The sequence below is a fragment of the Homarus americanus genome, unplaced genomic scaffold, assembly GCF_018991925.1.
Source record: "Homarus americanus isolate GMGI-L3 unplaced genomic scaffold, GMGI_Hamer_2.0 scaffold39541, whole genome shotgun sequence".
Taxonomy (NCBI): Eukaryota; Metazoa; Arthropoda; class Malacostraca; order Decapoda; family Nephropidae; genus Homarus; species Homarus americanus.
The window spans coordinates 102,851-174,939 of record NW_024748840.1 but is presented as its reverse complement, the minus strand read 5'-3'; the positions used below and the strand labels follow the sequence as shown (position 1 = coordinate 174,939).

Here is a 72,089-nt window from a genome sequence, read left to right as displayed (position 1 = left end):
CAGAGAGGTGACCCGGTACAGAGAGGTGACCCGACAGAGAGGTGACCACAGAGAGGTGACCCGTACAGAGAGGTGACCTGATACAGAGAGGTGACCGATACAGAGGTGACCCGGCAGCCAGAGGTGGACAGAGGTGATACAGAGGTGACCGATACAGAGGTGATACAGAGAGGACCGATACAGAGGTGATACAGTACAGAGGTGACCCGGTACAGAGAGGTGACCCGGTACAGAGAGGTGACCCGATACAGAGAGGTGACCCGATACAGAGAGGTGACCCGGTGCAGAGAGGTGACCCGGTACAGAGAGGTGACCCGGTACACAAGTAGTTAACCAACAGTCCCTCTACTAAACTTATCAAAACACCGAGAAATTCATTACACATAGTTTCCAATTTATCTGAATCAATTAACAAGGTGAATTAAATTTTATGGAGATCTTCCTCATCACAAATTTCAATTAATCAATTAAGACAATTCATAAAATGACTTACAGTTAACAGACACAATGCCGTCAACACCATGGTCAATTTTTTACTACCACTATAACGCTTCCTTACATTAAATCAACTTTGACAAATATGACTACGTAAAGCTTTTAAGAATTCTGGCCTAAAACTATAAGTCAAATATATAATGAATGATTATTTTCTGTTCCCTAAATCCAGATTCTGAGGCCATGACTAGCAGAGGTGTTACGAAGGGGTTAGGTTAGGTTATGTGTGTGTGTGTGTGTGTATATAGAGTTCATCCATGTCCTATCTCTACAAACCATACCTGAGGCCCCAAAAACACAGTATTGTCTCACAGAACACCTTGTGGTCTCGTTCGTGTAAAATCATCCATTACCCTTCCATCTTTGATCAACTTTTTCTTCAACATCTTGTCACGAACGCCCGAAACCTTCATAATAGTGGGGAGGGGGGGGAGGGGGGAGGGGGAAGGGGGGAGGGGGGATATAGAGATAGGGGGTCGTGACATAGCCATTAACACTATTGACACATCGCTCCTATGATTTAACGTTGAAAAAAAAAGTGAATGATTTTATAGAATTTTTTTTTTTAAAGTGGATGATGTGAAAAATCCCTATCAAACGGCCATTCGTGTATTCGTACGTGCTTCCATCCGTCGTCCGTGTGTCCGTATTATTTCTGTGTTTCCTTCCATCTGTACGTGTATTGATCCATCTGTAACGTTATCCACATGTTCCTTCGTATTTGGTATGGGAGTTATGGTCACGATAGCCTGAAGGAATAGCGATGGACCTCCACAAGACCTGTAGATTCATCACAGTAATACATCACAACACATCAATAATTATCAGCTTTTTATGACATTATTATCGAGTACTAAGACTTATCCCCTGAGTACAATTCATCGTACTCAAGGTAGTAAGGTGTGAACGTATCTGAAGTCTCTGTATTTAAGAGTTTATTATTGTACTCAAGAGATTGGCATTATACTCATTAGGATAACATCAGCATTTTATTATCATAGTCGAACAGTATTCAAATTCCATAAATATTTACTTACAGATATAGTCACGTAAATATTCTTATACATTATTCATTATTAAAATATTTTCACATTGATCAAATAACTCTCTCTCTCTCTCTACATCATCCTCTTTCATTACATCACTTGTCTTTTCCTCACCGATATCACTTGTTCTCCTCTGTTTCATATTAACATCAACAACTTTTACCTCTGTTGGTATAATTATTATCGTTCCATAGGTGAGAATATTGACCGGTTATATGTAAGGCTTCTGGTGTTGATGATGTGTGACATTTACAAGACAGTTTGTTTGTAAATATAAAGATAGTCTCTAAAGAATATACGGCGGGTCTCTTTGTGCTGAGTGAAATCTTCTGGCTTTAACCAAATAGAATAATAAAAGCGGCGTCCTGTAGTGAAGGTGTTAGTGAAGATATTAATGATAAATGCTGTTTGTATATTTACGGCCTACTAACACAGACCCAAAACAAAATCATTCCTTTACAAGATAAATCCCTGTTCGAGTGAATGTTTTGACAATGTGACCTTTCTTCTAATTACCTTTTGATTATATGGAGCTGCAACGTGATTATCAATATTGACTGTTGATAGTACATGAATAATTACGATAGTTATATTCAAGACAGGTTTGTGTTTATTCTTGACAGCGTATCTATAAACAGTTGAGATAGAAACTTATTAAAAACACTGACTACTGTTAATGCCATAATCGTTGCTATGAACACCAAGAATACGAGAGTCACTTGTAAGGTTTGTTTAGTTTACGTGTTTGTGTTAAAAGATATCAGTGTAAAGTATCGTTCATGACAGTACAGTTACCACGCCTCTTCACGATCAGCTTTGACTGTGGTGAGAATTATTGCCTCACACTCCATACCTCCCTCTCTTTAGGAATACGAGAGTCATTTGCAAGATTGGTGTGTGTGTGTGTGTGTGTGTGTGTGTGTGTGTGTGTGTGTGTGTGTGTGTGTGTGTGTGTGTGTGTGTGTGTGTGTGTGTGTGTGTGTTGGAAGTTGTCCACTCACCGTAGCAGCCCTTCACTCCCTTGACAATCTTCTGTAAACACGGATTCTACCTACGTCAGGTGAGAAATTTGCATTGTGATGAGTAAACTATCGTACTTCTCGTAACAGGAGGCTCTCTCTCTCTCTCTCTCTCTCTCTCTCTTGTTCAGATAATACTGATATCCTGACTATTTAGGTAAGTTGTGAAAGCTGGGTTAGTTTTTCCTAGAACTGTGATTATATTGAACTTATTGTATTTTAAATCAAATTAACCCTTTAAGTACGATGCTAAACCCCTTTGAGTACGATATCTAAATTAGATCAACTTATAGGTTGACAAAAAACTGGGATTCTAAATGGTGTGAGAAGGAATGTAAGTAGATCAACTACGACACAAAAGTGGATTCTCAGGATTCTTGAGACATATAGTATTCAGCACTGAGATATGACCTGACCTATTAATTAAAACTGTAACACAAAGATGAATTCTCAATTATCACTAAGATACTTTTTCTTAATTAAGATTTTAGAACTGCACCTGACTTACGTAAGAAAAGCAAGTATGAAATTCACTCCATTATACTAAAACTCAACGTAATTAGACGCGTTTACTTTTGGCCACTTTGTTTATGTGGGAGAATTAACATACGAATACCCCCAAATATATGTACCTGGGTCTTGGTAGTCAGCTGATCTAGCAAACACCAGTCAACGAAATTATTTGTCATTGTTTACATTTGTTTAAAGGGCGGGTGATGAGTGGTGACGTCAGTGGGTCATAAGGAATTCCTTCTACGAATGTCATTATTGGTACGATATGTGTGTGTGTGTGTGTGTGTGTGTGTGTGTGTGTGTGTGTGTGTGTGTGTGTGTGTGTCTGTGTGTGTGTGTGTGTGTTTATTAGTTGGTGAGTCCCAAAACTGTATAAATATTTAAAAAAAAAATCAATTATTCTTTTTAATGACCCGCTGTGTTATATACCGGTATATGTTGGGGTAAAACATGATAAGCCACTAATGAGGACGGTGGACTCAAAGCTGAAAATCACGAGTAAATTGTATGTCTTATTCGTCCTTTACGTCGCCTGGGACCCCGAACGTTGACTAGCTCCTGGGTAAAACAGTCATGGTTTCTTTGTTTATTTGTTTGTTGGTTTGTTTGTTTGTTATACCACCACTACCACCACCACCACCACCACCACCACCACCACCACCACCACCACCACCACCACCACCACCACCACCACCCTTTGCCTCGCTCCCAAAAGCCAGGTAGATTAATGGCCTTTTCCCACCAACTGTAGGTTAAGTGAACGAGTACGATAGAGTCTCAGTGCGACCATATCATCATTTTAGTCACCTTCTCTCTTTGTTCTCAGAGGGCAATAGGGAGGGAGGAGGACGAGGGAGGGAGGAGGGTGAGGGAGGGAGGAGGGTGAGGGAGGGAAGAGGGTGAGGGAGGGAAGAGGGTGAGGGAGGGAAGAGGGTCAGGGAGATTTTTCGTATGAGCCTTTAGGAATCTGAGTCTAAGGGTAGGAAATAACTCCTCACCACTATTGTTACCAAGTATTACCACTGCCCTTACACCACCACCTTACCTTCACCACCACCTTATCATCACCACCACCACTACCGTCTTATCATCACTACTATACTCACCATTACCTTCACCACAACAGCTAATACCTTCACCACCATCACCGTCTTATCATCACTACTATACTACCATTACACTTCACCACAACAGCTGAATACCTTCACCACCACCACTACCGTCTTATCATCACTACTATACTACCATTACCTTCACCACAACAGCTAATACCTTCACCACCATCACCATCACCAATAACAAAACTCACTGGTGGTGGGAGGAGGAGGAGGAGGCACTTCCCCACCACAAGAAAACTGCGACTCACTCTTCGTCTGGCGAAAGTGAAAGTACTTTGTTTAGTCCCCACTCTATCACTCGGGGGTCTCTCACTTTTACAGCTATTTGTTGTTTGTACAATTAAATGAAAATATTATACTCCCCCCGGGTCATGAGGCAAAGGTTGTGGATGAACTTGTTGTTTGGTTGTGTTTAGAGCTGGGAGCGCGAGGGGTGGTGGTGGTCCATGATAGTGTGTGTGTGTGTGTAGTGATCCGTGGTTCAGAGAGCTTCCTTGTCAACACGGAAGCTCTCACCCCCCCCCTCCTCTCTCTCTCTCTCTCTCTCTCTGTCCACCTGTTCCATTTACTCGTTAATAGATCCACCTTTCCCTCTCTGCCGCTTTGACTCACCCAACCACTCACCCTTCCTTTTTCCCTCTCTCCCACTCACCCTTCCTATCTGCCCTTCACCCACCCACCCTCTCTCTATCCCTCCCCCCCCTCCCTTCACATACAGGTTACCGAATGTATAGCAATCACCTTCAACAAAATACATAGACTTCACGGCGACTGTACACAGAATGTCACACGCCGACATTCCACGTTCCAGGTTCGAAACTTTCCACCAAATTGGGCTTCAAAGGTTAATAAAGCTTTATATAACCGGAGTAATTGTTTCAGTAACGTCTTGCGGAAGAAGTATTTACCCTCCTGGTCGAAGTATGAGTGTATTAAGACTCAGTATACCATAAGGCAGTGTGAGGCCCTTATCATTGCTACCACCCAGAATGATGAATGGTGAGAGTTAAATATGAGATAGAAACACGAATTGATGATTGAAAGGAGGTGGGGATAGAAGCAGGGAGAGATGCTAATGAAAACATTCGTTGATTTTTTTGTTTTAAGTCACTGACCCACATCAGGGCCTGGGGGCGAAAATATAATAATAATAATAATAATGATAATAATAATGATAATAATAATAATAATAATAATAATAAAAATAATAATAATAACCATAAATAAATATAAAATGAAAATAAATCGAATGAGAAACGATATATAGTCTGTATGCTGTGTTTTCATTAGTAAGAGAAACAATTGAGACCCTGCAATTGTGTGTAAATGAGGCAGAAAGTCAGATCATCAACCTGGTCACATATGGCAGCAGGGTCTACCATTATGCTTCCAATATCTTCCCAGGCGGTAGTACCTCCCTGTTTGATAGGTTAGGTTTGATAAGAGAGATTATGTGATTTGGGTATTATTCTCCCCACAAAAAAAAATTGATTAGAGAGAGAGAGCCCCTCTTTAAAATGTAACAATGTGCTTTCTTTATGGTCTTAAGCGCCACGAATATTGTAGAGGCACTGAACCCTCTTATGGAACCAGATCTGTGCCACTAAATTGAGACAGAAATAAAAGTTGATGGACGGAAAGACAGATAATGATAATGATAGACTGACGGATATATAGACAGACAGATTGACAGTAAAACACACACACACATGTTTAAGTGAGGACAGATTGATGTGCTTGTTGGGTCAGTTACACCAACAACAGACGCAACACGTGCTGGCGGTGTCAACATGTTTGTGAAGCACTGTCTCTCTCCGACCCACTGCGTCACAACCCACACCTCACCACCCTTCACTGAACTAGTTTCGACTTGATCTATTAAGTATTTTCCTGTTACGAAAGATATGTGTCTTCTATTTCAGTATTTCAAACACTGAAAAATATTCCATGATTATTAGTAAAAAAGTGTGAGGAAATAGAGTCTAGACATTGAAATAATACTTCTATGACAGTAATAATCTATGGAAGTTTAAGTTACCCCTCCGCTCATCATCAAAATCAGGTTTTTTTATCATTACTTTCATTAAATCAAATACTAACAAGCTTAAGCAGGAAACTCTTAACTCTATCTCAAAAGAGTTAAAAAAAAATTAATTATCTGATTAGATTCACTGATGTTTTTTTTTTGTCACCATCTTACTGAATAATGATTCGAGTCGCTCAGTGACGGATGAAAGTTGATTGAGTTTACCAGAGATTTGAAGATGTAGCCAGGGTATGGATCGAGCTGGGTGCTAGGCTGAGGTAGACAGTGAACCGTATTATTAATTATCTTTTGTTCACATTAGATCCACAGGTTAAGGTAGGGCGAGAATCATAAAGTGACTTAAATGCTCCGTTACTAACTAATTTATATTAAATGAGCGAGAATGAAGTATAACAAGGATTTAATCTTTTTTGTGGGAGAATCTGGACATAATATTTGGTTAGGTTTAGTTATCTCAGGGTAGGTTAGGTGAGGCGTCTCATCTTCTGTTGACCCAAATACTATACAATACAATGCCTCGAGTTCACTGTTGTTCATTATACTCCTCAACAATTTCCTGAAGGTTCTCACACAATTCCTTTCCTCACTTTTGACTTTCTCATACCAAACCTTTCTATCATGAACAGACGAGAACAACTTTTTCTCCCCTAACTTATTTTTCATCAGAACTTTTTAACCACAGTGTCAGTACTTTCCCCAACTTACTCGTAAACTTTCCACTATTTTTTTTCTCCAGATTCAAAGATGATTTTCAATATTTTTCCTTTAATTACAAATATATTTAATCCACCAAAAGGTTAGTTTTAATTTGTCTTCAACCGTTGCTTGGAGGTAATGAAAACTTTTAATTTTAACCAAACTCAGATTTATTTTTTACTACTCGGTGGGTAATAAATAAAGATAATGACGATAATGTAATTGTTCAGATATTTTTAGTAATGATAAATAAATATAATGACGATAATGTAATTGTTCAGATATTTTGAGTAATGATAAATAAATATAATGACGATAATGTAATTGTTCAGATATTTTGAGTAATGATAAATAAATATAATGACGATAATGTAATTGTTCAGATATTTTGAGTAATTGTAAATAACGATAATAACGATGGTATATTTGTTCAGATATATTCTACCGATTACCAAAACGTATCTGTCACGAAAATCTCTCTATGTGTTTACTTAATGGTTCGCTTCACCCAGTTTCTAAACCAACATGAACAACAATTCTCACCAAACATTGAAACGGTTCCTGAAACTCTAATTAAAATGTTTGTTCTTTTGGTCACATGATTGGAGATGAGAAGGTAAGAGAGAAGATGTTAATGGGTGAAATTACAAGTAGAAATGCAAAGTCTAGATGTAAAGTAATTGCTCGAAAACGTTTGAAGCTGAGGGCTATAATCGCCAACCCTCAGATACGAGGATAAGAATTTTTTTACTTTATTGCTTCTATGTCTCTCAGATTCCCTTTCACGAGCTTAAATTTACATATTTTCTACCCATCCAAGTTAAATACAGTGTAAAGTTTCTCTCGCTATTGTTCCCGTTTAAGTGTCAGTTTCAATGTTACTTCCTTGAAATATTAACATTGACAAGAATTAGTTCCTCTCTTATTCCAGGGGCTTTTAGTTTGATTCCGGGGCACTCCTAGTCCACCCAGCTGTATAAATGGGTAACCACCTAACTTTATGACCCATGAAAGTGAATGCAATCTAGCGTAGTTCCGTCCACGCTGCCTTCTTGCGTACCAAAGCTTATCATACTAACAGTCCTTAAAGACACTCATGTCTCTTGAATCCTACATTGTATTCCCTTAAGTCTTAACTACCAATACCTGTCAAGTCGTCTTGTTATTCTCAGTGATAATTTTAACTTCAAATTTAAAATACATCTTCACTATTGATTGTCTGAGTCACATTACAACTATACTGGGTTACACTTTACAATCTGTTCTTCACAGTATCACCTTATTGCAACTTGAGTCTTGATCTTCAGATGTTCACTCTTATTTTTACTTACAAACGCTCTGTCATCTTTTCATCAATAACACCGCTAAAGGTTAAACATTCTCTCTGTTTCCATCCAATCATAATATAATATCGTGCTTATTTTCCACCTCCTGATTTATATACAATTAGAAAGAAAATTGATTTGTATATATATATAATATATTTATTCATATAATTATCACTAAAATCTTGTCAGAACGTCGATTTTATTTTATATTTATTATTTGTAGAAAATCTATGTTAAGAAGCTAATGCCACAAACACACAAGGTACAGTACACATCAAACAACACCTACAGTACGAGGTGTATTATGCCATACATCTGAGGGTAGAGGTGTATACCTAATAATACACACTATGTAGCCAATAGAAAATGCCATACAGCTCTTAATAAATGTTTTACAAATAGTGGTCAGTGTTAAACAGCTGTTAGTAAATCCTATACAGCTATTAGTAAATTATGCACAACTATTAGTAAATTTTATACAGCTATTAGTAAATTCTATACAGCTATTAGTAAATTATGCACAACTATTAGTAAATCTTATACAGCTATTAGTAAATAAAATGCAGCTATTAGTAAATTCTATGCAACTATTTGTAAATCCTATACAGTTATTAGTGAGACCAAAACAGCTAACACATTGTTGCTATAAGACTAAGAAAAATATTTAATAGCCACTAGTAAATGGCATGCAGCAAAGATTTAATTTCTATCAAGTTAATAGTAAATGCCAGAACATTAAAAGATAAATGCCACTGCTTCTACGTTAAGCTATTTTGTTATTGGTCAATGCTTCATAGCTAATGGTTAATGATATATTTACTCAGTTGAAGCAGTGTTTTGTACTTTTGTGAACTTTGTCTCCACATTAGGGTAGAAAATGTGTTTATTTAGCTATGTTAATTACTCACTCCTACTTACTGTACCTCTGATAAGAAAGATCAAGAATTAAATTTCTCAAATATGTAACGATATGAAGCAATTGTGTCAAGGTTTGAGTTTTAAGATTGTTTCCCTTAATATTTGTGTTGTATAAATTGTTCTCTCTTGTTCTCCTTAACAGAAAATGAGATTATACAGTATCACACACTTTGCTATATTATTCATATGGTTCAACTATTTAGTTACTTTTATCCACTTCGCTACTGATCGGCTCGTTAGCCGCTTGGGAGATCAGTCACGTCTCTGTTATGCACTGTTGGCAAGTACTGGGCATGAAGTGGCTCCTGAATGTATCTAAACCTGCTCCAGTGTTGGTTAAGTCTGGTCTTGAAACAGATCCCACTCAGTGCCGTCACAACACTCTCTTGCAAGTTGTTCCAAGAGTTCACAATTCTCACTCCGAAAAAGTTTGCCCTCACAAAGTTTTCTGGACTTGTGGCTTCTTCAACCTTCAGCTGTCATCCGCTGTGGGGCAGACGTCCGCCAGTTCCAGGTTTGGACATTTGATGAAGTAGTGTCTTCTAAAATGTTTTACGCTTCAATTAGGTCACCCCTTGCCCGCCTGTAGTATAAGCTAGGCAATTGCAGGCGCTCTAATATCTCTTTATAGCTGAGGTCCTGAAATGCAGGCACCATTCTCGTGGCCTCTTTTGGATATTTTCAATCAACTGACAGTCCCTAGCATATCTCGGGGACAAGACGGGGTGACAGTACTCCAGGCGGGAAAGCACCTCACTCTGAACGACCTTCTTATAAGACCTACTAGTTTAGTTGCTTGATTCACCTTCTTCTCACATTGTCAACATACACACCCAGGTCCTTTTCGCATGCAGTCTCTAGTAATGCAGTTTTTTTCGTTCCGTTGGGACATATGATAAGTCTTCTTACCGTTGGTACGTCCCAGGTGCATCTTTTTACTCTTCGTAACAATGAATCTTAGCAGCCATTTCTTCAACTATTCTTGAGGCTCACAGAGATCTTTCTGCAGCACTTCACAGTCTGCTTGGTTCTTAATTTTCCTCAATAACTTGACTTCGTCCGCAAACATTTGTATGGAGGAGTGTATAGCTTCCGGCATGTCGTTTATGAACCAAACAAACAACAATGGGCCCAATACACTGCCCTGTGGTACCCCGCTTGTCACGGGTACACATGACGATTTCAAGGATTGGACCACCGAATAATCTGACTTATCTGATTGTAAAAATTAAAACCTATATAATAGTTGGAGTATGAGGGTGTACATTACCTCCTGTGTGGTATGACGGATGTAGTAGGCCCAACCCGGGGAGACTTACTGAGATATATAAGATGAAGTATAGTTTTCCTTCCCAACCATTTCGTACATTCGGTTCTTGCCTGTGATAAACAACCAGGGGCGGATCCTGGGTCTTATGAGGGGGGATACGGACTTTGGGCAGAAGAAGGAGGATTCGATGAGGACCTGGGACGGACAAGCATCGGTTATATACAAGGGGGGAAGCAGTGGAGGCAGGTGAACCAGTACAGAACAAAGGGACAGCGGGACTCCCCCCTCCCCCACTCCCCCACTCTACTTACCACCCAGGAGGAGGCGCTCGCTATGTAAACAATGTCATCTATGGCGTGGTTTCATTTCTCCAGTCCATGTCGCCATAGTTAAAGTCCCCCATGACAAGGAGGTGGTAAGACCCTTTGCGTTGTAAATTAAGACTCTTAATTTCCTTTGGTTTAATAATCTACAACTTAGGTATGTGTAGATACATTGAACATTGAGTAAGTCTCTCTCCTCTTGAGCTTAATTTTACACCACTTCGAGTCTTCAAAACCATCATCACACCCCTGTACCCTCACCTGTTCTACAGTACAGTAATTTGTGTGTTTTGTACTTTAGGGTAGAAAATATGTTTATCTAGCTATGTTAATTACTCACTCCTACTTACTGTACCTCTGACAAGAAAGAATAACAATTAAATTTCTCAAATATGTAACGATATGAAGCCATTGTGTCAAGGTTTGAGTTTTAAGATAGTTACCCTTTAAAATTTTGTTGTATACATTCTTCTCTCTTGTTCTTCTTAACAGAGAATGAAATTGTATAGACCAGAAACTCAATTATATCTGATATATAATTCTTAAAATTTAGTAATGTATTTATTTCTATCTACGGTTATATAATAGTTTTTACAACAATAATACTTTTAACTCATAAAACCTTACCTGGAACAATATAGATGAATAACTTCCCTGATTACCTTAATGCAGTAATTACATTTTGGGGTTAATATCACCACAGTAACACCACCCACGCCTCAGTTACACCACCCATGCATCAGTCATACCACCCACGCCTCAGTCATACCACCCATGCCTCAGTTACACCACCCATACCTCAGTTACACCACCCATGCCTCAATCACACCACCCATACCTCAATCACACCACCCATGCCTCAGTCACATCACCCATGCCTCAGTCACACCACCCATACAATATGTAACGTCACAAGATGGCAGATATTTTGTTCTAAGTTTCGCTACAGAGAACATTAATAACCTCGAAGATCAACTTAGAGGGAAAACTGAAAAGGCTACTCTTGAGCATCGCCCCACCTTCCCCTTTGGCTCCTCATCCCACCATTACTGGAGTTAGGTGGTGACTGGAGTTAGGTGGTGACTAGAGTAAGGTGGTGACTGGGGTAAGGTGGTGACTAGAGTAAGGTGGTGACTAAAGTAAGGTGGTGACTAGAGTAAGGTGGTGACTAGAGTAAGGTGGTGGCTGGAGTAAGGTGGTGACTGAAATAAGTTGTTATAAAGTATATATTATCTCCTTAGCTGTGCCTAATACTGTATACACCTTTCTTTAAAACCTGTTCACTCTCTCTTCACCTCCTTTCTCATCTCCTTCTCCTTCATTTCTCCCAGCTTTCTCTTCGCTCCTTCTCGTCTCCTTTGGTTCTGTCTTCCTTCTTCTAAACATAATCTCAGGTGGTGACTGGTGTAAGGTGTTGACTGGTGTAAGGTGGTGACTGGTGTAAGGTGGTGACTGGTGTAAGGTGGTGACTGGTGTAAGGTGGTGACTGAAGTAAGGTGGTGACTGGAGTAAGGTGGTGACTGGTGTAAGGTGGTGACTGGTGTAAGGTGGTGACTGGTGTAAGGTGGTGACTGTTGTAAGGTGGTGACTGAACTATTGTGGTGACTGTTGTAAGGTGGTGACTGGTGTGGTGACTGGTGTAAGGTGGTGACTGGTGTATTGGAGTAAGGTGGTCACTGGTGTAAGGTGGTGACTGTTGTAATGTGGTGACTGGAGTAAGGTGGTGACTGAACTATGGTGGTGACTGTTGTAAGATGTTGACTGGTGTATTGGAGTAAGGTGGTGACTGGAGTAAGGTGGTGACTGGTGTAAGGTGGTGACTGAAGTAAGGCGGTGACTGAAGTAAGGTGGTGACTGGAGTATGGTGGTGACTGGTGTAAGGTGGTGACTGGTGTAAGGTGGTGACTGTTGTAAGGTGGTGACTGTTGTAAGGTGGTGACTGGTGTAAGGTGGTGACTGGTATAAGGTGGTGACTGAAGTAAGGTGGTGACTGGTGTAAGATGGTGACTGGTGTAAGGTGGTGACTGGTGTAAGGTGGTGACTGGAAGTGGTGACTGAAGTAAGGTGGTGACTGGTGTAAGGCGGTGACTGGAGTAAGGTGGTGACTGGAGTAAGATGGTGACTGGTGTTAGGTGGTGACTGGTGTAAGGTGGTGACTGGTGTAATGACTGGAGAAGGTGGTGACTGGAGTAAGGTGTTGACTGGTGTAAGGTGGTGACTGGTGTAAGGTGGTGACTGGGTAAGGTGGTGACTGGAGTAAGGTGGTGACTGGAGTAAGGTGGTGACTGGTAAGGTGGTGACTGAGTAAGGCGGTGACTGGAAGTAAGGTGGTGACTGGAGTATGGTGGTGACTGGTGTAAGGTGGTGACTGGTGTAAGGTGGTGAGGTGGTGACTGTTGTAAGGTGGTGACTGGTGTAAGGTGGTGACTGGAAGTAAGGTGGTGACTGGTGTAAGATGGTGACTGGTGTAAGGTGGTGACTGGGACTGTAAGGTGGTGACTGAAGTAAGGTGGTGACTGGTGTAAGGCGGTGACTGGAGTAAGGTGGTGACTGGAGTAAGATGGTGACTGGTGTTAGGTGGTGACTGGTGTAAGGTGGTGACTGGTGTAAGGCGGTGACTGGAGTAAGGTGGTGACTGGAGTAAGGTGTTGACTGGTGTAAGGTGGTGACTGTGGTGACTGGAAGGTGGTGACTAAGGTGGTGACTGGTGTGGTGTAAGGTGGTGACTGGTGTAAGGTGGTGACTGGAGTAAGGTGGTGACTGGTGTAAGTGGTGACTAGGTACTGGTGTAATGTGGTGACTGGAGTAAGGTGGTGACTGGAGTAAGATGGTGACTGGAGTAAGATGGTGACTGGAGTAAGGTGGTGACTGAGTAAGGTGGTGACTGGTGTAAGGTGGTGACTGGTGTAAGGTGGTGGCTGGTGAGGTGGTGGCTGGTGTAAGGTGGTGATAAGGTGGTGACTGGAGTAAGATGGTGACTGGGTGTGACTGGTGTTGGTGGTGACTAAGGTGGTGACTGGTGGTGGTGACTGGAGTAAGGTGGTGACTGGAGGTGGTGACTAAGGTGGTGACTGGAGTAAGTGGTGACTGGTGTAAGGTGGTGACTGGAGTAAGTGGTTACTGGTGTAAGGTGGTGACTGGAGTAAGGTGGTGACTGGTGTAAGGTGGTGACTGGTGTAAGGTGGTGACTGGAGTAAGGTGGTGACTGGTGTAATGTGGTGACTGGAGTAAGGTGGTGACTGGAGTAAGATGGTGACTGGAGTAAGGTGGTGACTGGTGTAAGGTGGTGACTGGAGTAAGATGGTGACTGGAGTAAGGTGGTGACTGGAGTAAGGTGGTGACTGGTGTGTGCTTTGATTGACTGTCCATGAACTTCACTGACTGTGCCCGTGTTCTTGAATGACTGGTTCTGGATTATACAGGTGTTTTGATCAAACCACCACGTGCTGCATGTCCAATGAGGAAACTGCAGAGACTGGTGAAGCAAAATGAGAGAGAGAGAGAGAGAGAGAGAGATACTGTGTTGTGACATTTTAAACAGAAATTTTAGTAAGTGTTTGGCCTATTAATTTACAAGAGAAAATATTGCCTCACGACATCTTGGTTTTCATCCTTTGATATTGTAAAATTTTTCCGGCAGTTGATGAGCTAGGCGTGACTTGTTCCTTCGATGCTTCCTTGATCAATCCCACAACTTTTGATGCACTTGTCTCTTTAGGAGAGTCAGTGTACCCTGATATTTGTCTTAGAATTTATTTTGTCGTATTCATCTTAGTCAGTTGTTTTAGAGTTTAGATTCACTTGGAATGTTGTGATCATTGAATGTGAACAGAACACAACGTAAACCACAAAAATATCTAGAGGAGATATTGCAACCCTGAGAGGGTGGGGGCGACGACCGCGATCTTTTACCTGGCTGGCGGACACCGCTAGCCAGTCGCACCTGCTCGACCTCACTCCTCACACCTCTCCGGAGGGATCCTCGCTAACCTCACACGAAGGTGCAGGAACTCTGCTTCAGAAGGGGCACCCAGCTCACACAAGAGTATTAGAGGAACCCTCACCCCTTCATGAACTTTACAGGGGCAAAAAAAAATCCCCCACCTCCTGAAGGGATTTCCCTTTTTTTAAATTCTCAAGTTTCACATTGTCAAAAGGGAGCCTCACCCTCCTACAGGAACTGTCACTTCTTCCATGGATATGAAGGAATCCTAGGTGAGTCTAGACTCTAGAGTCACCTCGTTTCTCACAGCCATTGTAAAGGAACTTTCTCCTCGCACGTGTCAAGAACAAACACGTCTTCCCCACGACCCGCGTCAGGAACTGGTTAAGTGTGAGACCCAAGTCGTCTCCTGACACAGAGACAGAGCCACAGGCTGTCCAAACGTTATATTGATGGACTTCTTAGCTTCTGAGTAATGGGACATGAGTTAAGGTTAAAAAAAAGGAACGTCATAATTCTTGATAAAGTAAGTGATTCCTGGAGAGAAAACTAATAAAATCTCTTGATTACCATAGAAAGAAATCTAGTGACGCTAACTGTGGTGGAAAGTTGAGACAAATGTGTAAATTGTGTTTGAAGATTTAAACATAATTAATAAAACAACTCTCCAAAGCAGTGTCACCATAAAAAGCGAAAGAAGTAAAGGGATTTCTGAAGGTGTTAGTAGTGCACTCCACCAGGTTGATGTTGGCCTTGAGAAATCTCCAGATGGTTCCTGGGATGGCGCGCACCAAGGTGATGATGGTGTTGATGACCCTCATGGTGGATGTAGCACTCGGGGTCACGGATGATGTCAATGAACCCCTGCACGATATCGAGGACCTACAAGGACATCACCTTCACCCTCCCCCTCCGCCTGCACTCTGGGGCATCTTCAAGAGCCTCCCGAAGGAGAAAGGTGAGGCAAACATCTATCTATCTATCTAACTATCTATCTATCTAGCTATCTATGTGTCTCTCAATCTGTCTGTCTGTCTGTCTGCTTATTAATATCCCTTTCTTAGGTACAGTGGCAGAGTGGCCTGTATATATGATGTCAGGCAGTGACTGACCTAGTTTCTCTCCTTGTGGGTCATGACCTAGTTTCTCTCCTCCTGGGTCATGACCTAGTTCCTCTCCTAGGTCATGACCTAGTTCCTCTCCTCCTGGGTCATGACCTAGATCCTCTCCTCCTGGGACATGACCTAGTTCCTCTCCTAGGTCATGACCTAGTTCCTCTCCTCCTGGATCATGACCTAGTTCCTCTCCGCATGGTTTATGACCTAGTTCCTCTCCTCCTAGGCCATGACCTAGTTCCCCTCCTCCTGGATCATGACCTAGTTCCTCTCCTCCTAGGCCATGACCTAGTTCCTCTCCTCCTGGGTCTTGACCTAGTTCCTCTCCTCCTGGGTCATGACCTAGTTCGCCTCCTCCTCCTCCTGGGTCATGACCTAGTCATGACCTAGTTCCTCCTCCTGGGTCATCCTGGGTTGACCCCTCTCCTCCTGGGTCATGACCTAGTCTCCTCCTGGGTCATGACCTAGTTCCTCTCCTCCTGGGTCATGACCTAGTTCCTCTCCTCCTGGGTCATGACCTAGTTCTCTCCTCCTGGGTCATGACCTAGTTCCTCTCCTCCTGGGTTGAGTTCCTCTCCTCCTGGGTCATGACCTAGTTCCTCTCCTCCTCTCTCTGGGTCATGACCTAGTTCCTCTCCTCCTGGAGTCATGACCTAGTTCTCTCCTCCTTGGTCATGACCTACTCCTCCTGGGTCATGACCTGTTTCTCCTCCTGGTCATGACCTAGTTCCTCTCCTCCTGGGTCTCTCCTCTCCTGGGTCATGACCCCTCTCCTCCTGGGGGTCATGCCCTAGTTCTCTCCTCCTGGGTCATGACCTAGTTCCTTCTCCTCCTGGGTCATGACCTAGTTCCTCTCCTCCTGGGTCATGACCTAGTTCCTCTCCTCCTGGGTCATGACCATGGGTCATGACCTACTCTGAGTTCCTCTCTCCTCCTGGGTCATGACCTAGTTCCTCTCCTCCTGGTCATGACCTAGTTCTCCTCCTGGGTCATGACCTCTCTCCTGGGTCATGACCTAGTTCCTCTCCTCCTGGGTCATGACCTAGTTCCTCCTCCTGGGGACCCTGGTTCCTCTCCTCCTGGGTCATGAGTCCCTCCTGGTCATGACCTAGTTCCTCTCCTCCTGGGTCATGACCTAGTTCCTCTCCTCCTGGGTCATGACCTAGTTCCTCTCCTCCTGGGTCATGACCTAGTTCCTCTCCTCCTGGGTCATGAGTCTACCTGGGAGCCTGGGTCATGACCTAGTTCCTCCTGGGTCATGACCTAGTTCCCTCTCCTGGGTCATGACCTAGTTCCTCTCCTCCTGGGTCATGACCTAGTTCTCTCCTCCTGGGTCATGACCTACTCCTGTCATGACCTAGTTCCTCTCCTCCTGGGTCATGACCTACCTGGTTCTCTCCTCCTTCCTGACCTAGTTCCTCTCCTCCTGGGTCATGACCTAGTCCTCTCTCCTTGGTCATGACCTGTTCCTCCTCCTCCTGGAGTCATGACCTAGTTCCTCTCCTCCTGGGTCATGACCTAGTTCCTCTCCTCCTGGGTCATGACCTAGTTCTCCTCCTGGGTCATGACCTAGTTCTCTCCTCCTGGGTCATGACCTGGGTCATGACCTGGGTCATGACCTCTCCTCCTGGGTCATGACCTAGTTCCTCCTCCTGGGTCCCTAGTTGACCTAGTTCCTCTCCTCCTGGGTCAGACCTACCATGACCTAGTTCCTCTCCTCCTGGGTCATGACCTAGTTCCTCTCCTCCTGGGTCATGACCTAGTTCCTCTCCTCCTGGGTCATGACCTAGTTCCTCTCCTCCTGGGTCATGACCTAGTTCCTCTCCTCCTGGGTCATGACCTAGTTCCTTCTCCTCCTGGGTCATGACCTAGTTCCTCTCCTCCTGGGTCATGACCTACTTACTCAACTACTCTTGTTTTCAGTATAATATTCTCTTGTTCTTGGCTTCTGCTGCTTCTATCTTCCTTTCTTTATTCTTTTCTTTTGGTTCCTACTGTTATTTTCCGCCTCTTTCCTTGTCTGTGTTTTTGTGGTTATTGCTCTTAGTTATCCTTACCTTGCTGTACATGTATAACGAGTCTACTTGTACACACCTATGTATGTATGTATGTATGTATGTATGTATGTATGTATGTAATAATAATAATAATAATAATAATAATTGACGGTTTATTGAAAAAGTTTTGCATCCCGAAGGCTGAAAATATACATCGGACATAAATGACTTATTACATACATTGGTGGTTTAACAAAAGCCTTCATTAGAGAAAGGTGAAGGAACATACAGTGAACATACAGATTAATGTTTACACACGTAGATCATGTGAGCTGAGGTGTTGAACAGCAGACAGGTAGTGTAGTAACTCCCTCACAGGTGGTGTTATGAGGGGCTTGACGTGGTGTAGTAATTCCCTCACAGATGGCGTTATGGGCATCCGTGGATACTAGTTCCCTCACAGGTGGTGTTTGAGGGGCTTGACGTGGTGTAGTAATTCCCTCACAGATGGTGTATGAGGGGCGTGATGTGGTGTAGTAATTCCCTCACAGATGGTGTATGAGGGGCCTGATGTGGTGTAGTAATTCCCTCACAGATGGTGTTATGAGGGGAGGTAGTAATTCCCTCACAGATGGTGTTATGAGGGGAGTAGTAATTCCCTCACAGATGGTGTATGATGTGGTGTAGTAATTCCCTCACAGATGGTGTTATGAGGGGCATCACATGTAGTAATTCCCTCACAGATGGTGTTATGAGGGGCATCACGTGGTGTAGTAATTCCCTCGCAGATGGTGTTATGAGGAACTTCACATGATACTGTAGCAACTCATTCACTACGTGGTGTCGTAGCATCATGGGGACACCACGTGATCTGTTGTCACAGGACTTCACTCACTCAAGTGGGTGAGGTGTGGTCCCAGGCCTCTCTATCGTGGAGTCTCAGGGGAATTATCACTGGGTACCTGGGACCTCACTGTGTGAACGTTAGCTTGCCTCAGACTCAACTGCCGAGTTGTTTTTCGCTGACTTAAGCACTGTTCACCACTATTCAACACTGGTTCCATTCCTTTCCCAAATGAAATAATAACTTCTGGCGAGAACTTGTTGATATTCCGGTGGGGAGGAGGGTTCAGGGGGAGTTGGTATGGGCCAACATAACAGTTGACGTGGCTGCTGCTGAGCAGCGCCAGGTGCGTCTGACCCGTCTTGACCCGTCGGTGGTCAAGGATGTATGTATGTATGTATGTACAGTATATATGTATGTATGTATGTATGTATGTATGTATGTATGTATATTTTGAAAGTCAATGTTTATTTTTACACCATGAGTGACTCTTCCCTCTCCCTTCCCGACAGAACTTAGCGACTCATCTCAGCTCCTCGCGACTCTAACCCTTGGATCACCGAATCATGAGTCCCTTGAGTCATCTGTGTCAACACCTGTCATCACTTGGGGGACTCACCTGGTCCCAATACACCACAGTGGTCCGTTCTTGCCGCTCCTCTACTCCAGCCACCAGCACCCTCCCTCACACACCCCTTCCTTCCCTCCCAATCCAGTTGTCAGTCCCGTCTCACCTCACTTAACTATCTTTCCCGTTGAGATGGATTCAGCAAGCCTCACCACCTTTCATTATGCGCCGATTTTTCCACCTGCTTCCCTTCAATACAGCCCTGAACAAAAGGAAGAGACATCACATTCCTCAGCCATTACTGTGCGTCAAGGTCAGTATACGACACAGTACAGCGCTGGGGAAAATAAATCTCCCGACGAGACATCATCGCCCCATCAACCCCAAGGTCAAGAGGACTCTGAGACGACCAGCATCTATACTAATCACAAGTTTAAGGTCAGTGAGAAAAGGAGATCCTCTACCTCATCTTCTCTGTCGTTAGTTCCCCAAATATCAGAGGACGACTCCGAGCAACTCAAAACCAGGCTGGAACCAGAGGCAATAGAGGACTCGCCCTTCTTCAGCCAAGTTGCTTTACCTGATCCAGATGCGATTATTTATCCTTCACAGGTAAGACGCCCAGACACTCAAGTGACTACTCCATCGACTACCACCACCACCGCCACCACCACCAACACCACCGCCACCGCTACCAACACCACCGCCTCCTCAACCAGCCCTGGCGCCCCGACATCACCAGGCACCTCGGCATCAACGTTTCCTGACCCCGGGCCGACGGACATTAAAATCATCATCAGAGCACCTGTCATCTGTGCTGGCCACTGTGAGGTGCCGAGTGGCGGCGGTTGTACCGTCGATGTTGTGTGTATTAGAGGTAGTATTCGCTTTCCTTGAGAGAGAGAGAGAGAGAGAGAGAGAGAGAGAGAGAGAGAGAGTACCATTGTTAACATAATATTGGACAAGAGCTTCAATAAGACTTAAAAGAGTGTAGTTTGTATTACTAAATTTTTATGACCAATTAAGAAATTTTGAATGACAAAAGACAATTTTCTTTCACCTTTAAAGTGACATAGACAACCACACCATTGATGACGTCATAAAATGCTACATTTAAAACAATGTTAGCCTTAATTTCATTTTATATATGACAAATACCCTCGACCACATGTCTTACGGTCACGGGGTCATCTCTGAGACCTGATAAGTAATATTTCATTTAAGCCAACCCTCTACAATATATAAATGTCCGTAAGTATAACTGCCAAATCTTAATTGAATTAATCTAACCTTCCATGTCAAATGCCATTGAGATTAAGAAAAGTATAAGGAATTATCAATGGTTTAAGTCGCTATAGGATATGATTAATTTATGTACCAATAATGTGTTTAATTCCCACTCGTAAAGTTAAGACTATTGAAAGGCTGAATAAGGCGGGAACACCTCTAGAATAAGTGTGTTAAGGATAAGGTAATTAAAAGCGGTAATAAATTCAAATAAGATTCTTGTACTTCATAACATTTTCTAATATATTGTTTCTATATTTTTCCTCTGGATGACATGACAGAAGCGGCGAGGCTTTCGATCAATGTCTTAGTCCTGTCTTTGAAAATCTCACGAATGCCAAGTTCTCAGGCATTTCAGTCATAACTGAACATACTTTAAAATACTATCTATATACACAATACGTCTTATGGATCTTGAGAACTTGTGATTGTGATTATTGACATATCATCGTGAAGTCACTTGAACATAAACAGCTTTCAATGGGTATAACCTTACAACCTAACATCTGCAACAACTTTCTCGAAGCATCGCACAGTTTCAGGACAACTTGAGTGGGTTCTTGACAGCGTGTGATCTACTCTTTTAAGGTTTGAGCCTCTTGACAACAGGATAAGCCCTGACGGCGAGGAGGAGTTCTGTCAGCCTGGATACGGTGGCATGTTGAGCCTCCCTGTCATGCCAGGATGCAAGGAGTTCGTAGGCTTGGTTGGCGCTGCGGGGGTGATCGGCTTCCAGGTTGTCCAGCTGTCCAGGGGAAAAGCCCATCGCGCGCCCCAGAGACTTCCACGCGCTACCCAGGTGCTCGCTTACCACGAATTTGTCGCGGTCATCAATCTCTCGACTACACCTGGTGAATGTAAACAATTTCGTTATACAAAGTAAAAACAGTCTTTATGTCGAATGAATAGAGTCTTTATACAGTGAAAAAAGTTTTAATGCAGGGTGGAAAAAGTGCAAAGAAGTTAAAGTAATAGAATTTGGGAGGGGGTGTGTGTGTGTTACAGCCCTCTCTCCCACAAAGACATACTGTGCTTAAAATTTTAATACATACTTTGAACGATATAAAATGAAACAAATATTACAGTAACAGTAGTGTAGTGTGGAAAACTCAGGAGTATGAATCTGTATTAAGCACCATACTCTTACAGTCACCTGAACAAGGCATTAACTCTCTTCTATACGGGCACCACACACTTATTAGTGGGGCAGATATGTGTCATATCTTGGTGAACTGTAAGTTTTGTGGTAAAAGAAACAAAATTATCATAGATCATCTTTAATGTGTACTCAAATGATTTCAGATGTAGTCCCAAGCTGACTATTTCCCCTGACCCCGTGAATTGGAAAAAATCTAAGATGACCGCCGCATATATACACAAATGAAGTAGCTTTTCTTTGCTTTCACACATATGGAATGCAATGCCACCATCAGAATAGGAAAATGAACATATTTAGGACAAATAAGACACACACACACACACACACACACACACACACACACACACACACATATACCTCACTAGTCAGGAATCGAACTGTGGACCTCTGCATTTGAACAATGATTGCTACCACCGCGCCACAAGGCCAACAAAAATGCTATCCTAGGCTTTGTTATATTTCACACATTCGTCTTGTTTTTAAGCAACGTGAACCTTCATCGGGGACTGCCCGTGCCAACTATGTGGTCGTAATAGCATTTTACCGAGTCCTGCTAGGAAACACGAGGCTACCAATACAGTATATCTCATCAATCCATATGGCAAGGGTACTTCCATATACAAACAATGCATCACTATTCGGGAATCGAACCCTGAACCTCTGCATGTGAACAGGAGTCGCTTTGGCTTCAGGATATTGATGACAGCAGCACTACAGAGTATGATAACTGGGTCATCTCCACTGAATGTACAAAGTTTATCGGGCATTCCTCAACTGAGATAAGGATGACTGATATGTATGGTTCTTCTGCTTTAAGAATTTTTCCAAGTCTCCTTCTCGTGCACACTCACTCTTAAGAAACGATACCATCTGGGTTGCTGTAGATGGAACCCTCAGCGGTGGTCGACTGAGCAAAGTCATGTTTTTCTTGATAGGGTCACATACATGTGTTGTTCTCATCACTAACCGCTCTGTTACATATATCTCATATTTCCTCTGATCCATTTTCTTTATATAGTGTACAGTGTTGACTACTGCCATATCAACCATATCTCTGCTGTCCAGTACTAGCAGGTAATGATTCTCTTCCATGAATGGATTTTCCTTTGTTTTCAGTTATTTGAACGAGTAAATGTGGCCTGTGCACACAACGTATGTTCGTGGTGCCTAAGATCAGTATGGTCGGTGCTGTTTTCAAGGCAACTGTTTCGAAGTCATCTATCACCCTCTAGATTTCTAGTCCTGCTATCATCCACCGTGTGCCCCACCATCTTACTTCACAACTACAGTGTTTTTCTCATGTACCTGATTAATAGCTAGTGCTGGAAGTCGTTGATGCACTGTCATCATTATCACATATGTGAACGGTCAACCATCGATAATAGTGAGTGTGGTCGAAGGCGAAAAAAAAATGATACTGTTGCTGTTAAGACAGAAACATAGAGTCAAAGTTATGTAGAGACCGCACACTTACACCATAACAAGCTAATACTGGCATTGTAAAGATGCCTCAACTTGTTTCATGAACCAATCGTCAAATTGAATTGGTTACTTTCTTCACTGTTTTATGCATCATGGGGTTTATGAAGGAAAATTGATAAAACACTGAACGTGACCTGGTATACATGTCTTGTTCGATTGACGGGTGAGCATTTGAGAAAGGAGTTGGCTATTCCAGGTGTTGTAATATTTGCTTAAATCAGAGCCTTTATCCAGCCACCACCAGCCATTCTCCTAGAGTTCTCCAGCAGCCACCTCGATGTGTAAGCCACCAAGCAGAATAATGAACTTCTGTTCTCCGTATGTATTAATCAAAGATCAGAAAAGGTATACAATTGTTCCCTGAAGATTTCCAGGCCTTTTTTTCATAAATGGCAGTAACATTGGAATTCTTATGTGTGCAAACATAGAAAGGATATTTTATTCGTGTTTTTATGTAAAGTATTGCTGAAGATATGTGACTTATTGGATTTTCTAATTCGTGTGGCAACCATCTCAGATATTTCCCATTTACGGGCACTAGATCTAATATCACTTAGCACATATTAAACATAATTTATGGCAATTTTGGTGCATTTATCACAAAAACTAAAAAAAAAAAAATAACAAATCTGCCCCACTTCATTAGTAGGGCATCAACTTTTTTCTAACACGGGCACCACACACCATACACTCACCTCCTCAGGGCGTCGACATCTTTCTGCAAGGGCATGTCCTGGGGAGGTACTCTGGGTCGTGGTTGAGGCATCGAGGTGTGGATGACAGAACCGATGTGGACACCTGTGCTCCCAGTGATGTTGAACACTCGCACCGGCTGTGGGTGGGAAGGGGGGGTCACCTCGGGTAAAATAATCATTGGGTCAACTCAGGTCATATAGTAGAATATTTTAGTTAATCTCTCTATTCCAATTGTTGACATATAATGTAATTACTAATATAATATACGACCTGAAAGTATAAAAAAATATTGTGAAGTTTAATTTTCACATCTTCATCTATATTGCAAGAGCGTGGAAGGCTGTAATGAAGAGTAGTCCAGCATACAGGTAAAGTAATTGACATTCAACAGTGTTTGACTCTCCAGAAAATACACGATAATGACACACAGTGCACCTGGCATAGTACACGGCAAACAAAGTAGACTATAACAATGCTAACTTGAAAATAGAGTCTAGGAGCTGAGATAAGGAGGAGGTCCCATATTTATACAACAATGGGCCTCAAGGCTCAATTAACATCACAGTCTAATACATACTCTAACAGGGTATAAACACGTAACAACCCTTCCCACACCGTAATATTGGTTGAGGAGGAAAGTTAACTACAACAAGCCATTGGTTGAGACGTCAACTGTTCAAACAACCTCATAAATGTTAGCTGATAGTGAGAGGTGTGTTTCAGTGTCTCGTATAAGACACCACTATTACACCTACCTGATGCCTCAGTCTTACGGGGTGTGTTGTTCTCTCTCTGATGGTAATTAAATAAACTAGTCAACCAGGTAAAGAAGAACTAGGTGAACTGTATGAACCAGGTGAACTAATAAACCAGGTGAATTATATGTACCAATGAGCTAGGTGAACCAATGAGCCAGGTGAACCAATGAACCAGGTGACCCAATGAACCGGGTGAATCAATGAACCAGGTGAACATATGAACCAGGTGACCCAATGAACCAGGTGACCCAATGAACCAGGTGACCCAATGAACCAGGTGAACCAATAAACCAGGTGAACCAATTAACCCATAAATTTCGCTCACCTGTCGCTGGTTCAAATTTGGTCTTGGGTTCTCCCGGAAACTGTAGTCTGGTTGGGTACCCATAGGGGCGGAGTCCGTAGTTAAATCTCCCATTGGGGAAGATGGTAGTAATAGCTGGTGGTTGTGGATAAGTGGTGGTTGTGGTGGGAGATGGTAGTTGGAGTCAGTTATGTTTTTGGTAGTGGTAACTGTTGGTACGTAGTAGTAGTAGTAGTAGAAGTAATAGTAGAAGTAGTAGTAGTAGTAATAGCAGTAGTAGTATTTAACTGTGATGTGATATCTCCCTCACTGGATCATAACCTGGAAATATAAATAAGAGAAAACATTCTTTGCAAACCTGAGTTAGTGAGTAGTCACCAGTTTCCTCACCACTGCATTTGCAAATAATAAATGTAAGAATATTTATGTAAAGACGTTTGCTAGCACCAAAAACTAGCCTAGAATACTATAGTGTATCTTAATGCGTCATAATGTAGCCTAATGTACATTAAAATGGTCTAAATGCACCATAAGATAGCTTATTGCACCATAATATAGTTCGGTACCCTATAACCTAACCTAAAATAACATAACTTAGATTAAAATTTCATTAACATCCTAAAGTAGAAGTTAAAACACCGTAACCTAACCCAAAGTATCATATTCAAGCCCAAAACATCTCAGTCTAGCTCAAAACATCTCAGTCTAGCTCAAAGCATCTCAGTCTAGTTCAAAACATCTCAGTCTAGCTCAAAACATCTCAGTCTAGCTCAAAACATCTCAGTCTAGCCCAAAACATCTCAGTCTAGCTCAAAACATATCAGTCTAGCTCAAAACATCTCAGTCTAGCCCAAAACATCTCAGTCTAGCTCAAAACATCTCAATCTAGCCCGAAACATCTCAGTCTAGCTCAAAACATATCAGTCTAGCTCAAAACATCTCAATCTAGCTCAAAACATCTCAGTCTAGCTCAAAACATCTCAGACTAGCTCAAAACATCTCAGTCTAGCTCAAAACATCTCAATCTAGCCAAAAATCACTTTATCTAGTCCACAACACTTTAGCTCAAGATACCTTTATGTAGTGTTAAATTAGCATCTACATTCTCTCACGGTAGAATCATTTTATAAAGATAATTAATAGTTATAAAGGTGAGACGAATTAAGCTTGAGTACGATGGATTTGTCTAATTGAGGGAAGATTTCTTGATCCATTATTGAGTACTTTGACGGTATTTCCTTGAGTACAATATCATAACCCTTTCAATACGATGAACTCTTCCTCTGAGTACGACGACACTGTACTCAGGGGGTTTAAGGTCATCGTACTCAAGGGGTCAAAGTCGATTGTTTGTGGATTATCATTAATGAAAACTAAGTTAATAATATAGTCTTTTCGTAAACTAATTCCTATTGTCATACTGATAACAACAGGTATCCATTAGCGGACTGGTAGCGTCTGAGTGGCTAAATTATCTAACCAATCAGAGACGAGCCGTAGAGAAAAAAAAAGATGTGTATGGGAGCCAATGGTAATAATTTGTTGATAAAGGGACACAACGCGATGTGGTTGTGTTAATGGATTACACTCAAATCCTTCCTCCCTCTTCACCTGTTATACTGAATACTGGTGGGATAGCCAGGCCCAGGCATGCTGTTGACCTTCACTGACTTTCTAGTTGTTAAAAGCCTTAATTTAACATATTAGATCATCTCTACAGGGAATCAGATGTATAAACAGACTCATTATTATCTTGTTGTGTTGTGTCTAATAATAATAAATGTCATGTGTTAATATATACGGGTTAAATTATTTAAGACATGGCACCTTTCATTTACAACATCCGGTTACGATGTTGCCGCCATTTAGTGATGCCTAACAACATTTGTAAACAATTTCTAACCTTTATCTAAACTGCAAACATTCACCAGATAACGACAAATCCTTTCACTTCGTACAAAAAATATGAAGAAAAAATGGGTAACAATTTCTCTGAACCTAAAGAACACCTGAAGATAGCCCGCCACGACACTTATCACTTAACAGAAATGTTTCTTGCCACAATATTTCCAGGGTGTCATACCTTCCACCACCTGAATGGAGCCTCCAGTAGGTTCCTCACAACACGCCCTCTATGCTCTAGGTGCCTGGAAGCCCCTGAGAGGAAGCACAAAACTGGAAATGTCTGCCTGGATGGTGGGATATCAACCAGCTGACGCTACAGGTGGTGTCAACACAGCTGATGCCTCAATACTGACTCCACCAATGGACGCCACACTCACACACACGTACGTACACCCACGCACATCCTGTTACGTCGCCCGTGTATTATAAGCTCTTCTTTCGTTTGCGGTGGAGGTGGTTTAGTGGATCCCATTTTATTGACCTCACCTGACCTCATGTTATATGTTGTATATAAGCCTCTCTCAGTCCCTGTAAATTCATTTGCCTCTAAAGATTTCTGGAATATAGTCGAAAGCTAAGGTGCTCCAGTGTTTCCCTTTTCCTGTGTGGCTTTATTAAAATATATCTTGTCCACGTATCCATTGCAGGTCTACAGAAGGGCTCATGCATTACGGCTATACGGGTGTAAGTCTTCATACACATCCTAGTATTTGTTAGTGATGCTATAACTGTGCTTTAATAACTGAAGGTTTCATAAGTATTACAACAAGCTGTTTTATAAGCCATAAACACTAGAACTTTTATTTTCTTACAGTTAAACAATAACAATAAAGACAATAATCAGCTGAACAAAAACAATAATAGAAGAATTTTTTTTGTAAATGTCAAAAGGTAAAAATATAGAAATACGAATAAAATAAAAAAATAAATAACAAAAAGAACAAATAATATTTATTTAATTTGTATTATAATGAAATTTTAACTCCTGTGAAACTTTGAACAACAAGAGTATTATTATTATTATTATTATTATTATTATTATTATTATTATTATTATTATTATTATTATTATTATTATTATCATTATTATTATTATTATTATTATTATCACCTTCTCTACAGGACACTACTTCCAGGTACAATTACTCACTTCCCAAATTAATATTTCGTTCACGATCACTTGAAACAATTCTTGATTTCTCTGAGGTAAATAATGTAACTGTAATTAACTCAGAGTTGATTTTTGTGGCATTTTTATCTTATTTATTAATGTTATGGTATTTTGGTGTGAATGTATACCAAGAAATGAATCAATGTTGAATTTTATTGGATTATTTGTGTATTTATAATGTAAATCAGAACAGGTTTCATTATTCATATGTGTTTTTAAAGCTTAATATTCCATCATTCCAAAAGTGTTAAATATATCTGACCAGTTTCCATTGTTCTCAAATGTTTAAAGCTTAATTCGTCGTTCTATAGGCGTTTTTAGGCTTAGATAATTGTTCATAAGTGTTTCAAAGCTTACTTCGTGTTTCTCAAAGGGTTAACATAAGAACAAAAGAATGGAGGAAACTGCAGCGGACCTATTGGCCCATACTGGGCAGTCCCATTTACACCCAACCCCTATTGCTCATATATCCATCCAACCTATGTTTGAAGCTATCCAGAGTATTAGAGTTAATGATCAAATGACAGTACAAGGGCTTAGCGATGATGAATGGACCTATTGTTTACACTGTATCAACTGAGACACTACAGATAACAATAGGGTGAAGCAACAGTAACTATAGTCGTTGTTTCCATCGAGTTTGACACAAGAGACAGCGATTGTGACACGGTCGTCGTTCTTGCTGTTATGGTGAATATTTTTGGTGATGATATTTGGAGTAGGATATTTTTAAACTCAGGTCTGATGCACAGTAGTGAGAAGTAGTGTTATATATTTGTGTATGAATATTGGGAAAGATTTTTCTTCCTCTTCGCAAACTCATCTCATCTCTTTCTCTCTCATAATTTCCTCATACTTAACTTAAGAACATAAGAATGGAGGAAACTGCAGCGGGCCTATTGGTCCATACTGGGCAGTCCCATTTATACCCAACCCCTATTGCTCATATAAACATCCAACCTATGTTTGTAGCTATCCAGCTTATTAGAGTTAATGATGACATTTGGTAACTTGTTCCATTCATCCACTACTCTGTTTCCAAACCAGTGTTTACCTATTTCGCGCCTAAATCTAAATTTGTCTAATTTAAAACCATTGTTACGAGTTCGCTCCTGGTTGGATAGTTTGAGTACCTTTGTAATGTCCCCTTTGTTTAGCCCTGACTTCCACTTATACACCTCTATCAGGTCGCCCCCCGCTCTACGTCTCTCGAGGGAGTGCAAATTAAGATGCTTTAACCTGTCTCTGTACTCAAGGTTCAGAATGCCCGGGATTAGTCTTGTCATTCTCCTCTGGATTCTTTCCAAGGATTCTATATCCATTCTGTAACACGGTGACCTGAACTGAACTGTGTAATCCAGGTGAGGTCTCACAAGTGCAAGATATAATCTTAAGATGACCTCGCTAGTCTTGTAACTAACACTCCTTTGTATGAACCCAAGTACTTTATTAGCCTTGTTACGAGCAAAAACACATCATTTACTTGGCTTAAGATTCCTACTTATCATTACTCCTAAATTTCTCTCGCAGTCGGATTTCACAATGGCATCATTGTTCATCCGGTATCTGGTTTCTCTGTTTACATCTCCTATACTGAGTACTTTACATTTGTCCATGTTGAATCTCATCTGCCATTTTTCAGACCATTCGAAAATTTTTTTGGATCTTCCTGTAGTTTTGCGGAGTCCTCGTCAGATTTAATTACACGTCCTATTTTAGTGTCATCAGCAAATTTGCTTATGTTGCTGTCTCTGCCGATATCTATGTCGTTTATACATATAATAAATAATAATGGTCCAAGTACTGAGCTTTGGGGAACTCCACTAGTGACGTTGCTCCAATGGGATTTAGTGCCGTTAATGCTCACTAGCTGTTTCCTGTCCTGTAACCACACCCTAATCCTTTTTAGAATATTACCTTTAATGCCATGTGCTTCTACCTTTCTTATTAGTCTTTCGTGGGGGACTCTGTCGATGGCTTTGCTAAACTCGAGATATACCACATCATAATGTGCCCCTCGTCCACCGATTCGAAAACTGATGAAAAGAATGTTAATAGATTAGTTAGACATGAACTAGAGGAAGAATTAGACAGGACAGCGTTCTTTCTTTTCATAAAATTTCGTTTGGCCCTAAGAAGTAAAGCCTTACAACGATTCCTAGAAGTAATGAAAGAGGTGTGGGTAATAGGAGAAGGAGATAGTTTCATAGCTTGATATGCCCTATCTCTCACCTTGCATGCAAGAGAGCAGGAGCGATCAAACCATGATTGTAAAGTGAAAGTTTTGGTAGAAGATGGGATAAATGCACTCATACCACCCTGTATAACCCCAGCAATGCTGTCAGCACATACCGAGGCGTCCTGAGTGGAAAAGCAACATGCATCCCAAGGAAAGTCGGTGAAGAATTCTCGCAAGGATTGCCAGCTTGCCCTCCGATAGTGCCATAGTTGACGTTTAGAGGGGGGTGGGGGAGGTGGTCGTGCCCAGTTTTATTTAATAGAAATAAGATTGTGATCAGAAGACCCTAAGGGGGCAGAATTTAAGGATGAATAGTGTGAGGGGTTAGAGGTAAAACAAAGATCAAGAATGTTAGCAAGTTGATCGTGTCGATCAGGAACACGTGTAAGGTGTTTGATTATTTGTTCCAGATAATTAAGTAGGGAAAAAGAGAGTGCCTCAGCTCCACCTGGGTCATCCCTTGGAGAGCCAAGCCACTCTCAGTGATGTACATTGAAATCCCCTCGGTAGAGGATCTCGGTGTTGGGGTGTGTATTAACTAAATTTACATCATAATTTCGAGATATTTATAAGAAATTTGTAAACAGAAAATATCCATGGGTGAGACTTGATCCTTGCAGCTGTTGTCTCTCTGGAACTGTCAGTTCATCTCCTATTTCACAGTGTGTTAACATATTAGTCTCTGTGATCATCAATATAGCGCATAACATTTATATAATTGAGTAATGTTCAATCAAACTAAAGTAGAAAGTTTCTTTACGTGCATTACTGAGAAAGCTGCCAGATTATTTTCCTTTTATAACTTGTTTCATAATGCAGTAACGTGCAGAGAGACCTGGGAATAGAGTGGGGAGAGTACTTCAAAAAAATCAGAATACTTTTAAAAATATCTGCTATTTTCACTGAATTGACCATGACGGCGATAAACACTTTACTAAATTAATAACAAGTACCTGCCAATAATGTTCTCTTCGAGGTCTCATAATATTAACCAAGTTATTTCTTAATTTGGTATGAAAGTAAGAGGGATCATTGCTCTAGGAAACGACGGAATAACACGAAATAGTTTGGTCTTGGTGGGTGTAGTGGTGGTGATTAGTTCGTGGGTGAGGGGTTTATACGCCGCTCCGTCACCTGTCTCTCTGTCACTTGCCTCACCGTCACCTGTCTCTCTGTTACTTGCCTCACCGTCACCTGTCTCTCTGTTGCCTCCTGCGTCACCTGTCTCTCTGTTACTTGCCTCACCGTCACCTGTCTCTGTTGCTTGCCTCCTGCGTCACCTGTCTCTCTGTTACTTGCACCGTCACCTGTCTCTCTGTGCCTACTCACCTGTCTCTCTGTTACGTCACCTGTCTCTCTGTTACTTGCCTCACCGTCACCTGTCTCTCCGTTACTTGCCCCCACCGTCACCTGTCTCTCTGTCCTTGCCTCACCGTCACCTGTCTCTCTGTTGCCTTGCCTCACCGTCACCTGTCTCTCTGTTACTTGCCTCACCGTCACCTGTCTCTTTGTTACTTGCTGTCACCTGTCTCTGTTTGCCTCACCGTCACCTGTCTCTGTTCTGCACCGTCACCTGTCTCTCTGTTGCTGCCTCACCGTCACCTACCTCTCCGTCACATGCCCCATCACACGTCACCCAGCCCAACTCTACCGTTACGCTCACACACACACACACACACACACACACACACACACACACACACACACACACACACACACACACACACACACACACACACACAACATTTAATCTTCAGTGTCTCAAATAAAAACACACAAAAAAACAGAAAACCGCAAAAATAAAGAATGAAAGAAGCATCACATCTTCATTGTCGTAAGATATGACGGTAATAAATATATATATATAGATAAAACTTACTGGCTGCTCTTACCTCTTCTTCATCTTCATCTTCCCTTCCTTTATGTAGTTGCTGTTTTTGTTCTTTCTCTTTTATCATCATTATCATTTTCCTTTTCTTCGTTTTCTTATTTCCTTTTAATTCTTATCGTTGTCTTCCTCTTCCTTCTTCTTCTTGAGTGTTATTCACCTTCAGTTTCCTTTCACTATCTGGTATTACAGTAGTTCAACGTCTCCTGCAGTACGACGCCTTCACTCCACGCACCATTGGGCACCTGAGTTGTGGTGTGAACGCCTGGTACTGGTGGTACTGGTGGGAAGGTGACTAATTCATGTGTGTCTGGTACTGTTGTTGTTGGTATAGACTTTATTTCCAGCGTACCAGTATATTATATTGCTTTTGGGGTAGAATGGTTTAAACTTTGAATTAATATGGGTCGAATCACATACAGACAGACAGACACACACACACACAGAAAAAAAACTCTAGAATTCGATTTTTTTTGTGACTTACATACAACGATTCTCTATAATTAGCTATCACGTTTTTCATCTCTCTATTTTAGTGAAGCTTTGTTTTCCCTTTCTCTCTCTCTTTCACTTTCTGTCATTATTAAACTCTCTTTCATATCTGACCTTTTCTTTAATTTGTTTTATTGTCCCGTTTCCTCTCTCTCTCTCTCTCTCTCTCTCTCTCTCTCTCTCTCTCTCTCTCTCTCTTGTTAAATTCCATTGTCTGTTAAAATGGTAATTAAGGCACGAGGTCTACTACCGTGACTGTGAAGAATGTGGACAGCGCCAAGCCTAAAAACACTAACAGAAGGGTGGTGGGAAAAAGCCTGAAGTCAATGTTATTATTTATCTATGTTGTTACGTACGAAATGACGGCCAGAGAGAAAAAAATTATCTGTCTAATAATTTATCGACCTGTCTGGTTTTTTTTTTTTTTGTTAGGCATCTTAACAGAATCGCTGAGTGAGTCTAATTGCAATGTATTCTGTGTTGCACATTGTCAGTAATTAAGTTCACTCTGCTGTTTCATATCACTTTGCTGAAGTAGCTTTTCGCAAACGACAATGAAATATGACTAATTTCACGATGTATGTTGCTACACAAATCCCTGACCTGACTGAAATAACGCGGAGCGGCACGTGGGATTGGTCCGCCTCACGTGCGACAGAATGATAGAGAGAAACGAGTTGCTTTAGTCAGCCATGCAAAACACAGTACGGCTCACGAAAGAAAACGGAGTCCAAATGAAACGCGTGACTAAGGAAAGTGCAGTATCAGCTGAGACACGTCGTGGCGGTCATTGGTGGAGATAATAAATCTGAGTCACAAATAATAAGCTACACCAGCAGGTTACTCGTGGAAGAGACACTGAAAAATGAATATGAACTTCGTCACCGAGAACCTAACAGTGAAATGTCCCTGGTTGAGGGTTCTGTTGAAGGAGCTGTAACACATTGAGGATTTCGAATTTAGTGTTCTGTGCCTGCTTGTCTGTCTCTCCTCCCTCACCACTATGACCTTGACCTGTAACCTTGACTATTTTCCTCATGTCCTCAAAAATTAGTTCATTACTGACCAACCTACCAGGCGTCACCATCAGCAGTATTATTAGTCAGTGGTCACAATCTCTCACCTTTGACAGACCATCACCAAAAATATTCCGTTTCTCTATTGATCAATACTTCATCTATTCTACAATCTTCATCAGAATCATTGAATTGAATCTCGTGGTTGTGGGAATGGATTTTACCTCTGTTCTACTCCCTACAAAACCAAAATAAAATATCCTTGTGACATTTGATCCACTTACTAATTTTCATCACAATACGTAACTATTTTTTTTTCATATATTTTACACATAGACGAACAAGCATACGTAACACACATACATAAAGTAAAACTTCTACAGAAATTTTCATCTATATTTCACTAAACAATTCAGTATTTTCTTTATCACTGAAATTATTTAAGTCTGAGGTTATGATTCAGTAAACGAGATGGAGGCGTCGTTTACCAATATATATTAATCTCTTCTCTACGGGAACTCCACTTTTTTTTTTATATATAAAGCTAATATCAGATAATTGTATTCAGCAGAGAAGGGACCCCGAACATAAGTTGTTAGTAGATTACCTCCCGTAGTAATTATGAGAGACTACTGGAGAATAAAAACTGTAGAAACAAAAGACGATTAAAAACCCGACTTCCATCAGTACAAGAGATGGGCTAAAAACACACTGGCGGCGAGACTCACGGACAAGATTATCTCATGGAGTTACCTGTGATGATAATGTCCACCTGACACCATCCTCGTAACATATACAGTGTCTCTCTCTCTCTCTCTCTCTCTCTCTCTCTCTCTCTCTCTCTCTCTCTCTCTCTCTCTCTCTCTCTCTCAAAAAGGAAATAACAAAACACACACATCTACTACCAACATTATATTAATTGTCAAGAAAATCAAACGAATCTGAGTTACTGATGAATCACATAATAATTCTAAGCTTCACATAAGGATACACACAAAAAAAACACCCACCACCAAACAATATCAAACAGAGGGTCAAAGGTCACCATACCAGGAGGCAGAGAGGTGACCTATAACGACCATTGATATTGTCAGTAATAATACACACTCGACCATAACAACGACGTGAGAAAACTGAAGCATATGTGGTGTGGAAAATTTACTAAAGGCTCAGTGTGACTGTTTATAGATCGGTATATTCATGGTGGATGTGATAATACTTTATTTTACATTTATTCTCATATTTTAGTAACTTGTTTTGAATATAAGTTTTATTATACAATATATTACAAAGCAGGGAAAATTATCTCACCATTTGTCAGGATTCGTTTTGGAACCTATTTCTTATAATAATGTTTACGCTACAGGTTTAACATTCTCTTGCATTTCTATATGTCTGGCCTTAGCTAGAATACCAGTTAGGATTCCTTCACACACCTCAAATATCGGTGATTCCTGGCCTCTCGTCTTCCTGTGCTTACTCTCTTACCTTATGCCTGTCTTTCATATAATCTCTCTCCCTGTATCGATAACCCTGCCCCTGCCTGTGTCATCCCGCCCCTGCCTGTGTCACCCTGCCCCTTCCCCTGCCCCTGTGTCACCCTCCCTGTGTCACCCTGCCGCTGCCTGTGTCACCCTACCCCTCACTGTGTCACCCCGCCCCTGCCTGTGTCACCCTGCCCCTCCCTGTGTCATAGACCACCGTCTCTGCGTGTCACCTTGGAGGAAGGAGTAGCATAGCGAGCGGTGTTGGCGGTATATAAACAGAGTGCCACCTGGACCAGCATCCAGTGCCTCTGTGGCGTCCCTCAAGGCAACATGACCTTCTCTCTGGTAAGTTTCCTCCTGCCATCACCGTCTCCCGCTGGCCGCTCATGACATATTAACAGTAACCAAGTTGTACCACACAGTTACCACTTTATTTATATTTATACCAAAGAGCTTAACCCAACAACCCAGGCCTATAGTTGAGTGGGACACACACAGCCTTTCCTAGACATGTTGGACACGAGACCTCACCCACACATATTGGACACTATACCTCCTCCACACATGTTGGACACTACCTCCTCCACACATGTTGGACACTATACCTCCTCCACACATGTTGGACACGAGACCTCACCCACACATATTGGACACTATACCTCCTCCACACATGTTGGACACTATACCTCCTCCACACATGTTGGACACTATACCTCCTCCACACATGTTGGACACTTGACCTCCCCCACACAATATGTCCAACACCTGACAACATTAATCTAAACATTGGTCAGGTGTTAGTGAGGTGGTGACGGAGTGAGGCAGTTGTCACTTGTTTAAATAAGAAATAAAACTGTGACTTTATTGAGTGTTGACAACAAGTGTATATAATAAAGACTATATAAGACTATGTGTAGTATATGACAGTATAAGACGATGTGTAGTATATGACAGTATAAGACTATGTGTAGTATATGACAGTATAAGACTATGTGTAGTATATGACAGTATAAGACTATGTTTAGTATATGGCAGTATAGGACTATGTGTAGTATATGACAGTATAAGACTATGTGTAGTATATGACAGTATAAGACTATGTGTAGTATATGACAGTATAAGACTATGTGTAGTATATGACAGTATAAGACTATGTGTAGTATATGACAGTATAAGACTATGTGTAGTATATGACAGTATAAGACTATGTGTAGTATATGACAGTATAAGACTATGTGTAGTATATGACAGTATAAGACTATGTGTAGTATATGACAGTATAAGACTATGTGTAGTATATGACAGTATAAGACTATGTGTAGTATATGACAGTATAAGACTATGTGTAGTATATGACAGTATAAGACTATGTGTAGTATATGACAGTATAAGACTATGTGTAGTATATGACAGTATAAGACTATGTGTAGTATATGACAGTATAAGACTATGTGTAGTATATGACAGTATAAGACTATGTGTAGTATATGACAGTATAAGACTATGTGTAGTATATGACAGTATAAGACTATGTGTAGTATATGACAGTATAAGACTATGTGTAGTATATGACAGTATAAGACTATGTGTAGTATATGACAGTATAAGACTATGTGTAGTATATGACAGTATAAGACTATGTGTAGTATATGACAGTATAAGACTAGTATATGACAGTGTAGTATATGACAGTATAAGACTATGTGTAGTATATGACAGTATAAGACTAGTATAGACAGTATAAGACTGTAGTATATGACAGCATAAGACAGTATATAAGACTATGTGTAGTATATGACAGTATAGGACTATGTGTAGTATATGACAGTATAAGACTATGTGTAGTATATGACAGTATAAGACTATGTGTAGTATATGACAGTATAAGACTATGTGTAGTATATGACAGTACAAGACTATGTGTAGTATATGACAGTATAAGACTATGTGTAGTATATGACAGTATAAGACTATGTTTAGTATATGACAGTATAAGACTATGTGTAGTATATGACAGTATAAGACTATGTGTAGTATATGACAGTATAAGACTATGTGTAGTATATGACAGTATAAGACTGTGTGTAGTATATGACAGTATAAGACTATGTGTAGTATATGACAGTATAAGACTATGTGTAGTATATGACAGTATAAGACTATGTGTAGTATATGACAGTATAAGACTATGTGTAGTATATGACAGTATAAGACTATGTGTAGTATATGACAGTATAAGACTATGTGTAGTATATGACAGTATAAGACTATGTGTAGTATATGACAGTATAAGACTATGTGTAGTATATGACAGTATAAGACTATGTGTAGTATATGACAGTATAAGACCAGGTGCAGGAAGATGATGTGATAATTTACCTGTTGATGGTCACCTGTGTTGTTCTACCTGAGTAATTAACCTCCTGCTTCCCTCCTACAGCGAGTGGCCCTCGTGGCCTTGCTGGTGATGCTGGTGGTGGCTCTGGTGGTGTCCGACCCTGAACCTGACTACGGCAAGAGCCATGGGGGCGGGTATGGCCATGGCGGTGGCGGCTACGGCAAGGGACATGGCGGTGGCGGCTACGGCAAGGGCCATGGCGGTGGCGGCTACGGCAAGGGCCATGGCGGTGGCGGCTACGGCAAGGGACATGGCGGTGGCGGCTACGGCAAGGGACATAGCGGTGGCGGCTATGGACATGGCGGTGGCGGCTACGGCAAGGGACATGGCGGTGGCGGATACGGCAAAGGGACATGGCAGGCGGCTATGGACATGGCGGTGGCGGCTGAAGGGACATGGCGGTGGCGGCTACGGCAGGGACATGGCGGAGGCGGCTATGGACATGGCGGTGGCGGCTACGGAAGGGACATGGCGGAGGCGGCTATGGACATGGCGGTGGCGGGTATGGGCATGGTGGAGGCGGCTATGGCAGGGACATGGCGGTGGCGGCTCTGGACATGGCGGAGGCGGCATGGACATGGCGGTGGCGTTGGGGACATGGTGGAAGCGGGTACGGCAGGGACATGGCGGTGGCGGCTATGGACATGGCGGTGGCGGTTATGGACATAGCGGTGGCGGCTATGGACATGGTGGAGCGGCTACGGCAAGGACATGGCGGTGGTGGCTATGGACATGGCGGTGGCGGCTATGGACATGGTGGAGGCGGCTACGGCAAGGGACATGGCGGATATGGTAAGGAATTTCACTGACAATCCGTATCAAAATAGTGTTATATATTTAGTATTGTTTTAGATATGTATTTATTGTTATATATATACTATAAGGCCACAGTATATATACAAATATATCAGTGATTTTGATAACAATTTTGGCTGAACATTAAAATAAGTTTGTTAATTTTTGGATAATATTCAAATCTAATTTACTTTATCGTGTGTTGTGTTGTGCATTTTTTAATATATATTTTTTTCTTCTTTTTCAGGTTATCATTAAATTTAAGACAAGATTTGTAAGATGTATATTTTTAAATAAACGTTTTGGTTAATTTTAGTCATCTTATTAACTAAACCTTTTATATTGTAACTGGAATAAACACATAAAAAGTCAGGTTATCACTAGCCGGCGGAGTAATTTGTAACACCTTCACTGATGTTCTTGAAATTTGGTGTTGTGTGTTGATCAGGTGATTTGGGAGTCAGTCCGTCGTACAAGATGGTAGAATGAGAACCACCAAACGCTACGTTGATGTGTCACTGTCCTGTAAGTGTTTTCCTTACCTCCCGTTCTGTGGCTCCCCGGACAAGATATGATAACCTACTGTACATCTTTCTTCAACGAATCAAAGCAACGTCACTTGAATGATCATGGTGGATATGAGATTTTATTATGTTAATGTTTTATAATATTCAGTGGTACAGTTCCTACACCCCCTGTGGTAACCCGTGTCTCCAAATAGCCAACCTATATGTGGCGTTGCCGTTTGGAGATTCGGGTTACCACAGGAGGTGTAGGAACACATTTCTGCCACGGTATCAGTATCTACAGGACCAGCATAAAATAGAACTGCCACACAAGTAAACAGAATGAAAAGGTTCCAAGTGAACAATGAAAACCTCTGTTGTGTCTGCAGTAAATGCTGTGTATTATAATCTCACAAAAATATAAACTCAACAACAATTCAGGTAATCAAAACTATGGACGTGGCATGCGTATAAAATTTACGTTCATTCACACATAACACCCAAGGGATTATCATCGTATGCAACAGCCAATTTCCATTAATAGTGTGAATTATTTATTATTCAGACAGATAGATAACTTAACCCATTTGGTAGTACAAATAGGGAAAATAACAGTAAATACCACAATGACAATTAAAATCTTTTAGGTTCATTACGTAATATATACAATAGTCTGCAATTAAATCAAGGAAAAAACTCACACAAAACATAACACAAACGATGGGGTTCTCAATACTGTAATACGTGGGATGTCATTTTGTTTGCTTGGCATATGAAGAACACGAGTTAGTACAGGGTTCTCATTTCCCGGCAAACTAGAGATATTTAAAAGAAGCAAACTTGTAGTACCGTGTGTCAAAAAATGAGTAAACGGATAAAGTGTGGGCTAACTTGTTATACTTGGACTGTCGGTCACATCTCTGTTACAGGAAGTGGAAGGGTGACACAGAGAGGGGCAGGGTGACACAGAAAGAAGCACAGTGAGACAGGGGGGGCAGGATGACACAGGGGAGGGGTAAGGTAACACAATGAAGGGCAGGGTGACATAGGCAGGGGTAAGGGTGACACATGCAGGGGTACGGTAACACAGGGAAGGACAGGGTGAGAGAGAGAGAGAGACCATCATATTATCTGTCCCTCTAACTATAAGAGAATACATCTTTCACATCTCTTAGTGATCATCATATTGTCGACGTGATTAACAGACTAAACTACAAGAACAAGCAAGTAACACAACCACTACGGTGACACTTAAACCGTTCTCACACGTATGACACATTAGCATCCTGTAGCTGGCCTTTGAGAAGTTACATTTAACAGATATCTTCGCTCTCTCTATCACGATATTCATACTGTACGTCTATCACATATTCCTATCACACACACACACACACACATACACACAGGTTGTAAAAAACACTCGGATATAAACAAGCAATACTTTATTTACACATATAACAACAATAACCACCACAAATATCTTAACTCCACCTTAGTTGTGACCTGAAAAATAATCCAAGACAATAATTAATGTTTTATCTTAACATACTGTACATTATAACACACTAATTTACCATACCAATATAATTTAATAATAATTTTACTAATTTTTCCACACACACACATATACTACACTAAAATACGTTCATTATTTTATACACATACACTTCTATATATCAGTAAATATATTTTTATGTATGGTGGTCTCAGAATATCATCAATATAGCCATTATTTATGATATTTAAGTGTCTATGTATTTACTGTAATGTTTTCGATGCTATATTCTAATGTCTGTCTGTCTGTCTGTCTGTTACGCGTTTCTTGTATCATAATTCAAGATTATGTTATAAAGACTCCGAGACTACCAGAAAGTGAAACACCTGATACTTTCCTTAATAATATAACTATTCTTTAGATCAGGTTAGGTTAGGTTAGGTTAGGTTAGTGTTTAGGACATAATATAGGTCAAATTATATTACAGATTCTTACCAGAGTTGCTATTAACAGCATAACTACTGTCTGCATGTCCACTCTCAGTATGTTCACTGTTGGCGTGTCCACTTTCAGCGTATCCAGTATTAGCGTATCCAGTATTAGCGTATCCAGTATTAGCGTGTCCACTCTCAGTATGTCCACTGTTGGCGTGTCCACTTTCAGCGTATCCAGTATTAGCGTGTCCACTATCACCATATCCAACAGTAGTGCTGACTTGCCCTCCATCATTGATACTGTCTCTTTTGACTCTCATGTCCACCACCATATCCATCACTGCTATAACCTCCATGTCCACCACCGTAGCCGCCATATCCACCACTGCTGTAGCCGCCGTGTCCACCACCGTAGCCGCCATATCCACCACTTGTGTATCCGCCGTGTCCACCACCGTAGCCACCATATCCACTGCTATATCCACCACTGCTGTATCCACCATGTCCACCGCTATAGCCGCCATGTCCACCACCGTAGCCGCCATATCCACCACCGTAGCCGCCATATCCACCTCCACAATCACAATATCCTTTGCCATGTCCTTTGCCATAGCCGCCTCCATAGTCATCACCATAGCCGCCTCCATAGTCATCACCCTTAAAGAATGTTGGTCGTGGTTCTCCTTCAACTAGCACCACCATCACCACCACCAACACGCCCGCTTAGGGAGTCTCTGTAGGGGAGATAAATGCTAGGAAATGCTAGTTACACTTACCACAAACTAGCATTACCCTATTGAAGCTAGTTATACCTCTTACACCTTTTAAGTTAAGATTATAATTAATTGGGGCATTGTGAGGTGAACTAATTAGTGCACTGTGGTGTTACTAGTTAGTGCACTGTGGTGTTAATAGTTAGTGCACTGTGGTGTTACTAATTAGTGCACTGTGGTGTTACTAGTTAGTACACTGTGTTTGTTAACTAGTTAGGACACATTAACTATTTATAAAATATTCACATTTTTTCTTCTTCAGGTTTCCAAATTAAAAATCAAAGTTAGTAAATGATTATACTTTGAAAAAATGAATTCACAAACAGTAAACAGCTACGTGTGTGTACCATATTGAAGGTCGTGTTGATCCTCGGGGAGAAGACGAGAAACTGATGTCCATTACACGGCCGACGTCTCTTATATAGGCCAGGGGAGGTGGACCAAGGCGATGACGTCACACACCCTCTGATATTCAAAACTATTTAGTTAGAAAATCAACAAAAAAAAAATAATTTATCTTACCATAAAATAATATGTTTCTGAAAATATTTCCAAATAATTTACCTTCATATATGAGTTAAACAAATCCCAAGAGTTCTTAGTAATTATATAATAGAAATAATATAATACGAAGATCAAATGTGTTGTTTATAAGTATATTGTATTTACATGAAGCATAATAATTTATACTTAGTACAATACAGTAGATACAGGTGAAGAATAATACAAAATGCAACACCTCTGTAATGTATTTTAGAAATTATACTTTAAACAGCACTAATCAGTATTAATAAGTATGATAATATGGCAGGTGTTGTGGTGTACTGTTATACATTCAAACAGTTTACAGTTGTGCAGTTATACTTATGCAGTAATACAGATATACAGTTTACAGTATTCCAGTTATATTAATACAGTCATACAGTAATCATGCATTTATACAGTCATACAGTTATATTTATCTAGTCATACAGATATATAGATATAGTTATAGTTATCCAGTCAAACAGTTATACAGTTATGCATCAATACAAAAGTTCCACCTAACACTAACGTTCAGACAATAGTTATGTTTTGAAGGATGATTCAAAGGTTTTTTTTTCTGGTGGCTACTTCACCTTTAATGACTGATGAAGCAGGTAAGTCTCACCACACCTGCACTACCTGTTATTTTATAGAGTTTATTTATATACGCTGTGAGGGAATGCTAACAGAATGAACCTAGTTATATCTTAATTCCTAAAGATGTGAGCACTTGAAGATTTTAACAAGACCTGCCTTAAATATAGCTTATTTTACCTGAGGATTAGATAGTTTAATGCTATACCTTAAGGGGTAGGGTAGGGTAGGGTAGGGTAGGGTAGGGTAGGGTAGGGTAGGGTAGGGTAAGTTAAGCGTTTGGGTGTTTCTCATCATGTGTAATTAACTGGGTTTATCTTAGCTAATCTTCTGGTTATCCCTTAAATAGTATAATACATATTAACTGTAAATCATAAATAATCCCGAGTAAAACAGACAAACAGATTTACAACTGTGAAAACATTTAGTTATATTAAAAAGCAACACAGCCATTAATTAACGTCACTTAATTCATAGTGTTTTACCGCAAAGAAACACCATCACTGACCACCGACTTCCCTTGTGAGGTGCAGATATTCATATATATTTTTGTGTCATTTTCTCAGATATCAAAACAATATTTCCTCTCCCCTTATTGGTAAGGTCTTAGTGGCCGTCTATTATGGCTTCTCAAAGAATTATATATCCTTAAACATATCTCTTAAGTGGTATATTATGAGTTGAAGTAGAATGTTTTGTTTTGAATGTACTGGCGGCAGGGGGTAGGGGGGAGGGCGGAGGCGAGGGGCAGGATGGAACGTGACCTATATTGAGTAATTTGTCTCAGTGTCAACCCCACGTCAATAGATCTTCAATTGTTTATGTAATATACTCAGGACTTGTGGCATTCAGGGGTGAAGCCTTGGAAACGAGGCTTAAAGGTAATGACACAAGTACAGGTATTGATACAAGTACAGGTATTGATACAAGTACAGGTAATGATACAAGTACAGGTAATGATACAAGTACAGGTATTGATACAAGTACAGGTATTGATACAAGTACAGGTATTGATACAAGTACAGGTAATGATACAAGTACAGGTAATGATACAAGTACAGGTATTGATACAAGTACAGGTAATGATACAAGTACAGGTAATGACACAAGTACAGGTATTGACACAAGTACAGGTATTGATACAAGTACAGGTAATGATACAAGTACAGGTAATGATACAAGTACAGGTAATGATACAAGTACAGGTAATGATACAAGTACAGGTATTACAAGTATAATGATACAAGTACAGGTAATGATACAAGTACAGGTATTGATACAAGTACAGGTAATACTGTATAAATACGAGAGAGAGAGAGAGAGAGAGAGAGAGAGAGAGAGAGAGAGAGAGAGAGAGAGAGAGAGAGAGAGAGAGAGGTGTTATTCTTAGTTGTGTACGTACAATATAACCAATCACCCGCGTCTGTTATCGCGTGAATAAATAAATCTTTTATTCTACCTGTGTTTACAATGCTCTTCGGCCACACGTTGTTGGCTGCTCTGAGTCGGATGAGCGGTAGGGCAACGACGTTAAACCTCTTGCTTCCTATACCTCATTCTGACGTCATAAAGTGATATTGTTTTATTTTCAGTGGTACTTCAGGTCATTTGATTTTAATGTGTATATTGATTAAAGAGTTTCATGGTAGTGACTTTACCTTAGTTAACGAGTGTATGGTGGTCATGTTACCTCTATAGTTATCAAGATGGTTATTAGGGTAGTGATGGTAATAATGATAGCCAATTTAATGGTGACAATGGTAGTGGTGGTGATGATGGGCATGGTATAGTATGGTAGAACTGGGAATATTAATTAACATAAATTCATGGTGGGTCAATTTATGTCAACAAGAAGAAAATATAGCTACCATGAGGTTTGGGAATGGTGAGGCTCCATCATGGTTAGACACAAAGGTTATTGGTAATGGCAGGATGATAATCGTTCAACATCTTCACAATCATTGTAATTATCATCATCATCATCATTATCATCATCATCATCATCATCGTCATCATCATCATCATCATCATCATCATCATCATCGTCATCATCATCATCATCATCATCATCATCATCATCATCATCATCATCATCATTATTATTATTATTATTGAGAGAGAGAGAGAGAGAGAGAGAGAGAGAGAGAGAGAGAGAGAGAGAGAGAGAGAGAGAGAGAGAGAGAGAGAGAGAGACACCTGCATCACCGTAATTATCGAGGTCATTGGCAGTGTTGCTCGGTGTGCCATAACTAACACGAGGGAAACTAAAGAGAATCTGTAAACAACAAGAAACTAACCATAATAAAAAAAACCTTTGTTGTGATTAAGCTTTGATAATGTGTGTGTGTGTGTGTGTGTGTGTGTGTGTGTGTGTGTGTGTGTGTGTGTGTGTGTTGGTTTCTACCGGAACTGGCTAAAATGAGTCACTATCTCTCTATTTCTTTTTCTACGTTATGTTTTTCTTTCATTTCCTCTCTTTTTTCTTTCTTTTTTCTTCGTTCTCTCTCTCTCTCTCTCTCTGGTTTATTTCTATAATTGCGTTAGCTAAAAATATTATCTTTCTATCTCTCTCTTTTACTGAATACATCTCTACTAAAACCTAACAGTCTTTTAAAAATCAATGGGAGACAGTCACTTCCACGCTGCCAGCCAAGACACAACATATTATCACCAAACATCGAGTGGTAAGTGATGGTGATTCTAGAGCAGGTCACTCGTTTATACGGATGGTGCTCACTGATTTGCTAACTCTAATATACCCTAATATTTTCACTCTTGGTGTGACGTCATCGCCTTGGTGCTCACTGATTTGCTAACTCTAATATACCCTAATATTTTCACTCTTGGTGTGACGTCATCGCCTTGGTCCATCTCCCTCGGGTCTATATAAGAGACGTCGGCCGTGAGTTGGGCATCAGTTCCTCGTCTTCTTCCCGAGGATCAACACGACCTTCAATATGGTGAGTCCAGTAAGAGAGTTTGACACAGGTTTTGGAGACGTTGCTACTTTATTATTATTATTGTTTTTATCTGGACAGGATCTTGACTTAAGTGTGTTTTTTTCAATACTTATAGAGGAAATTCAGTGACGTGGGAGGTTGGGAAGTAGAGAAAATGTAAACTTTGAAAATTGTGAGATTTTTTCATAGGCCTACGAAGCGTCGCCATTACGTTTGTTTACTATCATGTCAGAGGTTACAGTACTATTAATGAAGATAGTCACTAATAACTCATGTCTTAATTCCTTGAGGACAGTGGTTTAATTCCTTGAGGACAGTGGTTTAATTCCTTGAGTACAGTGGTTTAATTCCTTGAGGACAGTGGTTTAATTCCTTGAGGACAGTGGTTTAATTCCTTGAGTACAGTGATTTAATTCCTTGAGTACAGTGGTTTAATTCCATGAGGACAGTGGTTTAATTCCATGAGTACAGTGGTTTAACCCCATGTCTCTACCCTTTGAATATGATGAACTTTCCTTTGAGTATATCATTGTACTCAGAGGGTTAAGTCATCATTCTCAAGACGTTAAAATACTGAAATATTTCTCTAAGTGATATTTATATTTTCACGAGTGTAGATTAACTAGCGCCAATATTGTTACTGCCAATCTGAGGTCAGTGTAACTAGCACTTACTAGTACTAATCTCCCTCATAGAGATTCCTACTAGCACCAATCTCCCTCACAGAGACTCCTACAAGCAATTATTTCCCTCACAGAGACTCCTACTAGCAGGCATGGTGGTGGTGGTGATGGTGGCACTAGTTGAAGGAGGACCACGACCAACATTCTACAAAGGAGGTGGTGGATATGGTGGCGGCTATGGTGATGATGGCGGCTATGGTGATGATGGCGGCTATGGTGGTGGCGGCTATGGCAAGGGACATGGTAAAGGATATGGTAAAGGATCTGGAAAAGGGCATTGTGACTGCGGCCATGGCAGCTACGGTGGTGGAGGCTATGGTGGTGGACATGGTGGCTATGGCGGTGGCGGCTACGACAGCGGCTATGGAGGTGGTGGATATGGTGACAGCGGCTATGGCGGTGGTGGATATGGTGACAGTGGTAAGAATCTCGACTAGATATTTGTTAATACTATTTCCCAAAACAATAATACTAATTGTCTTAAGAATTCATCAAACAGTGAATAATAATATTGCATTGTTGAAGGAATTAGTCATGAAATCACCAGAGATTCTCCCACCAGTTTATAACACCTTAACACTATCCACCTTAACGCTAACCTAACCTAACTTAAATTAGTCTCCCAGGTAAAGTTAGGGTAATTAATCATCAGGTGAAATAACCTGAGGTGGTAATATTCAGGTGATTCTATAATTGTCTATATAATTATAATGTATTATACAAATTAATTTTTTTGGAAATATTGTAGTAAAAATCATCTTATTTTTTTCAGGTTATCACTAAAAGGAGTTACTACTACATTTATCAGTTATGTTATGTTAATTTTAAGTAATAAAATGTTGATATTGTAATTTTATTTGTTTTAAAAACCTTATTTTTGATATCGTTAAACCACACACACACACACACACACACACACAAAACCGTAGTCATGCACATCAATACCGCCACCACTCCAGTGCAAACCCCAGCAGTCACAGTGGGTGCCCATCCTCTCCAGTTAGTGCAGTCTGCCAAACTCCTGGGTGTTACCATAGACCACAAACTGGACTGGAAGGCCCATGTAAACAACTCAATCAAGGCAGCCTTGTACCGACTCTACATGCTACGACGACTCAGGTCATTTGGGGCACCCACGCCAGAGCTGAAGACTATCTACAACGCTTTTGTTCTCCCCAAATTAAAGTATGCGTCACCAGCCTGGTCGTGTTCTCTCAACTCCACCCAACAACGTCAGCTAGAGAAGGTACAGAAGAGGGCCTGCAGAATCATGCTCGGCGCAGAATACTCCGGCTACAACAAGCTCTCTCCACCCTGGAAATGCCAGCCCTCAGTGACCTCCACCACCAAGCACTAGCAAGGTTTGGCAGTGGATTACTGCACCATCCTCGTCATCGCCACCTCCTGCCACCGGCAGTCCCCCACCCACCTCGAGCAGTCCGCCACTACAACAAAATTCAGCCCATAAGAGCCCGCACTGATAGATATAAGAATAGCACCATCCCATCTAATGTTAAAATAATAAACAGCTCCTGATTTATGTACTGTACAGCCCTGTACATGTATTGAGCGTATATTATTATGTCTAAATCACATGTACTGTAAGTTGTATATTTTCAGCCACCGGCTGCAAATCTATTAATAAACCGTTTATTATTATTATTATTATTATTACACACACACACACACACACACACACACACACACACACACACACACACACATATATATATATATATATATATATATATATATATATATATATATATATATATATATATATATATACACAAAGCTGAAACACAGCAGCGTCTCCTTCCACCCACGTACCCGCCTAAACAACTGACCACACATAATCCTTATCTCCAACACACTGGCAAAGTGAGAGCTCTTGAACACATCCATACATAACTTACAAACAGAAACATAACATCACACAGTTCTCTTAACACTGTCTGTGGGGGGGCTGGAAGTGCTGTCTTTGCGACTCAGCCTAACGGTAATGTAATAGAGAAAGGAACTAGAATCAGTAACTGGTCATCCACTCTCCAGACTGAACTATTTGCCATACTCAGCCCTGAAACTTGTTGAAGAAACTGCCACTGACAGTCTCATCACCACTGACTCCTTATCCTCACTACTTGCTCTTGATAATCTTAACTCAGAGTGTCTGTCACCCGCTTGTCTCTGAGGCCAGACACAAGCATACAGTATGTGCCTTGTTGACGGGAGGTATCAGGATCAAGCTGCTGTGGATCCCGTCTCACATAGGCATTAGTGAACATGATAGAGTTGATGCCTTAGCTAAACTCACGTCCAACAATGACAATGTTGAGTACAATCTGGGACTGTCAAACAGAACATTAAAAACTGTAATAAAAAAAGAGCGTTCGGGTAAATTTGAAGCAAGTAGACAAGTGCAAACAAGCACAAGTCAATCCATTGTTTACCATGATGAGATGTATCAAGTGAAACGTGTATATGGAGCAAGTAACAAGATCACTAGATTACAAGATGTTGTAACCGCTAGACTAAGGTTAGGATATAAGTACCTCTAGCAGTATGTCCCTCAAGCAGATGTGAAGAAAACTAAATGTAAAGTGTGTGGCCAGACATGAAGCTGCACACTACAACACTACGTCTTAGATTATGAAAAACTAGAACCTTAAAGAAACAATGTACTGGACATAATCTGTAACACTCACTGCTATAATATCCTGACCACTGGAATATGATAAACACCCTTTGTGGGATTTGACTCTGTAATCTCTTTTTGCTCTACCGCTCACAGGATGAGTATAAGGTGTACAATGAACTAGGTGCTGTCCGCGGTAAAATTCAAATTCCTTTCACACACACACACACACACACACACACACACACACACACACACACACACACACACACACACATCATATAAAAACACCAATCTAATGTTTTCTCACTACACAAACAATCCCTCAACAAACATAAACAAACTACATTTCTAATTTACTCTCACCGACGCCGAGCAGCTCGTGTAGGGCGGCCAGTGCCATGTATGTATGTATGTATGTATGTATGTATGTATGTATGTATGTATGTATTGTGACTGTATAACTGAAGAATATTAAAAGTGTTACAGTGTTGAAACTAGACAGTAATAGTGATCATAACGAACCTCGAGATTCAGTGTGATTTTGGTGTTGAAAAGTCACTCACTATACAAGGGTCAAGGTGAGAACGTTAATAAATACCAATGACCTCAACAGAGCTCATTAATTACTATAATACCTACTATACTTTTTCTCTTCTTGGGTCATAAGGTCAAAAGGTCAAAAGGTCATGTCACAATACGTAATGAAAAATTAATACATTATTTTGTATTATGTTTCTGAAATAAAACAATAAAAAAATATAAGATGTACAACCAGTTTTTGAAAGACAATTTAAGTACATAATTTTCTACGTGAAAAATCTGGGACTTCTCATGAAGCATTAGTGATGAAGTGCAATGCTGTCTTATATGCAAGGTCAAATACGCTATCTTGTGTCATTTATTTAGATTAGGTTAATTTGGGTTAATTACGTTAATTCAAGTTAGATTAGGCTAATTTAGGATAGAGGAGGTTAATTTAGGTTAGATTAGGTCAATTTAGGTTAGATTAGGTTACTTTAGGTTAGATTAGGTTACTTTAGGTTAGGTTAGCATTAGGGTGGTCAATATTAAGGTTAAATAAACTGGAGGGGAACTTATCTTCATGTGATCCAAAACCAGTCGTTGAGTCTTGCTGAAACTTAACTGATATATCACCCAGATGATTCTTGTTCTTTACTCTGAAGGACGGCAGTGTGTGGTAGCTAAGATGGAGGCTCATATCATTTGTGGTGTCTGACATCATCAAATATGGTGTCTGACGTCATCATTTGTGGTGTCTGACATCATCAAATATGGTGTCTGACGTCATCATTCGTGTTTGACTTCATCATTAATGGAGTCTGACTTCATCATTCGTGGTGTGTGTGACGTGGGTGATGAGGCCCATAAGACTTACTGTAGACCAAGTGTGTATTAACACCATGGTCGACCACCATTATAAACAGTAGCTCAGATACAAGAAAAAATTGAACATTTTATCTTGTTCACTTTGGGTCAGTCTTAAGGTTAGTTATAAGTGAACGCCAGTGCTGACGAAAGGTAGACGAACGCTACTCTATACGTTGTTATTACGGTATAGCCTGAGTGCTCGTGCTGGCGTTAATTTTACGGTACATGCCAGGTGAAAGGAACTGCCAGACGCTGTTTAGTGCTAGTTATGGCGTTCGTTGATCTTACCGTCCAGACACATGTTTCAGAGACGATATTTTTAATACGTTATGTCAAGTCAGATTCCCAATGGCGCCTACGTTAAAATTTCTTCCTAACTGTACATGTGTAACAAATATGTGTCAAAATGGCGACCAAATTACACTAAAACTATACCCAAGTAAAGTGTGGTGTTCAATCCTATAATTAAAACACAGAATAAAATTACGATTGATTGGCTATAAATTTGTCTATATATTCAAAGCAAAGAAAACTCCGGTGTGCACATTACAAGATAAAATTTACCTTATGAAAATCTGAGAATCCCGTAAGATTATAAAAAAAAATTACTTGAGGTAAGGAAGGTCATGATGAGGTAGGATTAACACGTATAGTGCTGACTGACGACTTATTTGCTTCGTAATATATTCATGATTATTTTCCTCAGAGGGTGTGTGACGTCATCGCCTTGGTCCACCTCCCCTGGCCTATATAAGAGACGTCGGCCGTGTGTTGGACATCAGTTTCTCGTCTTCTCCCCGAGGATCAACACGACCTTCAGTATGGTACACACACGTAGCTGTTTACTGTTTGTGAATTCAATGTTTCAAAGTATAATCATTTACTAACTTTGATTTTTAAGTTGGAAACCTGAAGAAGAAAAATTGTGAATATTATATACATAAATAGTTAATGTGTCCTAGCTAGTTAACTTCACAGTGTACTAACTAGTTAACTTCACAGTGTACTAACTAGTTAACACCACAGTGTACTAACTAGTTAACACCACAGTGTACTAACTAGTTAACATCACAGTGTACTAACTAGTTAACACCACAGTGTACTAACTAGTTAACATCACAGTGCACTAACTAGTTAACACCACAGTGTACTAACTAGTTAACATCACAGTGTACTAACTAGTTAACACCACAGTGTACTAACTAGTTAACATCACAGTGCACTAACTAGTTAACACCACAGTGCACTAACTAGTTAACACCACAGTGCACTAACTAGTTAACATCACAATGTACTAACTAGTTAACACCACAGTGTACTAACTAGTTAACACCACAGTGTACTAACTAGTTAACACCACAGTGCACTAAATAGTTAACATCACAGTGTACTAACTAGTTAACATCACAGTGTACTAACTAGTTAACACCACAGTGTACTAACTAGTTAACATCACAGTGTACTAACTAGTTAACACCACAGTGTACTAACTAGTTAACATCACAGTGCACTAACTAGTTAACACCACAGTGTACTAACTTGTTAACATCACAGTGTACTAACTAGTTAACATCACAGTGTACTAACTAGTTAACACACAGTGTACTAACTAGTTAACACCACAGTGTACTAACTAGTTAACATCACAGTGCACTAACTAGTTAACACCACAGTGCACTAACTAGTTAACATCACAGTGTACTAACTAGTTAACATCACAGTGTACTAACTAGTTAACACCACAGTGTACTAACTAGTTAACACCACAGTGTACTAACTAGTTAACACCACAGTGCACTAAATAGTTAACATCACAGTGTACTAACTAGTTAACACCACAGTGTACTAACTAGTTAACACCACAGTGTACTAACTAGTTAACACCACAGTGCACTAACTAGTTAACATCACAGTGTACTAACTAGTTAACACCACAGTGTACTAACTAGTTAACACCACAGTGTACTAACTAGTTAACACCACAGTGTACTAACTAGTTAACACCACAATGTACTAACTAGTTAACACCACAATGTACTAACTAGTTAACACCACAGTGCACTAACTAGTTAACACCACAGTGTACTAACTAGTTAACACCACAATGTACTAACTAGTTAACACCACAGTGTACTAACTAGTTAACACCACAATGTACTAACTAGTTAACATCACAGTGTCCTAGCTAGTTAACTTCACAGTGTACTAACTAGTTAACATCACAGTGTACTAACTAGTTAACATCACAGTGTACTAACTAGTTAACACCACAGTGTACTAACTAGTTAACACCACAGTGTACTAACTAGTTAACATCACAGTGCACTAACTAGTTAACACCACAGTGTACTAACTAGTTAACACCACAGTGTACTAACTAGTTAACACCACAGTGTACTAACTAGTTAACACCACAGTGTACTAACTAGTTAACACCACAGTGTACTAACTAGCTGTAATCGTAACCTCAAAGGTGTCAGAGGTATAACTAGTATCAATATTGTTACTGAAAGTTTGCGTTAAGTGTAACTAGTATTTTCAAGTAAATATCTCCCTCACAGAGACTCCTACTAGCAGGCGTGGTGGTGGTGGTGATGGTGGCGCTAGTTGAAGGAGGACCACGACCAACATTCTACAAGGGAGGTGGTGGATATGGTGGCGGCTATGGTGATGATGGCGGCTATGGCGGTGGCGGCTATGGCGGTGGCGGCTATGGCAAGGGACATGGCAAAGGATATGGTAAAGGATCTGGAAAAGGGCATTGTGACTGTGGTGGAGGTGGATATGGCGGTGGACATGGTGGCTACGGCGGTGGCGGATATGGCGGTGGAGGCTATGGTGGTGGACATGGCGGCTATGGTGGTGGCGGATATGGGAAAGGTAAAGGTAAGAATCCCTAATTAAAGCAAAATTACAAAAAATACAGGTAATTCTATATTCTAAATTGAAATAATGATAAATTTTAACATATAGGAAAATAATTAATGTTTTATTTCTCGTTGCAGGTTACCACTAGGCCGGAGTCATAACAATACCCGGTTGTTTATTGTTGATGTTTGTTCAATAAAGTTTTACCAATATTTGATGTCTTCTTGTTACAACCTTTAATAAATATACGTGAGAGATTGTTACTTACTTTGTCACTTAAATATACTGTATATACACTACAGTATATATAAATGGAACTATGTAAGAATATATACACATAAATTCACCCATCATACTGCATATACTGTATAGTAATGTATACATATATATGCAATGTCTATAACCATAGGCGCAAACACTACTACTACTTTGCTGTCACTCGGAATCGACTATGACACACACACACACACACACACACACACACACACACACACACACACACACACACACACAGGATAAAGACACACTAGGTGCTGCTTTCATTACCGCCTTTGCCTCTACCCTCTTCCATCTCCTCCTCACCAATATTTATTACATCCTCCCACCAACAATACAGGGAATAGATTGACCATCAACTCACAACTGATACACAAAAGTAACAATTTCAACTCAAAAAGAATGTAAAGAAGTCTTGGACAAAGTAAATTTCTTATAAGTTAGTGGTCAGTGGTCACGGCTGATGTAATGTAGATCTCACCAGCCAGGTCTTAGACTCCTACGCCGAAGACCTCACGAACACCGAATGAGAAACCAAAGCTTTCAGGTACATCAGATGAGAAACAACAACTCTCTCCAACCCCCTGAGTGAGATGGGAAGACCTACCACGTGATGGGTGTGAAATTTGTGCCCGTTTTGATCATTTGAGGCAGTGACCAGAGTTGTTCCTCACACCTATTGGTAATCGCATATGTAAAACTGTGGGATTCTGTTGGCAGAGTCCTGGCGGTGTCACTTAACAACTGATAAAACAGCTTACAGGACCGACTTCTTTATAAACACTCAGAACACTGCCAGATCAATGGTTAACTTGTACAATATGTTCACTTCATGTTTCTTCTTTTTGAACTGAAAGCTCTTTGTTATCTTAGTGACCCACTCCTCAATGTAACTTCGAGCATCTCTGTTTATTCTATATTATCAGCCATTTGGTGGCCACGTTCTTTCAATAAACATTAATCATTATTATTATCAGTATTATCTTTATTTATACGAATACACACATTGCTGAAAAACATGCATATTCATATATTCTCTCTCTCACACAAGCACAAGCACATGCACACACACACAAACACACACACACACACACACACACACACACACACCCAAACTAACATATGCGTCACCAGCCTGGTCGTCTTCCCTCAACTCCACCCAACAACGTCAGCTAGAGAAGGTACAGAAAAGGGCCTGCAGAATCATGCTCGGCGCAGAATACTCCGGCTACACCAACGCTCTCTCCACCCTGGAAATGCCATCCCCCAGTGACCTCTACCACCAAGCACTGGAAAGGTTTGGCAGCCAACTAATACACCACCCTCGTCATCGACACCTCCTGCCACCTGCAGCCCCCCACCCACACTCGCGCAGTCCGCCACTACAACAAAATTCAGCCCATAAGAGCCCGCACCGATAGATATAAGAATAGCACCATCCCATCTATTCTTAAAATAATAAACAACTCCTGATTTATGTACTGTACAGCCCTGTAAATGTATTCAATGCATATTATATCATTTTGTCTAAATCAAATGTAAGTCTGTATATTTTCAGCCACCGGCTGCAACTCTATTAATAAACCGTTTATTATTATTATTATTATTATTATTATTAGTAGTAGTAGTAGTAGTAGTATTACACACACACACACACACACACACACATACTATTACTACTATGCTGTCACTCTGAATGAAATATGACGATCATCCAGCTAAGATACAATGATGAGTTATTAAAGAGTTATTAAAGTGTGGGGGGCGACGGCGTCTTTCCAGCGTTGGCGCTTGTCTGCTTCGTTATGCAGTCAGGCTAACTCGAAAGTATTGACACTTCTTGTGTGGTGCTCCTCCAAGCATTACTGTGTGGAGTAATCGTCTCCCAGGTGAGGGGGTCTATTTGGCACTTTTTCAGGTTTGTCTTAAGACTATCCTTATACCTCTCAGTTGCCCGCCAGCATTACGTTTCTATTCGTTAAGTGACTGTATATTAGCTGCTTTGGCAGTCTACTGTCGTCCATGCGAGTAACATGGCCAGTCCAGGGTAGTTGTTCGCGGATAATGGTAGCCTCGATGCTCCTACAGTTGGTGTCAGCAAGAATATTGGCATTTGTTCTCTTGTCTTCCCAGCGAACTCGGAGGATGGAACATAGACTACGTTGGTGAAAGTTTTCAAGTGCATTTATGTGCCTCCTGTATGTGACCCATGTCTCGCTGCCATATAGCAGGGTGGGGAGGACCACTGCTCGATATACGTGCAGCTTTGTGGATAATTTCAGCTCCCTACAGCTGAAGACACGATTTCGGAGTCCGCCCAAGACTTGAGATGCACATCTGATCCGATTATGAATCTCTTCATCTATGTCCGCGGTGGTGGACAAGTGGGAGCCGAGATACCGAAAGTGGTCAACATTAGAGAGGGTAGTACCGTTAAGCTGGATGGATGGTGGAGGTGTGGCTGAACCAGGGGCAGGGTGAAAGAGAATCTGAGTCTTATGTACATTCACCTCAAGGTCGAAGTGTGCATACGCGTCTGCATAGGTGTTCAGGATCTCCTGTAGGTCGTGTTCAGTGTGAGCAACAAGGGTGAGGTCGTCTGCATACTGATGCTCAGTAATGGAAGCTGCCGACACCTTTGTTCTTGCCTGGAGTTGCATTTTGTTGAAAAGACCCCCCTTCACCCGGTACTCAATGTTCACCCCGCTGGCTAAATTGGCACTGGCACGAGTAAGGAAGGCAACCAAGAAAATGGAAAAGAGAGTTTGTACCTGTACACACCCTTATTTAACCCCTGTTTGGAGAGGGAAGAACTCTGAGTGGGTGCCGTTGTGCAGGACACTGCCGTTCATTATCATCCTGGAGTTGCCTCACAATGGCGATGAATTTTGGTGGGCAGCCAAAACGGCTGAGGGTTGACCGAGTCGAAAGCCTTGCTCAGGTCGATGAAAGCCACGTACAGGTCACGATGCTGTTCTCTGCACTTTTCCTGTATCTGGCGGGCAGCAAAGATCATGTCAGTAGTGGCACGTGATGGTCTAAAGCCACATTGAGATTCTGGGAGGAATTTTCCGCCTCAGGAAGAAGTCTGTTTAGGAGGACTCGGGCGATAATCTTGCCAGAGACCATAAGAGGTTGTATCAGATACGACATTTTTTTAAGCAAGGGAACCTATTCTTAAAAGTTCCTTGGACTCATTTTTCGTCACTGGACCAACGACGCAGATAGGACTCAAAATGATATCCAAAATTGCGTTAAGACGTAACTACAGTAATGCGTTCTCTTTACTATCCTGTAATAAGGAAATATAGATAACATACGAATCTTTGAGTCTTGAACAAATTTTACGATTATATCATAACCATGTTCTTGCTATCTGTTTGTCCTTTATTAATATATCAATAAAAAACTGAAAAAAAAAATAAACTTTTAGAATATTTTAAAATCTGTCCCTTACTAACGCTACTATTAACACGGGATAAAATGAATAAATTAATATTCAATATATCCAGATTCATATTTACGAACTCACTATATCCAATACTTTCTTGCTGGGTTTTCACCATCATCACGCAGCACCAAACACGGGGTGGAGTCAGCGGTGAGTGATGGTGATTCTAGAGGTGAAATGTGATTTACACGGATGGTAAGTGATTGATGGACGATTTCCTTAATAAAATGCACCTGAACTATTTTCATTGTTTGCATGAAGTCATCGCTGCCGTAGTCCATCTCCCCTATATAAGAGACGTCGGCCGTGTGGAGGGCATCAGTTCCTCATCTCCCTCCGAAGGACCAACACGGCCTTCAGTATGGTGAGTATCCGTGTTTACTGTGTAAGATTGTCTCGAGACGGGAGGTTAAGGTTACATGGCAGGCGTGGGTGTCTATCCAACAGTGAACTGATAGAAGATGTTAATTGCATTTCAACTGACCTGGGGGTAAATTTTGAGAATCCTTGAGTACGATGACTTAGCCCCTTGAATACAATGATTTAACACCTTGAGTACGATGATGTAATCCCTTGAGTACGATGATTTAGCCACTTGAATACAATGATTTAACACCTTGAGTACTATGATGTAATCCCTTGAGTACGATGATTTAATCCCTTAAGTACTATAACCTAACCTCTGAGTACGATGATTTAAATACAAATGAAATTCTTAGAAAATACTTTAAAATTTCAACTCGTCTCACCTCATGATCCTGCAGCACTTACAGTACACGCCAGACAAGTATCCAGTGAAATTTGTCCGTTGTTGTACATTATATACCTACACGGTCTATGTAAATTGCATACCTGTAGGCCTACAGTCTATACCCACTGTATACCTGCACTATTTTTTTTTTTTTTACGTGGAATACCACACCCGAGCTCCGGTTGTCGACCCATAACGGGGCCTAGAGGAGCTATGTGCACAAGATCAATCAATATAACTTATAATTGTTGATTAAGTTAATATTTAGTATCTTATTCCATTAACAAACTCTTGATTGTATTTTCACGCGTTAACTATCTAACTAACCTATTAAGTCTTGTTTTATCTCTCTAAACTAGCATCAACTAACTATCTCCAACATCCACGATCTCTTACTAGCTGTTATCTCCACCACAGAGACTCCTACTAGCAGCCGTGGTGGTGATGGTGGTGATGATGATGGGTGTAGTGCAAGCAGAGCCTAGACCCAGACCAACGTTCTATAAGGGGTCTAGTGGCGGCTACGATGACGGTTATGGTGATGGCTACGGTGGCGGCGGCGGCTACGGAAAAGGACATGGGAAGGGTGGCTACGGGAAAGGCAAAGGGCACTGTGATTGTGGAGGCGGATACGGGGGACATGGTGGTGGCGGTGGGGGATACGGTGGCGGTGGCGGCTATGGCGGTGGTGGCGGCTATGGCGGTGGGGGTGGATATGGCGGTGGTGGCGGCTATAGCGATGGGGGTGGATATGGCGGTGGTGGTGGTAAGTATATCTCGTCTTCTGTTTTAACTATATAATCTGCCTTACATGTCCTAAATATAAACATTACTATATCACTATATCATCATAACAAAGACGACGTCAATGAAAACACAAAATGTCATCAATCTATTCTTAAAAAATGTAAATAAACAAAATGTCCTGTAGTAATAATCGTCGCCATAATGTTATCGTTTTGTTTACCTTTTTTTCAGGTTATCACTAAATCCGAGTCATAAAGAAGATGCCTTGTTATTTCTTGTTATTTTTGGATGTAATAAAATGTTGACTTTACAAGATTCACATATTATTTCTCAACCTTTTTTTTTTCTTTAAGTAATTTTTGCTCGTTTTATTTTAGTGCTTAATTTTCAATGAAATTTATACATACAGTATATAATATACATACATACATACATACATACATACATACATACATACATACATACATACATACATACACACATACATACAAGAGTCTAAGGGAACCAACTCACTATAAACAATCATTTAATTCCGTGTTAATAAATCCAAGAAAGTGTATAAGTATTTCACTATGACTATATCACCACTGGAGCCAAGGTATCAATATTATATCAGGATGTACCAGTGTATATATTGGTATCGGCCGTCCAACCTTAATTATGAGAGAGAGAGAGAGAGAGAGAGAGAGATTTAACCTAACCTAACCTAACCTAAGACGTCTGGCAGAAAGATGTGTCAGGTCTGTCAGTTTCAGTTATCAGGGTAAATAAAAAATGAAACATGAATCACTTAAAGAATTCATACATGCATTACGCTAAGTCCCACAGGTGATGTAAACAAAATACGATAACATAAATTCCTTGAGTACGATAATTCAGTCTGAGTACAATAATATTACAATACGGAGCTACATTACGGTCACCACGATTGCTTTCATCTTCAACAATAATGTGGTTCTCTGCTGGGGGGGAAATGGTTTGTTCTGTCAGCTCTTAGTTTCTCTTATTATTAGTGACTAGAAAACAATGCAAAAGAAATCAGAATTGCTCTTCAGTCAATAATTTCACTCCCCGTTGCTTTCAGATCGTTGACGAGTCATTATGATTATCGTGCATAATTACCCAAGCAGTGAGTGATCTGCCTGAGGTACGATGAATAACTCTGATCAATGTTTACAGTGAATGTTATGTTGTTCTGCGATTAACAATTGGGGAAAGATGCGCACTAATGCTTGAAATTTGTTAGGATGATAAACAGTCTTCAGTTCTTTCTGGACCGTTTGATCGACTGGGGTGTTTCTTCTCGTCCTGTCTGACTCCTCACTCACACGGTGCTACTGTACTGCATGTGTATTGTTTTAATGCAACAATGATATATAAAAATTTCCCTTACAAATTTAAGCCATCAAAAAAATCTAATTTCATTCGTGAGTTTTATTCGTGTTATCATAATAAGTTAAGAAAAATAATATGATTAGAACGATATCTTTTTTAATCTACAGGGCGAGTCAAGTCTCCATACATAGGCAAAATGATCACTTTATTATACAATCACTTGTAAGTCACTGAATGCACATACGGATGTGTTCCTCCCACTCATGGTGAACGAGCCTTAACAAGTCTGGTGTTGGCGCACACACGCTTCATGAATGTGTTCCTTAAGGTGGTCCGTGTTTTGTATCTTCACCTGGTACACCGTAGCCTTCAAGTGCCCCCACAAGTATAAATCAAGGGGGGGGTGAGGTCTGGGGACCTCGGAGGCCACTCCAAGGGACCACGGTGGCCAATCCAGTGAGCCGGAAACTGCTGATCCAGCCACGCGGATACCGTAATGGGGTGACGCCCCATCTTGCTGAAATGTAATGGTGCCCATATAGAACATATTTTGTGGCTTACAAGTGACTTTATAATAAAGTGATCATTTTGCCTATGTATGGAGACTTGACTCGCTTCGTATTCATGAAAGTCTGAGGACGACTACTCACTACCACAGGCAGTAGCCAAGCTAGGCCCACTAAATCAGCAGCCAACCAAGTTTCTCGAAAATGACAACTCTGTGTTCCTGCTTTCTAGAATCAACCAGGTTGAATTGACAGTAAAAACATGATCTATAACATTACCTTTCACTCAAGAGACACGCGACTTGTGTTTACGTAGCTGCAGAAGTGGGCGAAGCAGAGAGACGCTTTCATTCATGTTCACTCTATCTCACTTTACCCAGCTGGTCGCTCAAACGATGCCTGGCGTACAGTACAGTACCACTAACCACTTATTACTGTATAGGGATTTCGATACTTCCATTATCCTTTGTGAATCTCAGTTAGTGTGTTTTGTAGAAAATTCAGGTATATACCAATATTACTACTACTACTACTACTACTACTACTACTACTTTTTTTTCAAGAGAAAACGTGGCCTCCAGCCTCCCCCAATAGCCACACCTTCGCCGCCATTTTATTACCTTAAAATTAAATATCCTAATACATAAGTAGCTACCCTAGCTTTGTTGAGTTAGTTGAGCCGCAGATCTATGCGGCATTCAGTACTACTACTACTAATGCGGCTGCTGAATAATGGAATAGTAAAAATAACAATGATGATGACAACAATACCATTAATAATAATAACTAACAACAACAACAACAACAACAACAACAACAACAATAATAATAATAATAATAATAATAATAATAATAATAATAACAATAATAATAATAATAAAAATAATAATAATAATAATAATAATAATAATAATAATAATAATAATAATAATAACAATAATAATAACAGGAGGATCACAAAACACATGAACATAGTTATCACTTCAATTACAACAGGTTATATAAAAACACCAAGATTCCTCTGGTTGTTTTAATTACACAACCTCGTCTGTGTACATGAAGACAGAAAGAGTTGTGATAACTGATATAAAGTTATACATTTATTTATCATAAAAACTAATATAATTGTATAAATTTCAAATACAAGGTACTGTAGGTATAAAGCACACACACACACACACACACACACACACACACACACACACACCAAAACTCAGACCATAAATGTAAATATAAAAACAAAAATAAACATCGCATAAAAGACAATTAAACCAAATTTTCAAAGGAAAAGCCGTGACAAACTAAACAAAAGCCGTGACAAACTAAACAAAAGCCGTGACAAACTAAACAAAAGCCGTGACAAACTAAACAAAACAAACAAAATTAATTATTAATCCTACAGGAAGAAGTAATCCAAACATTGTTTACATAATACACCTACTAGATTATTGGAACCTTATTTTATTTTTAGAAGACCAGTGACATTGTCTATTGAATTATGGCCACTATAAAGACGTCCGGATATCCTAAACGTCTCTCAGATCATTACCACCATCCATGTGAGATAGTTAAGTCTGGGTTGGGTTGAGGTTGGTAAGTTAGGTTAGGTTAGGTTAGGTTAGGTTAGGATAAGTTAGGTTAGGTTAGGTTAAGTTTGGTTAGGTTATTTAAAGGCAGGTTAAATTAGGTTTGGATAGGTTATGCTCAGTTAGGTTAACTCAGGTTAGTTAGGTTCTGTTCGTGTAAGTTGGGCCATAATTTATAGGGTTTAAGTTAGGTTAGTTTAGGTTAGGTTAAGTTAGGTTAGGTTAGGTTAGGTTAGTTTTGTTTAGGTTATATTATGTTAGATTAGTCTCAGTTAAATTAAGTTAAGTTAAATTACAATAATTGAATTAAGTTTGGTTACATTAAATTAAGTTAAAGGTACTTCACATTAAGTTATGTTATGTTATATTAAAGTTGAATTAGGTTCTTTTCGATTAAGTTATGTTAAGAGTCTCTTTACACTTCCTAATAATAAATAATAATGTTTCAAGACGTCACACATGGAAGCGTTAACATAAGTTTCCTTCACTTGGCCACTGAGGTGCGTTTGTCTTCATCCAATCAACTTACAGAAACGACTAAAAATTCCCCAAACTAGTCGTGGCTGGCCTGGCCTTGTGCCGTGGTTCTCATCAGCCAGAAATTTTATTCATCGTCAAGTATATGTGTTTGTCGTCATTGGATTCCTCTTTGTTAGTCTTTTCTTGAATCTTGATTTTCAGTTCTGAGAAAATTGTCATGGCGTCTTGTTTGTCGACGTCACTTTTCTTGTGTTTGTCGACGTCACTTTTCTTGTGTTTGCCGACGTCACTTTTCTTGTGTTTGTCATCTTGATTGTCGAAGCTGAGGTTTGTGTATAGATTCACATCGTCTTGCATGTCTAACTTGACTTCTTCGTAGATGTGTTTCTCAGCATCGTCGACTTCTTCGTAAACGTGATGGTCGTTGCTGGTGTTGCAGATGTTGTCATAATGAAGACAAATATGTCCTTTCTTTTGTTTTCCTGCAAGAATTAATCACCATCACATAAATAACCAGTTTAATCTGTAGTACAACTTGATATTATCTCACTGAGTATCTTATCTAGTAATGAATTATTTGGTAGCCGTTATGTGACCCTGAGTTAATAATTCTACTCGTTACTTCATTCAGTCTGAGTCTCAGTAAAAGTTTTGTTTACTAATGAACACAAGATGGCGGTCTACGTGAATATTTTTGGGGTCATTTAGAGAAATACAGTGAAACCTCAATTTAACGGACTATATGGAGAGGAAATTCCGTTATACAGAGCTAGATATGAAACTCTCGTGTGATGTTATAGGTGAATGCTAAGGAAAACAAATGAAGAACTACTAAGATAAGCAAAAAAAATTCATGAGAAATACTTGAAATGCACAGAAAAAAATGAGATACTCTGTTCATATAATTATGGATAGGGGAATAATAACAGCTATATTAATGGACAAAGTTGAGGGTAGGAGGACCAGGGGAAGGTAGAGACTGGGATGGGTGAATTAAATTAAAATCTTCGTACCCAGAGAGAGATACAAAACCTTAGAGGATTGGTAAAAACAGCCTGAGAACATTTAGAGTGGAGGACTGTGGTCGCCAACCCTCAGATATGAGGCTGGTACTCTGATTGGTTGATTGAGGAGACTGTTTGTTGTGTGCAAGGAGTGTGTTTGATATAAACTAGGTGTGAACAAATTTTTTAACGTGAGTGATAAAGTTTACCAATGTTACTCTCTCTCTCTCTCTCTCTCTCTCTCTCTCTCTCTCTCTCTCTCTCTCTCTCTCTCTCTCTTATCCTACCTGCCTGTCCTAATTACCTCTCCTTATTTATTCTTTCTACCTGTTAGTCTCAATCACCCTTTCTCATTATCTCACTATCTCTCACCTGTTTCTGTTAGGAGTTTCTTGTATTTCCGGCTCATGAGGAAGTAGTAGGTAGTACTGACCGCAATAGCCACGATCTGAATCACTACCAGGAACGCCATGATATAGATAACGCAGATAAACAGACGTTGGTTCTCCTCCTGCGTATAGCTCACCGTCGGGCAGGTGGTGGATGGGTAAGATGGTGCTGAAAGTGATAAAAAATTAGCTTTAAAGTAGTAAATTGGTGTTAACTTAGCTTTAAAGTGGTAAATTGGTGTTAACTTAGCTTTATAGTGGTAAATTGGTGTTAACTTAGCTTTATAGTGGTAAATTGGTGTTAACTTAGCTTTAAAGTGGTAAATTGGTGTTAACTTAGCTTTAAAGTGGTAAATTGGTGTTAACTTAGCTTTAAAGTGGTAAAATGGTATTAAGTCTGTGATAAAAGTGGTAATTGGTGTTAACGTCACCTGAAAACCACTTATCCAACACTAACTTCCCCTAGATGAAGCTAAAACAATATTAACTTCTCCTAGATGAAGCTAAAACCACATAAACTTCCCCGAAATGAAGCTAAAACAATATTAACTTCCCCTAGATGAAGCTCAAACAATAGTAATTTCTCCTAGATGAAGCTAAAACAATATTAACTTACCCGAGATGAAGCTCAAACAATAGTAATTTCTCCTAGATGAAGCTAAAACAATATTAACTTACCCGAGATGAAGCTAAAACAATATTTACCATTAACGATTTTTTAGCTCTTGTGGTAATTATTATGTCCCCATTATGGTGACAGGTGTATGTATGTAAGTATATATGTATGTATGTATGTATGTATGTATGTATGTATGTATGTATGTATTGAAAGATATCCTATAGCTAACACAATTAATATTTCACATTACCTCTCTTTTAGTAATGTTTAATTTAAATTATTTCTGAACTATTTCTTGCCCATAAAATATTTCTCGTAATAATAAAACCCCAAATGTAAGAGGTTTAATCTCGTGGATGTAGTGCTGACAGTGGGGAGGATGTTGTCGTGCAGATAATGTAGTCACGGACAACGCCTGATAGCCAGTTACCAAGACTTGTTCAGACTATCACGTCACTTAACTAACACCAAGAAAACTTGTGACCTTACTTATTGAATCAGCCATTGTCGATATCAGGGAGTGTAGAATTAGTATTGACTTAATCCCTCCGTCACCAGATATCGCTGAGGTCTTCCTGTTGGAGTTTTCTGAATTCGTGGCTTCGCGTCGTCCACCAAGGGGTGTGTTTGGTGTCCTCCAGAACGAGCCTTCAAGAGTTGTTCCGGGAGATATTGTAACAGGAACTCACAGTAGGATCCTTCAGGTCATCCACGAGTGTCCTTCGGTACATCCTAAGCGAGGGAAGAGGGTGGGGGGGTGGGGGGGGAGGGGTGCTTCTCCAACACGTTTTTAGTAACAGTATTTGTCTTCACAGTCCTCACACTTTCGGGAAGTTTGTTGCCTTGACAGTTACTTCCGACCACACCCACGAACAATCACCCACAAGGCTCTCTCCCTGTCTCTGTGTGTGGAATCTCTCTTCTAAAACACAGATGAAGACTCTTCCACTACACCTTCTACAGCTACAGGACTTATTATCAACAACACTCCATCTACAGGGTAATTACGATATTTCTGTAACATATCCTACGGTTACAGAATTCATGGTCTGTAACTATACAAAGTCTTCACAACTACAGGAATAGTATTTTGCAAAGTCTCTCTTCTGCAGGATATACGAGATTTTACCGCAATACTTCCTGCAGCTACAGGAGGAGTGATCTATAAAGGCACTTGTCTTTAGGTAACAACTAAGGCTCCTCCACAACGCTCACTACACCAACATTAGTCACGTCTTACTGGGGTTATAGTGACAAGAGTTGACCAACCAAGCATCCTGTTGGTCGACTACATGTAGACAATGGTTCCCTACGTCAGTACTTACACCACTGTTACACTGTACTTGTTTCATAATGGTAAATAATGTAATAGTAACTCTCTGAAGTACTGCCAGGTGATGTGTGTACTGTATAGTATAGGTGTCGTCTACTCACTCAAGTTTGACCAGTAACAATGATCTTGCAAGTTGAATGACGATTTATTTTGGAAAACAACCGGGAGACAATGTTTGATGAGTGGAAGATGATACCCACACTAATACATGTTATGTTTGATGAGTGGAAGATGATACCCACACTAATACATGTTATGCTTGATGAGTGGAAGATGATACCCACACTAATACATGTTATGCTTGATGAGTGGAAGATGATACCCACACTAATACATGTTATGTTTGATGAGTGGAAGATGATACCCACACTAATACATGTTATGCTTGATGAGTGGAAGATGATACCCACACTAATACATGTTATGTTTGATGAGTGGAAGATGATACCCACACTAATACATGTTATGCTTGATGAGTGGAAGATGATACCCACACTAATACATGTTATGCTTGATGAGTGGAAGATGATACCCACACTAATACATGTTATGTTTGATGAGTGGAAGATGATACCCACACTAATACATGTTATGCTTGATGAGTGGAAGATGATACCCACACTAATACATGTTATGCTTGATGAGTGGAAGATGATACCCACACTAATACATGTTATGTTTGATGAGTGGAAGATGATACCCACACTAATACATGTTATGCTTGATGAGTGGAAGATGATACCCACACTAATACATGTTATGCTTGATGAGTGGAAGATGATACCCACATTAATACATGTTATGCTTGATGAGTGGAAGAAGATACCCACACTAATACATGTTATGCTTGATGAGTGGAAGATGAGACCCGCACTAATACAGTAATAATAATAACAAATAATTGTCTTTTTATTAATGGGTGTCACTTTTGTTCACATATAAACTACTATAATATTTGGAGTGTATATTTAATGTGCATATTTAAAGAAACAATTTTCACAATCTCGGTTAATCTTCCTTCATATTGCGGACATTTTAAAGATAGAACGGATGGTGACGTCATACTTCGGGACACAATACCCTGCGTGAGAACCAGAGTTACTCAGCTACAGCGCTAAAACAAAGCACAGAAGCGATTGTGATGTGTTACTTTATACTAAGAAACGTTTTATCTTCCTCTGTGTAAACGTTCGTACTGTATAACACACGTATACGAACTGCCTCTATAACAACAAACTTTTAAATTGAAACATATTACATGTCGTCCACTCAACCAGGGTCGTTAACAGTTGACACCATAGTTCATCTGTTACTTGTTATGTGATGTAGTGAATAATATACCGGCGGTAAAAAAATACTGTAGTTTATTTTGTATACAAGTAAGGTCTCCAGCCAGGTCATAATATTAATGTTATACATATGGAGCCATAAACATACATGATAGTATGAAGTCAGCCTTTATTTATATTATATATACAATAGGGAATATTATCTTGTGTTTAGCTCATTTAGTAAGATCTGTTAACCCTTTGATTAAGGTGACTTAATCTATCGTATATAATGTTTTAATTGTTAGGGTACTCTCAGGGTTGAGTTGTCGTATTTATACACACACACACACACACACATGGCAGGATGTCCATCCAGTCATCTCTGACATTTATCCATGGGTGTGGTCAAGACTTAATGCCAGATGCTAAGTCCTGTGTGTGTGTGTGTGTGTGTGTGTGTGTGTGTGTGTGTGTGTGTGTGTGTGTGTGTGTGTGTGTGTTTATGTTTATGGCTCCATGTGTATAACATTAATATTATGACCTGGCTGGAGACCTTACTTGTATACAAAATAAACTACAGTATATTTTTACCGCCGGTATATTATTCACTACATCACATAACAAGTAACAGATGAACTATGGTGTCAACTGTTAACGACCCTGGTTGAGTGGACGACATGTAATATGTTTCAATTTAAAAGTTTGTTGTTATAGAGGCAGTTCGTATACGTGTGTTATACAGTACGAACGTTTACACAGAGGAAGATAAAACGTTTCTTAGTATAACGTAACACATCACAATCGCTTCTGTGCTTTGTTTCAGCGCTGTAGCTGAGTAACTCTGGTTCTCACGCAGGGTATTGTGTCCCGACTACTTCTAGTTTTTTCTTTTTCTTTTTTGAACGTGGTCTCCAGCCTCCCCCAATAGCCACACCTTCGCCGCCATCTTATTACCTTAAAATTAACTATCCTAATACAAAAGTAGCTACCCTAGCTGTGTTGAGTTAGTTGAGCCGCAGATCTATGCGTCATTCAGTGACTGTTGCCTCGTAGTCAATATCTGCAACTGTTGTCGTCTTTGGGGCCGATGCTCTCGTTCCCCTGAGGCAGAGCAAAGCCGACCTAAGGAGAGAGAAGGACAGTCGACATCTCATCCAGGCTGTAACATAACTTCTGGGCTGCTGCCTCTGTTCGGATGGCACCTCCGCGAGTCTGGCGTAGAAGCATCTTGCATTTCGTCCCATCCCACCGACGTTCTGAGTTCTCTCCTCAAATGCCCTTATCTTGTCGTTCTCGTTCCTCCTGTGTACAGCATCGAGAGCTAAGTTACGGTGACATGCGGCCATGGGATAAAAAATCCTGATGCCGAAGAAGGCTCGCTGTCCCCGCGTCCAGAATCCTCGGGCACTGACGTCAACATGGGATTCGTTGGATGAGTTTAAAGTCTGATGTTGGAAATTCTCACCGTCCAATGGAAGGAGGGTCGGTTCTACTGTGACATCCTGACATATTTCCTTCAACATATTTACAGTGAGATCCCTTACTTCGTCATGCCTCATGCATATGAAGCCCCCTTTCTTGCACACCATGGAGTGATCGACGTCATAGGAAGAGCCACACACGCATTGGGAGGGCAAACCTTCTACTGGCCTACCGTACCTTAGAACATTGGCATCTGTAAATTCTTGTTTATTGAGACTGAAACCATTTGCCCTTATCGGTAACGTAGTTAACAAATAAGTAAACAAAACAATCAATCAAGGAATCAAAGTAAGAGTCAATAAATATCTTTCTTTAACTTTATTTACACACACAACCTTCCTACACGGATGTACCTGATGGTCACCTGTAATTAAAGGGAGATATAAAGAGTTATATTATATTGGGTTAAATCGCTCTGGTGTGTGTGTGTGTGTGTGTGTGTGTGTGTGTGTGTGTGTGTGTGTGTGTGTGTGTGTGTGTGTGTGTGTGTGTGTGTGTGTGTGTGTGTGTGTGTGTGTGTGTACCTGTATATATATCGTAACCTCAGCCATCATACATATTTAACTCTCTTAACATCAACAACATAGATATAGTAAAACCTCTAATTAACGGTCTATATGGAGAGAAAAATCCGTTATATCAAGTGTCCGTTAGATCTGACCCCCTCCTCTACATTGGCCAATATTATAGTGCTGCACTTATGAGAGAATGTAAATGAGGAAATATAAAATGGATTCACTAGATACAGGTGTGAGATAGCCTGAATGGTTGTATTAAAACTAGTATTATCCCCACTAGTTGGAGACCTGACACAACAACAAGAAAGGTCTGTGTTGTTAAAGTACAAATGATATTCGCGCGATCTCCAAGATAAGGCAGTGTGTATATAATTTTCTGAGACAGCCTGTATATAAAACCAACTATTGAATGGCGAACTAAGCTATTTATATCACTGCTAAAAAGTAATAATAATAATAATAATAATAATAATAACTCAGAAACAGTCTTACCCAAGCTTCCCTCATAACAACAGCCGCCACAATAGGCTTACTTCCCATAGCCGCCACCGCCATGGCCGCCACCGCCATAGCCGCCACCTCCGCCACCGCCATAGCCACTGCCATAGCTGCCACCTCCACACCATGGCCTCTTTCTTGCTCTCCATCACCATAGCCACCACCTCCATGGTCTTTCTTGCTCTTCCTGCCGCCACCACTGCCCATAGCCGCCATACCGCCTCCTCCATGGCTCCCTTCCTTGTTTTTCCGCCGCCTCCATAGCCGCCACCACCTCCTCCATGGCCCTTTCCTTTGCCTTTTCCGCCGCCTCCATAGCCGCCACCTCCGCCGCCATAGCCGCCACCTCCACCACCATGGCCCTTCCCATACCCCTTAAGGTGAAAGAAGGTTGGCTCAGGGTCGGCCAGGGTCAGGGCCGCCATCACCACCACCACCAGGGCCACCACTACCACCACACGCTGTAACAGACATACACAGTGTTTCTTCAGGACTGTCAGTATTACCATATTATACAGTAAACTAACAGGATTCTTAATAAGGGAAACGTACAGTCAGCCAAAGATGCACTGACTCCACCCTGGGTCTCGTGCTCGCAAGTTTACCTGGCAATGCTTAGTGAAGGAAGACTGTATGTAAAGGTGATTGATGGATCTGTTTTAGGCTGTATTTCTGTCAGGATAAATATTTAACAAACCAAAGGTAGAATTTTTATAATAATAAACTATTCATTGTTATTTAAGGTCACGAGAAGTTTCCAAATGTTCGTATATTTGTTTAAATAATGAAGAAATTATATTAATGAATTGGCAACTCAACTACAACTACAGCTGCCACAAGATCCTCAGATCAAATTTTCTTCATTATTTAAACAAATATAAGAACATTTGGAAACTTCTCGTGACCTTAAATAACAATGAATAGTTTATTATTATAAAAATTCTACCTTTGGTTTGTTTAATATTTATCCTGACAGAAATACAGCCTAAAACAGATCCATCAATCACCTTTACATACAGTCTTCCTTCACCAAGCATTGCCAGGTAAACTTGCGAGAACGAGACCCAGGGTGGGGTACTGACTGTACCTATATTATACTTAGCAAAATATCCTCATCTCAGTAATTCCTAATTCACATCAACCAAAATAATAGCATCAATAAAAGTTGTATTTTAATATTATTACAAAGTTAAAAACATCCTTCATTTAAATATGGCTTAATATCTATTCACAGAGATAATTATAATTGAAATCACTTACCATCTTCAATGTTTGGGTAGAGTCGATAAGATCAGACGAGACACTGATTCCTGCCTGCACCAGCCATCCATTTTATACAGCTCTGGGTGGTGATGTATGTGACGTCACTGGATTGCCTTACGAAAACGCAAACAGATGGTGTTGACAGTGAAGGCAAAACATGTGTGCGTGAGGGGGAGAAGGAGGGGAAGGGTTCTTGAGGTGAACAGACCATGAAGGATGGGCGGCTATGATAAAAAGATATTTCAGGGTAAAGTAACAGTCTCTTTCTTTTCCATTCTAATTCTCTTCCATCTATTCTCTTGTAACGGAATAGATCAACGTAGAGAAAATTCCATTAAAAAAATAGACTGAATGGAAGAATCGTAAGATAGAGTAGAATCCAATAAAAAAAAGGAAAATAAATAAGAAATAGCAACACACACACACACACACACACACACACACACATATCCTCAAGTTGCATTATATTTTACCAATAAAGTGATTCCATTCCCCAGCATTCATCCACGGCGACTCTATTCGCTTCACCGTGTACACAGAGACATCACGTTCAAGATACGACCATCACATACGATACCATTCTCTATGATACGATACCACATGATACGATACTACCCGATACGATACCATATAATACGATTCTACCCGATACGATACCATATAATACGATTCTACCCGATACGATACCATATAATACGATACTACCCGATACGATACCATATAATACAATTCTACCCGATACGATACCATATAATACGATTCTACCCGATACGACACCATATGATAAGATTCTACCCGATACGAAACCATATAATGCATTCTACCCGATCTGGTACCATGATTCGATTCTGCCGCTACGATACCGCCGGTGATTCTGCCGATACGATACCGCCGCAGTTCGATTCTACCCGATACGATACCATACTATACGATTCTCTATGATACGATACCATATAATACAATTCTACGCGATACGATACCATACTATACGATTCTCTATGATACGATACCATATAATACAATTCTACGCAATACGATACCATACTATACGATTCTCTATGATACGATACCATATGATACAATTCTACGCGATACGATACCATACTATACGATTCTCTATGATACGATACCATATAATACAATTCTACCCGATACGATACCATACTATACGATTCTCTATGATACGATACCATATAATACAATTCTACCCGATACGATACCATATAATACGATACTACACGATACAATACGATATATAGACAATCGTAAACAAATGGTCAATTCAAAAATAATGATTATACTAAAAACTGTAAATTATTCCTGAAAATCACCAAAAAAAGTTGAGAAATCGGAATCGAAGGCAAAAACCCCTAAGCCATCTCATGATAGATAGATAGA

The 72,089-nt window shown here is 40.4% G+C and overlaps 7 protein-coding genes and 2 long non-coding RNA genes across 11 annotated transcripts; 5 read left to right on the top strand and 4 right to left on the bottom strand.

Annotated features, from left to right (window-relative positions):
- Positions 1-14,707: 14,707 nt before the first annotated feature.
- On the top strand, positions 14,708-20,284 carry LOC121880458 (mucin-5AC-like). Its single transcript, XM_042387649.1, has 2 exons — positions 14,708-15,674; positions 19,185-20,284. The coding sequence occupies exons 1-2, from the start codon at positions 15,461-15,463 to the stop codon at positions 20,135-20,137; spliced, it is 1,167 nt and encodes a 388-aa protein (XP_042243583.1). The 5' UTR covers positions 14,708-15,460; the 3' UTR covers positions 20,138-20,284.
- Positions 20,285-20,728: 444 nt separating this feature from the next.
- LOC121880459 (protein immune deficiency-like) lies at positions 20,729-27,200 on the bottom strand. Of its 2 annotated transcripts, none has more exons than XM_042387650.1 (4): positions 27,010-27,200; positions 24,948-25,247; positions 23,864-24,024; positions 20,729-21,375 (listed from the first exon to the last, which is right to left on the bottom strand). In XM_042387650.1, exons 2-4 carry the CDS (start codon positions 25,038-25,040, stop codon positions 21,111-21,113), a joined length of 519 nt encoding a protein of 172 aa, XP_042243584.1. In that variant the 5' UTR covers positions 25,041-25,247; positions 27,010-27,200; the 3' UTR covers positions 20,729-21,110. The 2 variants fall into 2 exon arrangements, with proteins under 2 accessions (XP_042243584.1, XP_042243585.1); XM_042387651.1 differs by having other exon boundaries at positions 23,864-24,000; positions 27,010-27,199.
- Positions 27,201-35,366: 8,166 nt separating this feature from the next.
- On the top strand, positions 35,367-38,191 carry LOC121880439 (ctenidin-1-like). Its single transcript, XM_042387626.1, has 2 exons — positions 35,367-35,469; positions 37,565-38,191. The coding sequence occupies exons 1-2, from the start codon at positions 35,455-35,457 to the stop codon at positions 38,189-38,191; spliced, it is 642 nt and encodes a 213-aa protein (XP_042243560.1). The 5' UTR covers positions 35,367-35,454.
- Positions 38,192-40,250: 2,059 nt separating this feature from the next.
- On the bottom strand, positions 40,251-41,509 carry LOC121880460. 2 transcript variants are annotated; one of them, XM_042387653.1, is made up of 3 exons: positions 40,985-41,509; positions 40,814-40,939; positions 40,251-40,326 (listed from the first exon to the last, which is right to left on the bottom strand). In XM_042387653.1, the coding sequence occupies exons 1-3, from the start codon at positions 41,403-41,405 to the stop codon at positions 40,316-40,318; spliced, it is 558 nt and encodes a 185-aa protein (XP_042243587.1). In that variant the 5' UTR covers positions 41,406-41,509; the 3' UTR covers positions 40,251-40,315. The 2 variants fall into 2 exon arrangements, with proteins under 2 accessions (XP_042243587.1, XP_042243586.1); XM_042387652.1 differs by having other exon boundaries at positions 40,814-41,508.
- A 4,062-nt stretch (positions 41,510-45,571) lies between these two features.
- LOC121880457 (glycine-rich cell wall structural protein-like) lies at positions 45,572-53,394 on the top strand. Its single transcript, XM_042387648.1, has 3 exons — positions 45,572-45,604; positions 52,876-53,200; positions 53,320-53,394. Exons 1-3 carry the CDS (start codon positions 45,602-45,604, stop codon positions 53,328-53,330), a joined length of 339 nt encoding a protein of 112 aa, XP_042243582.1. The 5' UTR covers positions 45,572-45,601; the 3' UTR covers positions 53,331-53,394.
- On the top strand, positions 46,380-46,724 carry LOC121880438 (glycine-rich cell wall structural protein-like). Its single transcript, XM_042387625.1, has one exon. The coding sequence runs from the start codon at positions 46,380-46,382 to the stop codon at positions 46,722-46,724; it is 345 nt and encodes a 114-aa protein (XP_042243559.1).
- Positions 53,395-58,386: 4,992 nt separating the features above from the next.
- On the top strand, positions 58,387-58,717 carry LOC121880456. The gene is made up of 2 exons (XR_006091542.1): positions 58,387-58,426; positions 58,639-58,717. It is a non-coding gene; the product is annotated as an uncharacterized LOC121880456 (long non-coding RNA).
- Positions 58,718-61,264: 2,547 nt separating this feature from the next.
- On the bottom strand, positions 61,265-65,554 carry LOC121880463. Its single transcript, XM_042387658.1, has 3 exons — positions 64,816-65,554; positions 63,691-63,876; positions 61,265-62,796 (listed from the first exon to the last, which is right to left on the bottom strand). The coding sequence occupies exons 1-3, from the start codon at positions 64,829-64,831 to the stop codon at positions 62,426-62,428; spliced, it is 573 nt and encodes a 190-aa protein (XP_042243592.1). The 5' UTR covers positions 64,832-65,554; the 3' UTR covers positions 61,265-62,425.
- Positions 65,555-68,715: 3,161 nt separating this feature from the next.
- Positions 68,716-69,522, bottom strand: LOC121880434. The gene is made up of 2 exons (XR_006091539.1): positions 69,423-69,522; positions 68,716-68,776 (listed from the first exon to the last, which is right to left on the bottom strand). It is a non-coding gene; the product is annotated as an uncharacterized LOC121880434 (long non-coding RNA).
- Positions 69,523-72,089: the final 2,567 nt, after the last annotated feature.

What these genes read in the sequence shown, in the direction of transcription:
- LOC121880460 (XM_042387652.1), bottom strand. Translation starts at nt 41,405, where the DNA reads ATGACTATGGAGGCGGCTATGGTGATGACTATGGAGGCGGCTATGGCA.
- LOC121880459 (XM_042387650.1), bottom strand. Translation starts at nt 25,040, where the DNA reads ATGGGAGATTTAACTACGGACTCCGCCCCTATGGGTACCCAACCAGAC. An exon ending in CAAATTTGAACCAGCGACAG is followed by an intron (nt 24,025 to 24,947) that starts GTGAGCGAAATT and finishes ATTTTACCCGAG; the next exon opens with GTGACCCCCCCTTCCCACCC. An exon ending in GATGTCGACGCCCTGAGGAG is followed by an intron (nt 21,376 to 23,863) that starts GTGAGTGTATGG and finishes TACATTCACCAG; the next exon opens with GTGTAGTCGAGAGATTGATG.
- LOC121880438 (XM_042387625.1), top strand. Translation starts at nt 46,380, where the DNA reads ATGGTGGTGGTGGTGATGGTGGCACTAGTTGAAGGAGGACCACGACCA.
- LOC121880458 (XM_042387649.1), top strand. Translation starts at nt 15,461, where the DNA reads ATGTTGGCCTTGAGAAATCTCCAGATGGTTCCTGGGATGGCGCGCACC. An exon ending in GAGCCTCCCGAAGGAGAAAG is followed by an intron (nt 15,675 to 19,184) that starts GTGAGGCAAACA and finishes CCTTCCCGACAG; the next exon opens with AACTTAGCGACTCATCTCAG.
- LOC121880463 (XM_042387658.1), bottom strand. An exon ending in GAAACTCCTAACAGAAACAG is followed by an intron (nt 62,797 to 63,690) that starts GTGAGAGATAGT and finishes TAATTCTTGCAG; the next exon opens with GAAAACAAAAGAAAGGACAT.